Source organism: Brienomyrus brachyistius, chromosome 7 (assembly GCF_023856365.1).
Source record: "Brienomyrus brachyistius isolate T26 chromosome 7, BBRACH_0.4, whole genome shotgun sequence".
In the NCBI taxonomy this organism is placed as follows: Eukaryota; Metazoa; Chordata; class Actinopteri; order Osteoglossiformes; family Mormyridae; genus Brienomyrus; species Brienomyrus brachyistius.
In genome coordinates this window covers 28,877,060-28,949,148 of record NC_064539.1, presented here as the reverse complement: position 1 = coordinate 28,949,148, position 72,089 = coordinate 28,877,060, and the positions used below count along the sequence as shown (strand labels likewise).

Genomic DNA, 72,089 nt, shown 5'->3' with positions numbered 1-72,089 from the left:
AACCAAGCCGACTAATACTAAAACCGACAATATGTTGTCTGAATTTCGTTGAACATCGTGTTTCGTTATACCTTCAAGAAACATTTGGAAAATAAATTTGCATATATTTCCAAATTCCCAGTTAGAAATCCTATGGTTTCTATACCTAAATGATGAACGAATTTTCTAATTTAATTTGGGCTGACGTTCACGTTTAACTGATTTAAGTATTCGTTGACTTCATGGCTTCATGATAAATATTGCAACAACCTTTCTTAGAACATAATTTGTAGTAACGCGTTTTCAAACGTTTCCACATTCAAACAAATAAAAATATCAACGTGGTAAATACGTTCAAAAATAACAGCCATCCACCTACCCACCCTGCCGTCGGTGCGTCCATCCATCCATCCATCCATCCATTCACAAATCCGTCCATCTTTCAGTCACTTAATTTCTAGCCCATGCACCTGGACCATGCACATCGCAAAGAGCATTAAACACAAAGCAGTGAAACACAGGGGTCGTGTGCCCAACTATAGTATAAAAAGCAAAACAAAAATGTTGCCATTTATCATTTGAGCTTTTATAAATATATGAAACTATTACGAATTCTGTTTGGTTTCTATTAAAAGTAATCACAAGTATACATATATAGGCCTATATGTTCTTTGTTAAGTTTAAAGTTAAACAGTCTGACAGCGGCAGTTAACGCAGAATACCCACGGTTTAACTAAAACTATTTTATTGCATATATTTGATTTTATCGTAAAATTCCGTGGAGGCTATTAAAATTACCTGATTTAACCTGCGTTTTCTCCTTTACACTTGCTAAGCTCAGTTCATTAAAAAAGGAAACAAACGGGCAATTAAACAATGGTTTACTACAAATTTTATATACGATTGCTGTAAATTACCATTTATTTACCATAAATGTGCTTTAATGTGTTAATACGATAACTTAAATTGTACAGTGCACGGAATGGTTGCAAAGCTAGTATTATATATAATTTTAAAGATCGATGGGAAGTCTTTCTTGTAATTGAACTAAACTTTCAATTTGCACGGTGCGTGCCTGATGAAAGTCGAAAGTGTGGTGACCCCAGAGCCAAGAGGCAGTGACCATAAAAAAAGTTACAGGAAATATAAAAGACATGCGATCTGGCGGCTGAAAGGAAAGAGGATCGCTAACTAAGGGCGGCTCGGATGCTTAGAAACAGCCACCCACTTGTTTTATGCTGCGGCTTAATCTTGATCCGAGCTTCATACGTATCAGTAAGGAAATCAAATCGTCCAGGACAGCTTATCTGTCTAAGGATATCAAGCCAAATTCTAAGTCAGTCGAGACCAAAGTCTCAGGACCGAGACGAATCGTGCTCGTTTGTGTGAGTCCCTGGGCGCAACTGTCAAAATTGCGGCTTTGGACAGTTCATTCCATCCGAATAATCATGGCTATAATCGCGTATTTAGTTGTGTATAGTTATGCATTCGATATTTTAAAATATGCAATAATAAAATTCGAACATTTAAAATATAATCACACTCTTTATATGCGACCGGGCCTGTTTATAAATTTGATTTAAAATCATGCGGTGAAGTGCTTCGGGGAAAACATACATATATGACAAAATGATGTTACTTACTGTACCCGCTGAGTTACAGAAGGCGAATGGGACTAATACAATTTATAATTGATATTTATAATTTGTATTTTTTTAAATTAATTTTAAGCTTAAATACCGAAAAAATACATTTGCCATACTATGTTAATAATATATCTTAAAATAATTATATGATGACATGTAGTTAAAACGTGTCGTAATACTCGACATGAACATATACATGGCACGCTTATAAGTCGCAATAACATGTGTTTCTTTCACTTTAGATTCTATTTTGATCTGAAAATATGTTACGTTTTAAATGTATAACAAGCTGTAGCTAGTACTCGAGGCAGTTGTGTGTAACTAAACCCTATCCAAATAACAATTAGTAATATAAACAATCAAAAATAAACTTTATATTTACCCCAGACATGTCATTATTTATAAGGCTTACATTTTTTCGGACCAAACCTCAGTCACCGCTAAATATTAAGCAGGCCTGTTACTACTGTGCTAAGTTGCAGGGTATATAGTTAACTAAAGGTAAGTTCAGTTAAGTTCAAACATTTTGAGGATTGTTTCTGGCATCCTTCACCTGTACAGTCATTTATATTTTTAGAATGATAAAGCACTTAGAAGAAGAATCTTCACCCACCCATCCCAGGTTTAGAAAGAACTAGGATTGAACTTTAACGGACACTTTTAACAGGCATGCTTACTATATAGTCTAATACAGGCCTATTCGGACTATGAAGAAACGTAGCGAGAGAAGTCTGAAGGAATTATATTATTTCATTTTATTCTTCGGTATTTAGACGCTATAGAGTCGTGAAACGATTATGAAGGCAATTCAATGTCAATCATCTTCACTGATAATGGAGATATGAAGCAAGGAAAGAAAGTACCGATATGTGAAATTTATTTACATGTTTGCTTCATGTTTCAGTTCGTATGGCGACCTATCGTATATTATGTTGGCGATTGCTACCAAATTCTAGATTATCTCTCTCATTTAAAGCATCGATTTGCATACTAGCCTTCGATCTATCGGTGTGACAGAATAATAATAATAAAATTAATAATAATAATAATTTGGAGGGAAGATGTTCATTATTTGATATGCATGGTATGATCTCTCTTTCTATCCAGTAGGGAGTTTGTATCCAATATGGACAGCATTCAAAAATATTTCCATATTTGACACTTGCTGATATTGTAGATTGTATTTTCAGTCACAAGTGGGGCTTATTTCTGAAGTGATATTAAAGGTAACCGTCTCGTTTATGACTCAGTTCTTAACACTCGAGGCGGTCGCCTGATTGCTAAACGGTAACATTGGAAGCTCCCGTCAATCGATCAATAAGATGGCGAGATCGATTGTTCAGCTTAGGGTTGAGGTACAATGAAAGCACAATGAAATTATATAACTAGTAAATAATGCAAAGAAGAATCTCTGTGGGGAAAAAACGCCCGTGTTTAAATCAGCGAAGAAGAAGCTTTCAGCTGCCTGCTGGGTCTTTTAGAGAAATCATGACTGGTAGCCGCAAATTGATTGAAGTAATCAGCTGTTTTATTTTCTTTACTTTCAGTTGCATTGAAATAAGTTTCTCAGATTGTTAGCAGCACATCATAAAGTCCCATTTACAGGCAGTTAACTGTAGTATTCTCTGTTTCTCTAACATTCCTTTATGGAGGAATTCGGCGTCATATTCGCGCCACTATGTATCAATTTCCATAACTTTATTGATTGTATTTATTTTTATGGGACGAGTCTTGCCTTAAAATAAACAGTCACTTGTTAATCTATAAGTTCAGAATTATAAATGGCATGGTAATTAAGTAACCATTACAACAATTATATTACTACTTCCGATGAACGGCAAATTACATTTCGTATCAACTCATCCGGAATTAAACAATAAATATTATGAATAATATTACGCATTTCTTACTCGTTGTATTTGCAATTTTTTGTTTTGGTCAGCAATACCCACACAATTGATTCGTGTTTATTAAGTATGTGTTTAAGGAATGATATATGTTTTTGCGACTTTACTAGGCAGCATGATCAAAGTCAAACTTGTTACAACCACGTTCAAAATGAAGGAAAGTTATGTATTAATAAAGTTCAAAGGGTGATATTCATGTACTGTAGTTAGAGGAGGACTCGCTTTTACCGGAATTCAAATCAGTTACTATACCAAAATGTTATTTTTAACAGGTTGATACCATATCTTCAACTGCGTATAAAGCATGATGTATAAGGCGTACTTGAACAGAAAATATTTCGTTGTTGTTGTAATTTTCTATGCATACTTTCTTCACTATATTTCTCCAAAACGTGCAATATCCATTCATTATGAATGTTTTTGAACATCTGAATATGAAGTCTATGAAAGTAATGACACGATTATGAAACTGAGATGAAATTACGAAAAACCAAATGACGCACACAGAACTCCTTCATGATCACGGTCTTTTTTGTGTAGAGTTTTCATGGATATAAAATGATTGTATCCATCTCTATCAAACGATGTTAGAATTAACTTCGGCCACTTGTGTCCCGAGATGTAAAAGTACTCAGTTTATCGGATGCTTTGCTCGCTGTTCCTTCTTAAGATTTCTTAAAATTGCTCATTGTTCACGCTGAACTGAAAAAAGTGCTTTATTATAACTACTGCAATAAAAGTATAGATTTCTGCGACAACGAGTCTACGTGCAAGTTCTATGCAGCTGCCATGGTGTTTTAAAGGAGTAAGTGGATTCAATTTATACACTTTATGATATATGAAACTTGGCTTCATTGGAATAAGTAACAATCGAGGGACAATACCAACTTTCTTTCTGCCAGCAGATGAACTGCGGTATAGATTATTTTAAGGAAGTTTAAGACACATGTAAAACTTGAGGAAAGCAAAAGAAGAAAAAACAAAAGTGCTTCGGAACTTCCTTATCCCTTTCAACTGAGAGTAAATGCGCTCAGGTTTTGAGAGACAAATCTGGAACTGAATTTTTCATGGTGTAAAAGAGTAAATGGTCACTAAGTACTTGATGAGTTTCATTAGTATTGACTTCAGTCCTTGAATTAGTAACCTAAACTTTGGTTCAAATCAGCGTCGGACAATTTCTTCACTGGAAATAGATCTTATCTCAGCCTCCACTGGAAAGAACACCGAAAGTTTTCAATAAAAATACCACGCATGCAGTGGCTGAAATTTCCAAACTCTGAAAGAATTTCAGGAATTTCATATCTTCAGGTGTTTCGTGTAAAGTCGCCTGACGGAAGACAGTAAAAGGTGAAGTATAGATAGATAGATAGATAGATAGATAGATAGATAGATAGATAGATAGATAGACAGATAGATAGATAGATAGATAGATAGATAGATAGATAGATAGATAGATAGATAGATAGATAGATAGATAGATAGATAGATAGATAGATGACAGTAACACAACTTCCTATATATTTTTTTCTTATTGTGTTTTTATTTATCTTTCCTTGCGGTTTCATGGGAATGTATACACGGAATATTTAAATAGCCTATGAAAATGACTTTTTAACAATAATGGTTATGGTTAATAATAATAACAGCCTATTATATTACTCTGACATATTAGCTCTGCATACAACAACATAGAGTAGGAGGCAGGTTTAGGTTATATGTTTTATGGTCAGAAATATATCCACCGCTCTATTTATACACAGGCGCATTAGCGTACTCATAGTGAACTCGGTGGTAAAACCGTCAAATTTTCCTTCTTGTCTGAAGTTCCTCTACCACTGTAGGTCTTTTCTTTGGCATAAAAAAGTTTTACAAAATAATCCCGCGACGCCTGCATAGCACCATGGACAGCGCTTTCTGTTGATCTGTAGCTCGTCGGCTCCTAACTGTCGCATTATCGCCCCATGACGCCGGAAGTCGGCGGGAAAAGTCCTCGCTGAAATCCTGGTTTTCAAACTGGAAGAGGATTTTCTCCTTCTTTACCTAGATGTGTTAATACATCTTCGTGTGCTGACAGCAGTGAGGCTGAAAGTGTGACGATGTCCGAATTTAACCGTGCTGCTGTCTAAACCCACAACACCAGTCTGCTTACACTTATAATGCAGATAATGAAGTACAAGTAATACAACAACAACAACAATAATAATAATAATAATAATAATAATAATAATAATAATAATAATAATAATAATAATAGACGAAAGCGCCGATGAAGAGACAATATGTAGGCCTATATATTTACGGCAGGTTCCATATCAAACGCAAATGACCTTCATATAAGAATATTATAAATATCAAACATTTACACTAATGCGATCAGAAATTAAAACATTACGTTTGTACTTAATCCTGTTAACACAGGCTTTCATAACAACATCCACCACCCTGTGTAAATAAGATGAAAAGGGATACTGGCCAAATGTGTATTAAGATAAACTAGGAAAGAAAAGGGGGCCTTCAAAAATAAACGACAGAAGAAAAGGAAGGTTCATGTTCCGTAGCCAGAAGTGTGTGTCATTCGTTTAACAACAAATCCATAGCGATTCTAAAACACATAAACTCTACTTAGAATTTCACATAGGTCTATCACTTAACACTGCTATGTTCTGAGATTATACGTCAAAGTTTGGACAATTCGGGTTTGCCCTGACCAGCTCCTGCAACTTATTTATAAATGTCACCGATGCCCTCAATAGTTTAGCCTAATACTGTCGGTTTAGCACGCAGCCGCACGTTAATTAGTTATTTATAACCAAATCCAATAGTAGCCCCGGCTGCTGTAGAGTTCAGCGAAGTACCTCAGCTGAGTTAGGGGGGGTACCACCCATGTGGATAGGACGACAGTGAAAAGCTGCTAGTTTTTCACTTTCTTACAGTGACAGCGGATGCCATTAAAATAATCACTTTCAAAACAAGTGGTCCTTTTGTTCAATGCCGATTAAGAAACTAGTAACTTTCAAAAATGCGGTTATTGTCATTTTAAATACACGCAGGTGAATCACAGACAGCTGCGTTTCCATCGTACCCGCTCACGTCAGAAGATTCCTGAAAAATATTCACAAGAATTTGAAAACCACAGTCTGAGTGTGTTGTCACTTTTTTTTTAATCGCAAGACGTAGTTTGCGCTACTTGACAGAAAATTCATCCATCCAGTCAAATTATGCAACGACTTCAGTTAACGCGTCCTGCTAAATGCTCTGAAACGAAACATCGGTCGGCAAACGTACGTGACAATGCAGGATTAATCAAGGTGGTGAGGTTTCACGAAATATTTTAATACGACGTGCCACATATCATATCACCTGCAAGGCAGCAAATCAGTACGGGACACGTTTTAAGAGAATCAAAAAACGTTGCCGATGAGAGAAAAATCAAAGGAGGAGAAAGACTATCATTTTGTAACATGCATTCAGAAACAATGGCGTAGGAGAGAGTTTGATTTGGGGAGGGGGGCAACAACTTAATTTAAATGGAAAGCCTTTTTTTGGGGTGCGACGTATACAATGGAGCTAAATGAACCCACCCTCCCCGGCATCTACGCCGCTGTTCGGAAACATTATTGGGCATATACGTTAAAAAAATAAATAAATAAGTAAATAAATAAATTTGCATGTTAAATCTTTTCCTGCTATGTCCCTGGTACGCAGAGCGCCCTCTAGCAAATCCCAGAAGCAACAGACGGTGACGGGGGAATTGGGGTACAGGTACAAAAGAGTCCGAAGCGGGGGTAGATAGAATGACTCTGTGTGAAACGATTCGTTTGCAGCGTCGATATATTCAGGCACCATGAGTCAGTGAGCTCATGTGAAAGAAATAAACAAAGACTATGACGTTTGGCGGGCCAGATTTCAAGAACCGCACAACACAACCCGACCTGCCGCGTCTGGTATTCATCTATACCGTTTGGTTTTAATTTGACATTAAAATAATCGACAATAACAAACAAGCGCACCAAAAATTGTTAATAATAACTTGAATCTGCTACGTTTAAGGCTGGGATATTTACAAAAGCGCTCCGATGAACTGTATTCTACTGACACAGGAAAACAATTGGCTTTATGATATGAAAAGAGATAAAAACCTATTAGTAATCTTATATCTTATAATAACAACATTAATCGTAGTCGTTAAGAAGCCCGATACTCATGTTCATCGTGGGAAATTGTCACCATTAAAAGTGCACAATTAAAAATATAGAATCTACTTACAACACGTTGCCAAAAAATTAATATATGATTGTGCATCTGTTAATCCTAAATAAAATGATACATTAAATATCTAAAACAAAAATCAAAATTTTGCATTTTTAACGATATTTGGGATACTTTAACCATCTAGTTCAAAGGACATGACACTTTTACATCAACCTAGATGTAATGAAGGACAGAGTGTGGCGACGAATCAACCGCTGCCTTTGGTCTCCAGCTTGAATGGAGCTTGAATGACAGCCGAGTCTGAGCCTTGCGTTTAACGACTGCGCTGTGCTTATTTTAACATACTAACTGACTTATCGGTCATTATTTACTAATTGTTTCTGGTTATGCATTTAATTCATACTTTGCCACAAAATCTCTCTGAGAAATGTAGGTTTGGTACCCAAATGCCTTGACACTTCTGAACACCCTGGCAAATGTTCTGTGTATTTAAATCTTCTTACATCCTTCTGTAGGAGCACACATGTGTGGAACCAAAGGACGTAAGAAACGGGAGCGTCGTAATCTCTTGTTTTTTTCCCTTCCATGGCAACCCAAGTCGTTTCCTCTCATAACCTCCCCGTCCATTTCCCATATTAATATATTTCGAATAGTCTGCATGCTGTGATTTGCCAGTGCGTAGAGGGATGGAGTAAATGTATAATGGGCTGGTTTTAAATATGACCGCTGCTTTGTGAAGTATTCTTCGTTCTTACGCATAAACGGACATGCTTTCAAATAAGCGCCTACCCAATCCAATCTCTCCAGCCCTCCCACCAGCGCGGCATGAAAGAGCAGCTGACCTTTGGGGCTTTGTCCACTTTTTGTCTTTTCTGGCCACCCTAAGCTACCCCTCCCCCATCCAGCCCCATCCAACTAGGTTGCAGTACTGATATCATCAACAAATGCAAATTGAGTCAGATGTGGAAGAAGCTATACACGCGAATAACGCCACGGAAATTATTTGTATGGTAACTGAATACATTAACCAAATATCCAATGCGTTTCGGAGTGGCCTAAACCACTATGAATATATATATATATATATATATATATATATATATATATATATATATATATATATATATATCATAATTGAAAAAAGGATCAATGATTTTCGCTACATATTATCCATTTGCTCACGGCACCTGTATCCGCATCCTCACTGCGAAGCCGCTCTATAACAATTGTGCAACTTACGTGCATAAGAATTATGGATATAACATAATAATGCAGTTATATAATAATGTGCATATGGGGGGCATAGCGAGGTGACGTCAGTTCATATATTTCGTTGTGGATTTAAAAATGATGCGCATTTCAACACGAAGTTTTGTGGCAACAAGAAGACATTGAGGGGAAACTGTTAAACTCATGGTCGATAGATAGATATATAGATAGATAGATAGATAGATAGATAGATAGATAGATAGATAGATAGATAGATAGATAGATAGATAGATAGATAGATAGATAGATAGATAGATGTTTACTGCACATATACACTATGTTTATCTCATTAATATATGAAGAAGACATTTTGATAAAAGGAATTTCAGAGAATGTGGTTGGTGTAAACCATCAAGAATGAAAATATAATTTAAATTAAAAAATTGAAATAGCTAAATAAATTAATATCAAGTTCGCAATTAAAGTATGAACAATAAGGGAAAAGTTTATTAAAAATGCGTTGTTTTTGGTTTCTGGATCTTAGATTACGGGGCGGTTTTGATGGATAGAGTAGAAAGAAAGTAATTAGTGAAGAAATTACGCTGGTACGCAGACGTGAGAGAAAAGACGTAAAAATGCGCACATAACCTCAAAACGTCGCAAAAGATTTTGGTGAATGTTATGATGAAGAATCTATACTATAAGTTATACGAGTTACTTTCACACATATGTAGCCAATTTACAGATGTAGGCCTACATGTTGCGTGACAATGTTTACTTATTACGGGCATTGACTACGCTGCGAATGTGACTGAAACCTAATAGTAAAACTCTTCGCATTGAGATGAAACTGAACGGAATCACACCGAGGGTAGCAGAGCATGTCGTCAGTCAGAAGCCTTTTGGTAAAAGACGACTGTGAAAGTCAGGTTTATAGGCTAGAGTGTATATTGTCCCAAAAGCTGGAATAACAAAAGGCAATGAATTTACGTGGGCCCAATATACAATACGGACAATTATTTTACAAATGTTAGTTTTAAAAGCCATTGTTCACATCGAACCATTTTAGAATTTGCTGTTCAAGTAATTGGCACTTAGGGTTAAAATAAAAATTAATAAATAAACATAAATATTATAAATTAAAATATCGTTAAAATGATCGCGGTGGTGCCAGTTGTTAACGTTAAACGAGTGTCCATAGTGAAGACGCAACAGGTAATATCCCCATGATTTTCCACCACAGGTATTTCGAGGGTTTTTCATTGTTTTGCCATCAAATTATGTTTTAGGCTTTTAAGTTACATTTGAAAAACGTATCCGACTGTTCAAACGCCGAATGAGCGACCGGATTGAACGTCGGCTTTTAACTTCACCCGTTATAGCTGCAGTTTGCGTTTAGTCCTCTTGAGTCAGGATTCCGGTTCAGTACAAACTTCGCTCCGTGGTATCTGGCGTACATCTCCACGTCGTGCTTGATTTATTTCACCCCTACGCACACGTCAGCTAGAAAGGGGGTCACAATCGACTTTAAATGCCAAATGTGTTGATTAATTTGTTGTTCGTGACAGCTCGAATCCAACCTTACACATGCACACAGACGTACCCACTCGTCGCTCGCTCGCTCACGTACCACCCCCCATCCCCGTGTTTTCTTGCTTACCCATTCACTCAGATGCAAGCATGCCCAGTGAAACAGAAGAGGCAAAATCACAACTATAGTCTTACTTTTTGGCAGACCTCCTTGTAGCCGTTGAAACGTTCGACTTCACTCGAGATTTTCTTGTCTAAGTTTGGACATCTTTAGAACACCATTTTTATATAAAGATAATAATAATAAAGAAAAAGAAAAAGACTTTTGTTTTAAATGTTTTGGTCCACATCGCATTCCCAAAAGCTTTGAGTGTAGTGCAATGAAGATTGAGACATATCGAGTTTCCTTTAAAAGGACCATTTCGTGTGGGCGGTTGGACACAAAGTTTGTACTCGTGACTGGCATTCCGGAGAGACTTGCATATTTTATAACAACAAAGCAAGATAAAAACGGGGTTCTCAAAGGGAGGGGGGTTGGGTTGTGGGGGGGGGGGGTTGGGTCTAAGGAAGAAGTTACTAACTGATAGCTGTCACTGTTTGATATACTGGCCCCTCCAACCCACACACACACACACACACACTCACACACACATGACATATACAAATTTATTTATGTATTTATTTATTTATAATGTTCATAGAATAAGCGTCCACTTTGAGAAAACAGGTTTTAAAGTGAAATTAAATCATATTATCCAGAAAACAATTATGATAACTAGAATACAAACACATAAACAACTAAACTAACAAATAAATAAATAAGAGGAATGAATTAAATAAATTCGCAGATAAAAATGAATGATCGCATGAATGAATGAATGAATAACGCAGAACTTCTGTTTGTTTTCCATTAATTTCTTTAATATCATGCAATCTGACATTCGTTATGGTTGTTGTGTTCCAGTGGACGAGTATCAGAATTCAGGTAGGACAAAAATAATTCTTCGTTTCGTAAATTTTGCTGAAAAATAATAATGATGTATGCGCGCAGAAGGATGAACAGTTTTCAAAAAGCTGATTTTTAATTCGCACAATCAGAACCAATCTAGAAATGTTTAGATTTTGATCAGAATGATTGCTACATTCTTGTTACACATCAATACTAGTCCCTCTCGATTAGATTTATCTCTGTAAAAGGGATATAACACAGAACAATTGCGATGCACTATTTAAGCAGCTGACAGCGTGAAGGAGGGATGGTTGATATGGTGACCAAACGTTGCATGTAAGATTCCTGTCTTTACAAGTGTCACAAAGCATGCCTGTCAAATGCAAACGTAGGCATAAGTAAATGCAGGTCTCAGGCTTGTACTGAAATTTATTCTGACAAACGGTGGCAGAAAAATTCGTTGAAATCGTAGATATTAACACAAAAGAAGACAGCGGGCATGGTGTTGAGCTAGATATCTCTGTTAGACGCCAGTGTGTAGGTTTATGGACAAAGAATGCTAATGAGAGCCGAACTGGGTGAAATCGCTTCTTCTCCTTGTCAGGCTGCACCGTGTCTCGGTGCCACTGTTTATTCTGGAGAGTGCAGAGGGAATCGATAGTCTAACTGACCCAATAGATTAGCCAAAGCTTTATTTATGTGCCGGACCAATGATATTATCAACCCTAAACGTTATACACAGTAAACGTCTTCCTAAATCAACACAAAGAGATTGCTTACACAGCGATCTGCTCTCTCTCTCTCTCTCTCTCTCTCTCTCTCTCTCTCTCTCTCTCTCTCTCTCTCACATTCACTCACTCTCACCCCTTCTTTCTGGTTTACTGGCCACCTATATAACTGGTGGTATTTCATGCCTCGTTCTGAATATGCTCTCTATGTTACAGTCTGCTGCCCGTTGAAAGTAATCCTCTGTTTTCCTCTGTTCACTCTATTGACTGCATATTCGGTCGTATGATCATACACCCTTTTGAAAGACACTCAATATTTTATTTTAAATGATCAAATTCAGGAGCATATTCACTTCGGATGCTGCATACTGACACTTAAAGTGAAATGCAATTTCCGACACCCGGCACTGATATGAAGTGAGCATGAATACATGAAAAAAGTACTTTCTGTCTGAAATAAAGTGCTATAAAGCCACAAAACGTGAACCGTTTCACTTTCATCCGTGCTTATCCGAAATAAGCTCTATCTTATCCACAGATGATATCCAAAAGATATTTAATAAATATTCCACTGTTTTGTTTGGAGGTCTCATTTAGATGTTTTAATTCCGGGCTGAACGCCAGATGCTGACGTTCCACCATCAGTACAGTGATTCTGAAGGCACAGTACGAAGAGCTCCTTGATTACACGTGGTTTTAAAAAACGCCTTCTGACAACTCGATATAATAAATGTGACGCGCTTTCAGGGAGACATATAAAACGTGAAATCGCACCCATCTGCTTGTGTAAGCAAACAAATAGGCCAGTGGTAAAGCGCGCTTCACTTGTCGATTGATTAATAGAATACGACAACGGTAAATGGATATTTAACTCGTTTTAGAATACTTCCCGGCCTGCTGAGATTCCTTTCGCTTTCCATCACTTAAATACGAATTCGATTGACTTATTTTCTCTTTAAGCGTTTCTTCCATCAAAGCAATACCCACAGGAAACACTGACCAAATACTATACCTAATATGCTGTCTGGCTTACAAGGCGAATTGCAAAGCCACTGTGGATTTTTAATTCTTTGAGTTGAAAAGATTCGACTTTTTTCAAATGCGGAGCAGCATAGACGCGCCTGTTAGAGCCTCTAACTTTCCACGACTACTAACTTTCCTGTTTTTAAAATTCACAAAAAAGGCCACTTTCCGTAGGACAATACACACGAGTGAGTTGATTTAAACAACTCAGCCCCGTGCACCGCCATGCGTGCTAAAGTGGGGCCAGCAATTGGTAGTGACGTCTATTTAAATTAGTGGACTTTTAAAATATTTGTCCGCGCAGAAACTTTAAAAAATAGAGAAGAACCTATTTTGCGATATGCGAGAAAAAGCAGAACAATTTAGTTTTAATTATAGCTGACTATGTTGAGATAGTGTATATTATTAAGACCCCGTTGTATTAATAGAAATAACTTGTCTGGTAAGAATTATCTTGACAAATTTAAATATGTATTTTTTTAATCTCTCAGACAGCATGTGTCACCAAAAAAGGATATTTAATTAGGCGTTAGTCTTTCATGGAATATCACCGTAGCTAATTCAATTTAGAAAGACAGCACACAAACAACCCACCGTATCATCTACATCATATTTATTATTAAAATCTACATTTTTTTTTTATCGATTTTAAGAATCCGACACCTTGTTGTCTGGTAATCCCTGTAGCAACATACTTAATAGGAACCGCAAACTGTTGTAAAAGTTTGTGTGTAAAATATTAAAACCTATTGGATATATTGTTATAGACCATTTACTGGCCGTAACTTTTTAATGTCTCGGAAAATAATATTTATTCATTTTAACCCATGTTGATAACACCGATAAGCCACAGTATGTTGAGGAACACATATGACACTTATTTTTTTTCTTATGGGTAATTAAAAAATATGTTGAAAAAGTTAACATTTAGCTTTAAATAAGTCTTGAGCATTTATTGGGAGTGCTGAGACAACTGAGCGGTAATAGAAGAAAATTAGTGAATAATTAGTGAAAAGAAACTATCTTGACAGAAATTAATGGGATCAATCAAACTTACGAACTAGCCAAACCACATAAAAAACTGTACTGTTCTTACAGAAACAAAGTTGTTGACGTTCTCGTTACATTGTGCGTCACAAGTTAAACTTCCACGACGATGCGATAAAGCCGGGGAACTACTTCAACTGAATGGCCATGACGTATCTATTTGCTCGACGCAATAGCGCAACTGGGATTCAAACTGGGGCTAGTTAGGCGCCCTAATGAGAAAAGCGGTTTACCTGTACACCTGTCAGCCGCGCTGTTTTTCGAAGTTAACGTGATGGTTCCCTTGCGTAACACAGGCCTATTCACGACACACATATGTGACAAATACACTGTTTTATCCGACTATAAAAAAGCGAAGCAAATGTAATATGGTTGATTACCAAAATGTTTAATGAAATAAACGTAATGTATTTGCTTCCCGCTTAGCTATTAATATAATCCATAAAAAAGAATATGACGTAAAGGGTGCAGCGCTTTCCTGTTCGCTCGTTTTCGCGCAGTTCGGGTTTATGCATCACTTTTAAGACGCCCCAAGCTCACCTTCGCGCGATTTTAACGTAAACATGTCTTAGAGAGAACAGTCCTTTAATCTCAATTAACCTGAATCGTCGACCTTTTCTGCAATATCCTCGCATGACAACAGTAATTAAAAAAAAAAGTTTAAGACCGAACACACATTCTGTATTTGAAACTATATATTAAAAGTGCTTCTGATTTGTCATTCATATTTCTCATTTTAGCTGCAAAACGATCCTTAACACATTATGACCAATACAACTGCGTGTCTTAGACATAAAATGTCCACGAGGTCAAGTTTGCAGTTGAATCGCAGGTGCGTGACATCAATAATAATAATTATAATAAAAAAATCACAATATTGTTCAAAGCGAGTAGGCAATTTCCTTTTTCAGTCTATATTTATTTATTTTTCTGTTTAGATTCTCAATTCAATTTTAATTCTTGAAGAACATAGCTTCGACAACATATATCGCACTTGTTATAAGAAGCAAAAGGTTATATAAAATTATTAGTATGTAATCACAGAAAATCTGGTTTTGAACCAGAAAAAAAATGAAAATACAAAACAGAGATACATAGACACGTGACACTTCTTATAGTTGCATGGAAACGTTATTTTCCCGCTAAGTCTTGATTGGTTTATTGAGCATACGAGGAGTTTTCCTGATTTTCATTTTGTGTTTGTACAAAAATGAAAATAGAGACTAATATTTTACCAAATGAAGACCAGTGTTCTTATTCATCAGGGAGATACATGAGCACATCCCCTGTTTCTGTACATAATGAATTCCATCTAAAGTCACAAAAAAGAAAAAAAAAACAACAAGCAAACAAATAAACAATCAATATTTATGATATAATAATATCGACCAAAAAGCAGGTCCTTCAATTCTGTTCGTTTCGTTTGAGGTCCATACAGTCTTCAGGTTCAGGCGGCTGTTTTGGTCCTTTTTCGTCGCTTTTTCCCCCTTACTGGGATCATTGAATTGACATATACGGCCAGTTGAAGCTACTCCCGGATAGCAACATATCCCGGATCAAGGTTTCAATGGGTGTTTTACCTACCAAGCGGACGAAGAAAAGTTGCTCGATCACTGATGAAGAAACAGTGCGAAGTGAGGGCAGGCGCAGCAAAAGCTTTCCGAAACGGCTGGGCTGGTTGGGGTACTGGCTCCTCACGTACTCCTCAAGGGCACATTGTGACTTCTCTTGCAGGCTTTCAATGTGGGCCGCATCCGATAGGCCACAAGCGTCTGTGCAACCCAATGAGACACAAAAAGACATTGTTTTAAAGCAGGATTGTGAATTATCGCTACACATAAGCATACAAACACACTCAAACTAATACTCCTTTATGAAGAATATCCAAATGCATGCTTTTTGCTATAAACTATTCAAAGCAATTAAATATTACACTCTGGTTTGATAAAGGAGACTCATGTTTTGAGTAGTAGAAAGACAGGGTACTTTTGCCAATGGTCAGTATTTTCATTTCGTGATGAGTATGAATTTACTAAAGTTTATATAGCTACGGACACCCTGATAATAATCTAGCAACCTACAGGAGACCTGAACAGGGTTTGGTTTAACGTTTTGTTTTGGCGAAGCTCCTTCTTGGTAAAACGGCCAAGCCATTTGGGAAGCGGACGGTGAAGCAAGCGAGCTTCAAAGCGGGTCAACAGAGAACAAAGCCCTGACAATACCGCTCGGGAACAGCAGCAGAATCGTGTCCGATACATTTTGTTCTTGACCCCACCGGGAAAGTAATCCAACGAGGTATGCATTTGCGAGCAACCCAGGACGCTTACCGCGGTGTAGCCTTTTATCAGAGATGGTGGTCAATCGGAATATCAGTGTTTAGTGTGTCTGACATAAATGCATAATTACTTATGGAAAAAAAAAAATATATATATATATATATATATCTATATATATATATATGTATATATATTATATATGTGTGTGTGTGTGTGTGTGTGTGTGTGTACATATATAAATGAAATGGGGATACCAAACACACAGTCTGTCACTGGGGGCCCTTGTGTTTCCTTTGACGTGTCACTACAACGTATAAAGTGCCATAGAGAATTAGCGTAATCTCCTAAAAATTAGGCAACGGTATCAGACATCTCATAGTTAATCTTTAATACTGACTGGTATTAGTTTGCCTTGGTAAAGAACCAAGCATATCTGTGAATTCATATCCAGGCTTAAGATCTAAGACCGTTTTGCAGGTGCTATACGCTATAGACTTTCTAGGCGTTTACGAAGTATTAATGAACGGAAAAAAACTATACTTAATATTAAGGAGGATTTATTATAACCAACAGCAATACCCGACTGAATAATAACATAATAAGTGTTTCGCTTTATTGTGATATGGATAGTGCTGATCAACCCTAACATCATATCAAAGTCTATCCTTGAGGCAGAATCTCTTTAACCTGCCGCTGTTACGTAAACACCGCAGGCCTCGTGCTTAAAATGCAATCTCTGCCTTAACCGGAACCCAAAACTGCTTATTAATCTCCAGAAGAATGAAAAAAACACCAATATAAATAAAATCATTCTCATTATTTATAAAATTAAGAAAAATCTACCTTTATACCAGCGACAACCGTCTGTAGCCTAACACTGCTTCGCCCTTAACAGATTAAAGTACTTACATAGGCGCTGCCTTATTTTAAACTAAAGACTTTCGGAATCCTAATGTATCTGGCCAGATACTGTCAAGCATCGTTCAATATGTGCACAATGCGTATAAGACCGTTTTACGTGTAATGCGCCCATGTTATGGGGGAAAAAAAATTACGGACAGTAGGCTACATTCGTCGACAGCGATAATTATTCGCAGTTCTCGACACAGAAACTACAAAAAAGAGAAATAATGTTCAATTAATTGCTTAAATACTAACACAAATAACTGCGTTTTAAAATATGTGGGAAGAAAGCATTTGTTGGGCTGAATTAAAAATAAAATGCTGTGTGCAGGCAGTTGACGTCAAGTGGGGGATGAAAGACGCGTGTTGTTTTTGTTTTTCAGACAGTAAACCCTAATACAAACATTATGCTGTTACATCAAAATATGTTCGGAATTTATTGAGACGCCTTCATTTTTATCCCCCACGATGAAAATTACTCCTATGAAAACGTAAATAGACGTTAACAAATGAAAATGCAAAATGGAAAACGGCAAATACCTTCATGCATAATCTCGTTTGTGGCGATGACAAATCGAAATATTTATTATAAAAATACGCAAAACGGAAATTCTGATTGTAACATTTACATAGCTAAGAACTAAATCAATATACAAAGCACTGGAGCAAAAGCAGACCGTCTGCTATCACCACACAACACGGTCTTTCTCTCCCCTTGTTTGCCAAATCGCATCTATTTTTAAATGAAAAACACCGTATCAGAAATAACTATTTTTTATGCGTTACACCTACACATGCATCTTATTTAACAGTAAAACAATACAGGTATGATGTATTTTCGATCCACATTCAGCTGTCTGCTAAACATAGATTTACTTTATTCTAGCTTGCAAAAAAATTAAAAAAAATAAATAAAAAAAAAAACTACAAAATATTTCATGCAGGTGTACACACCCAGTGGATTAATAAACAGGCTTGTATTCACTATATGTACTGCATCGCCCAACCACAAAATCTAGCATTTTGCGGGCATCTTAATTATGTAAGTTAGCAAAATACAGCTGACAATTATATAATATATAGTCATATAATATATGTCATATGTGAGCCTTGCTTTGTATGTTACATTCATTTATGTGCTGCAGTGACAAATTTATCTAGACTTCAAGAAGTGTGCGTCTGAGGCCTACGTGCTCCGCGCAGTATCCTTCCGCGATGTGACCCACTGCTTCGCTGTAGCACTTACAACTCGGTTTGGAAGCAACACCAAGTTCACTAACAAGTACTTATGAGTTTAGTGCTAAGACTTAAAAAAAAACACTGTATGTTTACGTCTACACAGATGATAGTCCGCCGGCAAGATATCGGTCATTTTTTAAGGTCAGGTCATACTTAATTCTCATAAAACGCATTTTTGCATTAGAGTCCCCTGTTTCTTCAAAGCTATTTCGGCGCACATCTTACGGAGTAAAGCAAAATCACGAAGAGACCAATGGCAAATAAAAACAAACGCATGGATATGCATCCACTGCCCTGCATGTTAGAAATTCATTTATTGGCCATATGTAACAATATATAGTCCTATATATTATACGCATTGTAACTTATTCAATATTACGATTGCAATATAACTTATTTTAAAACTTGTCCTACTTTGTGATATGGCGTCACACTTTGGTGTATATAGAAAGTGACATTGGTGTTTCGGGATCATATTGCAGCACGTCTGCATCTGCCCAAGCCTAAGGCCTGTCTGGTGTTTTTTTTTTTCCTTGCTTGACACTCACCTGACGTGAACAGCACTATTGCTTTGATACAGCTGTACTCTGCCGAGTCGACGTGGAGGGTCTTGAGTTTCTCAACCTGCTCCTGGAAGATACGAATGTGATCCATGAAAGCCACGACCCGATCGGCGGACATCGGGGAGGCGTGGAGGCCAGCCGCGGCCAGCAGCGGGGCCACGTGAAGGGGCATGGAGCACTGAGCCGCGTTAAGCACAAACAACTCGCTCCAAGTCAGCCTGAGAAGAGACACCTGGTCCGTGATCTGCAGATCTGGAAAGAAAGGGATGTTCCTGGCCCACTCAACGGCGCTGAAGAGCAGGCGTGCGGCCAGCTCGCAGATATTCTCGATGCCCATAATGTTGTTAGGCTGCATGCACTGGCTGCCGTATCGGGACGTCGGGTAAGGCTCGGCCCGCAGTAATAACGAGATGTATCCAGATAAATAGCAATGCCCGTTCAGAGGATCCCCGTTCGTCAGGGCGTACTGGCCTGGGTTGGGCTGGGTCGGAGGCATTCGTCCTCGCTGAACCGCTGACGAGAAGAAAGAGAAGGAGAGGAAATGTACATTCCGACCAGATAAACATACGCTGGTAAAGTTTGCACGGAGTGCCCGTAATAATTACGCAAACAGGCTGCAGTCCCTTAATAAAAAGATAGGCCAATGCGAAATTGCATGTTCAATGCGATGTAGCTGAATACGATTCGTCGTATAGCGTTTAGTTCACAGTCTTGCTATGCGAATGGGACTTAAACCCTCCATTTTAAACACAAATCAAAAACAAGCTATGATGCTCGTATTGTGAAGCTCTTATAACAGCAAGACAACTTCAGCTTCTTCTTGAACAGACATGCTTTTATGGAGTATGTGGATAAACACGAGCAGCACAAAATGTTTCCGGACAATGTGCACTGTACACTATAAAGATTATTTTGTCTTTGAGAAATATCACATCTATTGTAGTTTTTTCCACTGTACTACGTCAGCTGTGTAAATAAGTAGGTTACATGTGTTGATCTATTTTTTTTATTTCTGTCACTGTTGAAAACGCATGATTGCAACGGCAAATAAAAAATAAATTAAATTACGCAACTATACCCATGCTTATTGTTGTACATGAAATTTCGTAATTATCGTTGTCTTCGACGTACGACTTTGAAGAACTAGAGTCTACAAGTTATTTTTTTAATAAGATATTTCTGGAACTTTTATGTAACACTTGAATTGTATTCGGAAACTATTGTGTATGTAGTATGTGATAAATATGAAGTGATACGCTGTCTAAATTAAGTTATATTTTAAAACATTAGCATTTCATTTCTTACTACATTACTCGGCTCCTAATAAAAGAATTCGTCCATAATGTATACTATTTACAAAATATATATATGAGATTACGAAGACTGCATTATAACGGAACGGTGACTAGTTAGCACTTTGTCGGTAAGATAACATTGTTTGGTTACGGCCCACGCGATTCTCACACATACACGCGCTACATAATTTTATGACAACTTCGGGAAAGCGAAATACAGATGCTAAGAAAATGGTATTCACCTTCCCGCCTCATGCCCACTTTTAAACATTTCTTCAGCCGGCAGTACTGGCACTGATTTCGGTGGTGCTGGTCGATTGGACAGTTCCTGTTGGCACGACATGTATACGTTAAGTTCCTCCGGACACTCCTCTTGAAGAAACTTTTGCATCCCTCGCAGGTAAACTGACCATAGTGCTTGCCGCTGGATTTGTCCCCGCAAACCACACATTCAATATGCTGATTTTGTCCTGAACTCTGGCCGTGTCCCTTGTCTCCGGCTGTCCCGGGCGTTGACGGGTGTCCCGGCTGACCGGGTGTTTGCGGGGTATGCGGCGCCGCCGACGCCGCTTGCTGCTGCTCCCTTGCCGGCTGCGTGTTATGGCCGCCCGGAGTTCCTCCGGCCACGTCCTCCTGCGGATCTCGCCAGACGCTAACTACCATTGCCATATCTCGATTCCGAAAAAGTGCTTAAAAGCGAGCTGATCGCTGCGGTATTTCAAGTGGGGAAAAAGGGTATCGGGCGCAAGGTTGTGCAAAGTCAAATCTTACACATATGGCTGAGCAGGAGCGGAGGGCGATCGATACATTCAAAATAGAAGTGAAGAGGCACCCCGATCAGGATAAGCATGTGTCGGGAGGCCAGTTCCAAGGTAAATCGCAGTCAGCCATTCAGAAACCCAGTCTTGGAAAAAAAGAGAAATGTCGATAGGCAACAAATTAGCGTTTAGTTCAGATTAAGCGGTTGGAGCGCAGAGGCGATTCCCTGGGATCGGACCAGGATATGGATGGAATAGAAAATAACAAGCGATCCAAAAGTATGGCGAAATAAATCCCCCTCTTTTCTCTCTCCTTCTCACTCCAGTCTCCACTGATCGAAGGGAGCGAAAACTGAAGAGCTGTATTTCATTTCTTCATATCTTAATAAACTCATCAACAGCGAAAAATATTTTTGTAAAAATTAAAAATAATAATAATGCGCCGTGTCCCGGTATTTCACCTCTCCAGCTGAAGCGGAGCGAAAGAGAAAAAGACAAAAACACGGACAAAAAAACTAATAGAATATGCAAAGAGCAGAGACCCAAAAAATGAATGCGTTTGAACGGGAAGACCAGCGGAGCAATGTTTCCGAAACGGGGATCTGCGCGAATGTCTGTATATAGTGAACTTTGACACTACTATTGAAACTGACACGTTTCTATGGAGATCACTGCGCCTTATATGGTGCTCATGTCAAGGAGCCAAGAGAGGGGCTGCTGGCAACTGATAATCAAAGGCGACTGACTGGTCAGAGCCCTGCATTTGGGGGGGGGGGGGGGGGAGGGGAGAGGGGTGGTGGTGGTGGGGGGGGGACTAAGGTTAGCCAAGCCTCCTTCACTCCATTGGTTAGAGTCCCCCTGCCTTGCTATACCTACGACTGGATTTTTTTTTCTTTTGACAAGCACAATTTACACTGAGTTCTCCCCTACGCTGCTATTTACTTTGAAACCTGATTAGCATGGGTCGGCTATTGTCACAAGAGGAAGAAACTCAAGATACAATAGTATAAAAAATATGTAGGAAGGACGCACATTAAATAGATATATAACGATCCGACGCATTAAACTTCGGATTGGTTAGTTATTAGCCGTTGTAATCGCTTACTTATGCATTTAGATTCGCGAAGTATAATATGATAATTGTTTTGCGCATCTGTATGAAATACCGGTTTAGCTTTGCAGGATGCTGTGCAGAATGTCACCTAACGCTGGAGATAATGCTGTTCTAATTACGGAGAATAGAACGCTCTATTACTCAATGCAAGCCGCTATTTGTTGTGTACAGGAGATTAATTGTCATTTTGATAATACGTCTAATGAATGAAAGCATTGGTATTTGTTTAAGGAAAGCACAAACGATTTATTGTATAATTTTAAAATGTTGGGTATCGGCGGTCTATGTGACGACCGAGAGCTGTGGGATACAGATGTAAAATTTCTGGGTCGGGCTGCCATCTAGCGTACAGTAGACAATCACTTGAACATTTTACTGTATCATCCATTGAAATTAAGTATGCATTAAATTACACATGCAAGAATTTTTTCCCCTAAAGATGTGTGCACATATTTTAAGGGGGATGTTTTGGCAAAGGTATTTTTTTGTCTTTTAATAAAATGTTTCTTTAGTACTGAATGGTGTTAAACGCACAAGAATGCAGTTGTCATTATTCTGTTATAGATTAATAGATTGTAGATGCGCCTTTTTGATTTTACTGGTATTTTCTGTAAACCGTCGTTCAATGTGGGAACAAGGTGACAGAAACTTTCAAAATCGCACTTTTAGGCACATTTTGCATTTGCTTTTAGGGAAATGATGTACAGCCATGCACTCTCCCCACCAACGATTATCAAAACAAACACCTAACCATTGTCTTCAATTTTGCGGGGGAGTGAAACAAATGCGAATCAATCGAGTACGAGGGAAAAAGTTTTGCGAGCGTTTCGCAAATATTTAACCTCACATATTGGACTAGAGCGGGAGCGCGGGAGAAAAAGATGGGGGAGAGAGAGTGAGTGAGAGAGAGAGAGAGCAGGATAGCGAATGAGAGCAGAGGCAAGACTAGCAAGACAACAATGTGGGAAAGGGGGGGAAAGTGGACACTTGGACGTTAAAAGAACAAGAAGCAGCCGCCGAAGGTAGCGTGAAGGTACTGCCAAAACATGATTTTTCGTTGCAGGTAGGCAATTAAAATTTTACCGATCCGTTTTTTTTAACGTATAAACTGGATTGATTAAAAAAGCGCAACGCACGCGTACAAATAATTCAAAAGAACCCATGTGTTCATGCTTTGCAAGTCGTCACTCCATGGTTATTTATGATTTGTCGATTAGTTGAGATTATTAGATAATTGCTTATCTTTTATTATCTTTAGATATTCACAATTTAAATTCGGATGGTCTTCTGCATGCTTTCGTAAATTATTTATTTTTAATATCGTCAGTTGCAGCGGTAGCACACAGACAATCTATCCTTGCCACATTACAACCTTCTCACGTGCATATTTTTGATGTTGTTCAATAAAGATTGATTGCAGGTTCCTAAGTGCGATGATGGTGATGGATTTAAAGGGCAGATAGAAAATGAATTCGACCGGGGAGTAGAGAGAATTGGGTCGTCTTTGGGTTCCGTTCGCCACTTGATATCATAGGCTGTCTTGTCCCTAAACAAAGAGAAATTAATGGAGCAAAAGGCAGTGCAGATAGTCAACTTTACTTGTCATTCGTGTTTAGAAATAAGCGGGAATTTTTATTAAGGAAATGCATACAACGGATTGCAGTCTTAGACCATAACATCGGGATGCTAGATATATAAATTAACATCCCTGTATATAATTGTCAGCAAGCTTTGCTTTGCTTAAACTCACTGCAGGTTTCTCTGAACCTCGAGCGCCAAAAGCGAGCGCACAGCATGAACTTGTTAAAGCATTTCCCTTTAAAATCGATGGTGAAGTTTAATAGGTAATGCACGATTTAAATCACATAGAAGAGTCTAACATAAGTAACGCGAACTTCGGAACTCCCAAGTGGTTTCCCAGCGTTTCTTGAATTTTTCTTATGGATTGGCATAGAATCGCGTAGTCGTGAGTCTTGAACCTTTGGTTAAAATACATATGTAGTTAACAAAAGCAAAACAATTACACTGTTTCGTGTTTGCATTGCGTCGATATTGTTAAATTTAGCCCCCTGATTGCTGCAGACAACCCCGAGCGAATAATTTACAGCATTCCGCAACTAAAATTTAGAATTTTAATTTCAATTTTGAAATGAAGGGTGTGAAAACAGCTATTTTATATATAACAGACATCCTCAAGAAATATCATCAAGATTATCTTATAATTACTATAATTGTCCAATAGCACGATTGAAGTTTGCCGTTGGATTGAAGGTTAACATAGATATTCGAACAGTGCTTGATGCATTTATTCCTTTCATACATTTCCCTTTGGGAAATTTATCACATGCTGAATTTTCATCATGCAACAAATCAAAAGAGCGTTTATTTTTATGCGTTCGCAGGCCTCATTAATGACGTATTTAAATTCCTGTAGCTAGAGTTAGGTAAAAGACTTAACCTTATCTAGTATGCTGTATGAGATGGTTATAAATGACCAAAAGCAACGAAATCACGTGCAACGTATTTCCACGTATGGTTGCGCGTGATATGCATGAGCACAGCGGATTATCTTGTAACAGGATAAGTTAAAAAAGAAAAATTCGAGCAATTGTACACACGATTCAATATATTTAAAAAAGCAAAACGCCACAGAGCAATAATTATAATGAAGCACGCAGTATGTCCAGTTTTTTTTAATTAAAGTTGCAAAAGTAATCAGCATAATAATAATTCAATAATAATACATTTTAAAACTTAGACGACGCGTGGAAAAACAGTTTAATATACCCTAATTAAGAACAATAGAATAGTTTTGTATCAAACACGGTGTATGGTGAATGTTAATTTATATGTTAATTGAAGAAAAGCATTTAGATTTAATTTGAACAATGTAAACTACGCAAAACTCAACTTTCAAGACAACTTAAATTTAATTTACAAGGGCAAATTCTTATGACCACAAAAAACACTACAAAACAACAGTGTAACCCCAACGTAATTTTATCACGCCGGAAAAACCGAAGACATACAAACACTGAAATATATGTAATCATACTTAACATAATATAGAATATTAACAGAAGTACACAAAATGCTCAGTGTTGAAATTGCCGTTTTCATCATAGTCTCAGTATTTCAGTATTTTCTTACTATTCAACAAGTAACTTTAACGTCCGAGTCAGATGGTGCGTCGTGCATCGTCTCTCTGCAAGGGGGGGGGGGGTCTTTTGTCCGATTTGATCTCTTGCGATTCTGGGGCCAAGATTGGTGTGGATGAGAGGGGGTGGGGGTCACTTGAATTTGTCTTTTATCTATCGCCTCTCTCCTGGATGAGCAGAAGACACAGACTAATCGCCCTTATTAGAACACCGTTCGTCTGTTGGATACACGGCCGCTTAGTTGCTACGCTATTCTATATTAACGTACTAAACTGACGATTTAAGAATACGTAATTGCATAATAAACCATTAATAATAATACATTTATTATAACAGAACCAGTAATCATAACAAAAGAAGAGTCAAATGGTCCCGCGCCTGGGTCGTTATCAGCATCTCCTTTCTCCTACAGGTGTGTCATTGTAAATCCAGCTCGTGCTCATTATAAAACTAGTATTATCTTCTCCCAGATATCGCGCGATTATTTTAATCCAGAAAATTTTAACGTTTTCAGTATTGGTCTCTGAAAAGTAAGTTATAAAACTGCGATGCGTCCTCTATAGGAGGAGTTAGACTGCTGTTGAATTGACACATGGGTGTTCAACCTCCTTGAGTCTGGTGCAAAGTCATGGTTCCCAAATCCCGACTTAACACGACAACACAGCCCCCTTAACACTTAAAACCGTCATCGCTTTAGGATACTTCCGCCAATTAATTCAGATGGGACACGAATATAATATCTCATCCAGGAACTAACATGGTTTATCTACAGTAATTTTACATAATACAATTATGAGCGAAACTTTTAAGTGTTTATAAGAGACATATATATATACGCTTTTTAAGTTTTAATGTGAAGCCAAAAAGTGGAAAAAAACAAAATGAAAACTCCTGTATATGGAATTATGTAAGATATATAAGCATATTTATATAAAGAGAATTTAAGAGAAATTATTAAATTTTCTGGAAACAGTTATTCTTTAGCCATTGTTATTACCAATCTTATTAAGTGATTACGTTAAAGACACCCATAATTTAAAAAAATTCGAACAGTTTTCGCTTCATATTCCAAGAAACCTAAATATGTAGTCCATCGTTGTTTATATAATGAATTCAGAAAACAGATAGGCCTATTGCTCTCCCAGTTTGATCCCCTAGGTACGGCCGTAGTTCCCCGCGTGACGTTTTACTGGCCCCTTAATTCTACACCGCTTAAATTGATGTCATTTAGGGCAAGGCGATTATTTAGCCTAATTCACAAAGCGCTCTTTGAATACAGCAATTAATAAGTGGGTATTTAAAGTACCCAAAACATATTACTGAAGTATCAAAAGAGTTATTTCATTAGTTTTTTTTAAACATTTTTCATGGTCGCCATGTTACCAATTCATGCCTGAAGTTAAATTAACATGAGATCAAGGTCTGTGCACTGGAGTTTAAGTGAGTAACGCGCGACCCTGATTTCCTGCAGGCCGCTCTAGTAAAATACATATGAAACACTGTCGCACCTCAAGTTGCTCTTTCAGGAAGGAGCTAAGATGAAATAACATTTTCAAACACAAAATGGATCATAATGGACTCCTTCACACGCACACACACACAGACACACACACACACACACACACACACACACACACACAAAGCAAGCAACTTAGGAGATGCTTCCCCAAAGCATAGATGGTAACTATTAGTTAGCAACTTCCATAGTTTGAACCGTAAATCTGAATGGGTCCAGCTATGTAAGTTGCTAACGGAAGCGGTTTAATCCCACTTTTGTGTTTAAAGCCAGGTTTGTCTCTGCACTTTCATAGGAAAATAACCTTTAATAGAACTTTTCTATTAAAGAGATTTTAATAGGTACGACAACTGCATATACATCATATACAATAAAATTGTACTTATTAAAACAGCATTAATAATGAAACGGATACCGAACGCAATGCTTTACGCTACGTGTGGGGAAGGAGCAGACATTCCGAAGGCAGAATTTTCAGCGGGCCAAACGTGATCTCACAGTAGGGCTGCTTCCAAAACATCGGCCTACTTTCAGTGCTGAGGAAACCCATGCCTGGTTTCCTAAATCCCATCCCAGTCGTCCTCAGAGAGAGAGAGAGAGGCTCATTTCACCGACAGCCCGACTCTCAGGGTGAACAAGAAATGACTGAACTGCAACTTGGTTTCCTGTCTTCATTTGACACAAAGTCCTTATCACAGCATTACCCTTAAACCAGCTGTAATACCTCACAGTAAAATGCATAAAGGAAAATGGGTTTTTTTTCCACTTACCTTCTTAAATATTGGTTAGTAGAAACAAAGTTGGCAGTTTTGTACACCAACAAAGATTAACAGTAACATTTCTCTTAAAAACGGCAAAGAAGACTGAATGATTATACACACACACACACACACACACACATACACACAGACATACTTGATAGATTTACACAAAATTAGCCTTCTAACTGTGCTTAATCATTCACAAACAACATACATGGGAATATGTGTAGGAAAAGGAGTACCTTACTGATGGGTACTTAAATATCACCTCTCCTGAGACACAGTTACAGTTATTGCCCATGCATACAATCTCACGCACTGCACTTTTATGTACATCACACTACACTGTACTTCACATTACTGGAATTTCAATGTTTTCTGGGAAACGAAAGGTCGGAAATTCTGCTGTTGACATAATGTGATCTTAAATTCTGCAGAGCGACACCAATATTTGTCTTTATCTGTCACAGATGAAATCTTGTTCTTCCTATAAGCTGTCAGAGGCCGATGTGTGTTTTTATTACAGCATTTTAATATTCGTTTTGTCTTTGCACAGGACTGTTCATGTTTCTAGCCATAAGTAACGCTGGTAAGAAACACCTCAAATACGCAACCCTGAACTCAAAGATAGAAATGTAAGCTTCATTTAGACAAAAGGAAGAAGCTGTAACTGGTAATGAGAAGAATGTGAAAGAGTTAGAACACGGGAAATAAATGGAAAATGTCAGAAATTACTTAAAAAGCAGTTTTCCCAATTAAGCCTATTACCTTTATATTGTGTGGGTGTTTATGTATGTGTGTGTGAGCCTGACACAATGTCCCCACAACGTGATGAATACCCTTTTTTCCCTTATGGGGACCAGTTTCCCAGTCCCTATAATGGAAAACTCAGTTTAATAAAAATCAGTGACTGCCATGAAAAAAATAAAAATGCAAAAACTCCTGTATTTTGCTTGGTTACTTATGGTTATAGTTAGGGCTGGGTGGGGGTTAAGGTTGTCATAGTTAGCTTTAGCATTTTTCCCATAGAAATGAATGAGTGGTACCTATAAAGATATGTTTACCCGACATGTGTGTGTGTGTGTGTGTGTGTGTGTGTGTGTGTGTGTGTGTGTTTGGGCCTTTTATGTTAATTGGATTAAAAAAATACATTTTATAAACGCATTAACACCAGTATAATTTCACACAAACCTATGATCTAATTGGAATTTATTGATGCCTAATTGTAGATGATAATTTGATGTAGAATTCTCTGGTTTGTATGTTGATGAAATAATAGACATGCAGTAATACACTTATATACAGTTTTATCTCTCTAACAAGGGTGTATTGGAATAAAATAGTCCATTGCTTAGGTTCTGGAGTACTTGACTATGTATTGCATAATGATAGATTTAATTGCTTAGAAGATGCGTTTATACAAAAGGAAGCATGTTGTCTATCTTTTAGCACCTACAGGAATTTGTAGGAATTTTGGATGCAAGCTTTTGTCACACTTCTGGTTCCATAACTGCGGTACCTGCTGCCCTTTAAATAGTTCCGGCAAAACGGGAAGGTGATGAGCTACTTGCCTTACAGTATAAGCTGCTGCAGAGCTGCTTTGGTGCACGAATAGAAATTGCTACAGGTACGGTTTGCCTTGGGTCCTGTACTGAAAACTTATTTTCACATCTTTTTACTTTTCTTTTATTTTCCGTGCAATAAATTGTGATGTTGAACCTTCTCTCTCACAGTACAAAGCCAACTTGCCCACCTGTCCACTCCATAGTAGCCTGGTCATTGTACAGTATATCAATGAAGTTAGCAGTTCTATTTCAGTCCTTTTAAGTCTTATAAATACTTCTTAGTTTTACAGCATAGTAGTTTACAATAGCTTCTCTCTCTCTCTCTCTCCCTCTCTCTCTCTCTATTGTATCCAGTCTTCTATAATCGTTACATATTCACATTGCATTGAAACAAATTGTATGTATATATTCATTATCATGCACCTTCCTACTGCGTATGTTGGAGGTCAATGGGTCCACAGCCCCTCCCAGGCAGAGTGTCTCTGGATTGCTGGAGTAAACCGGGGGACCTGGAGGAAACATGGGGAAGCGTGTAAACTACACGCACACAAAGCGGTGGCAGAGGTGGGATTCCAGCTTCTCGCCCTGGAGTCTCCTTCTGTTCAGCCTGGTTTTGAAACAAAAAATCAACTCATAGAGATCCAGTCCGGCTGGGCAGCACCAGACCCTAAACTGACACCAATGAAACATTTTACATTTATTTTTAGTTTCTATCTTTTTTTCTTCCTTTGACTCAGTGCTGAAGACTATGTATTGCATGGCCCTGTGGACATTATATGAGGGTCTTGTTTTTCCTGACTTGGGTGGGTTTCCTGCCGCGTTTCTCTCTCTTGGATTGGAAGTGTGCAGGAACATGACAATGGAAGGATAGAGGCCTGTGTGTCGTCCCATTGCTTCAGGGTAGAAACCTCCAGAAATGTTTTATCAAGCCCGGGAATAAAAACGCATTGTTATTATTATCATCGTCATTGTTACGGCACAGGCAGAAATCCCAAATGCCATCATTTAAGATTATTAAAATGTTTCGAAGGTTCTACTTTATGTGGGATTTTCTGCCTCGCCATACAAGAAACGATTCTGAAGTGAATTTTAATGGCAGCGATTTAAGCCAAGTACATATTTTACCCACGAGTTTATGGGTCGGGAGGTCTGTCCCGGCGAGTATTTCTCGTGCGGAAATCAATTAAGTCGTATCTTTGCGTTTGTAATAGCTAGGCAAACGTTGGGCCGTTAATGTTTTATTCCTCTCCTAACGATTTTCCTTTCCCAAACACAGCGGTTTTTCCCCTTTTCCCGCCGCAGTGGCGAGCCCCTTATTTATTTTCTAATCCAAACTTCAACCTGTCCCATGTTTGTTTATTTATTAAATTTCTGTAGGTGGTTGAGGAGGGTAGGCGGTGGGGTGGGGGGGGGGGGGGGGGGGTAGGGAGCTGGAGTGAGGTTGGGAGGTGGTGAGTGTAAGACGAACCCCCCGCCCCCTCTGATAGAGAACATCCAAGCTGTGGTCGACCTTGACTGCCAAATTCTCCGAAACATTAAACAGCCTTTCCTGTGCCCTTTGCCTGGCCTGCCTTTCACATGGGCGGGAAAATGCACCTTTTTCCTTTCCCCTCCTAGGAGGCTATAAAAATATGTTTGCTTCCAGTGCATTAGCTTAGCTGATGAGAGTGTATTGCGGTGGGAGGAATCAGTTTTATGTTCCAGAGAGCTGGATTTTCAAAGCCCCCTTGAGAATGAGGAAGACGTTGGGAAGCCCAGCCAGATCCTGCTGTGAGGTTTTTTCCCTCCCGTGACCTTGTCTCACAGGACGAGTGCTTAAACCCAGCGGAGCAGATCCTGACGTAGGTGCTGCGGACCTGCTTCATGACCTGGAGTCGTGGGCAAACTTTACTCACAAGCCAAGGGACCTCAATGTTTGCGGACGCCAATGGCGCTACAGGAAACTGCTACCTGAAAACGTTAACGTCGTTCGCCGGAAGGAGACATAAGAAAGTTCATGTACACCTATAACATGGAATACATGCTGTGTAATTCCAAATCCAACATCGAGCACGCATTTATGTTTAAATTTGCAGCTCAAATCCATGGACGGCAACATTATGTCCTGTTCAAATCGTCAATCGTTTTCTCAACTCAGAGTTATTATAATTGAGTGTTTTGTGACATTTTTAGTAGCAGCGGATCACCTATAATTTCTAATGCGATTTCCCATAGATACTTGTTGCTCTGAAATGGTTAAAATGTGGCGAGATGATGGTGAAACCCATGAAATGCTATAAAGCGCTTGGCTCACAGCCGCAAAGCACAGGCCAGTAAATGAAACCCTAATAACTCCCTTTATTACTTTTATTAAATACAATAAGCGCTATTTGTTCCTGCTACAGCAATTATGACTAATGCATTTTATTATGATGTTTATCTGTTTTTTTCTTCTTTTTTTGCGGAATTCACCCTTTTATGTAAGTAAGGTAAGTCTCGATGTCATAATGAGTCCGTGATGTTTGAATGCGTTTCCTCAGTAATGACCACGGCTAACATCCTCTCCAAGAATGCAAGGTGTAAAAACACTCCCCCCTCCCCAGAGATGTGAGTGGCAGTTCCCTCACATTAGGTAAGAGGGCAGGTGGAAAAGTCCCCCCCCCCCCCAGTAGTCTACATCACTTATTCATGGCTTCCCATAGCACAGTCCTGACCCCTTTGTTACGCATCCATGTTCTTGCTGAGTGAGACCCAGAAAGTGCTTATAGAAAGCGACACCAGCTCGCTCCTGGAAGCTCACTAGATGCTAGAACATTCCGTTTCGACTTCCCTTTAACAGGGAGTAGGAGTTTTACCTCTGTGCCATCCGTATATCTCTGTTACTCACACTATAGGCTTCCCGGAGAGGGGGCAGGCGGCTTCCACAGGTACTGTTGTCTGCCTGCACGGATGTGCCCCACGCGGCACGCGGGTATATTTGGCGTCTTGTCCTTGACCTCACACATCTAAATGGGTTAAAGTGGCGCGTGGGAACGCTCCACAAAACAGGGCCACAACTGTCTCCGAATCATCGGGAAATTATAGCCCGGATACTTCCAGTTGTATCCCAGACTCCCAACCTCCTTCAATTCTTAATTAATTAATGTCATTATTACATCATTAATACAACTACTGCTACTACTACTAATACCTAATAATAACATATTTAAAGGCTTCCATTACAGTTACCCTGACACCTTTCCCTCTTAGTGATACTGCGGTAGATATATGTCTCTTGTTTTACTACTTTTTCCATCGTACTATATTCTCCCCGGTTCCTCCGTAGGCAGCCTCTGCCTCCCCCCCCCCCCCCCGGGGAAGCTGCTCCCGGCCGCCTCCTGATTTGCTTCGTAAAAGCAGAACCGAATGATGGATTACTGTGTCATTGCCGGCCCGCCAAGGATTAATTTGTTTCATTGATTTCTCTTTAGGCGGAGCGCCAGCGGTTGCAGCTTCCTACCCCCAATCCCCCTTATTTATTTATTTACGGGAGACTTCCAGACGTGATGGAAAGTAATAGCAGGAGACAAATCAAGCGGCTCTCGTAAAATCGGCAGCAAACAATCCTGGCCGTTGCGGGCAGACCCCCAGCCGGTGGCTGCGCCCTCGCCCCCCTCCCTTAGGATGGCGTTAACGCGGGATAAAATGGAGCAGCGAGCCGCAGAGCACCGGCCGCTCTCTGCCAAACGCATCTGCGCTCCCCCCGCGATCATGCACTTTAGTCGTCGTTCTCTTTCTACTCCGCCTAGTTACATTTGCCCTAGGTTTGGCGAAAGAGGGTATTTCGAGGATTCCGGCGTTACTTTCAAAGGCATTCAGTACGTATGTGATGTAATGAGTGTGGGATTTCATGACCCTTGTGTAAACATCATGTCCTGTCGGAAAGCATCTCTTTGCTGTGACAGATACATGCAGCTGAACGAAATTTAACTTTTCACAAACGCACTTTTGTGTTCCAGTCAGCATACAGCACAATAAATGCTTTGGAAAGTGATGATTTTGTCTCTGTTTATTTTTTTCATAAATTTTAATAATTTAATTTATTTTTTGTTTATGTTTTAACACTAATTACTTTTCTATTAGTGGACTGAATGTAGAATAAAAAAATGCAGCTTTCTTATGATTCCGAAAATCGTTAAGGGGAAAACGTCAGTCTGCGCTCCCTCGTTTGGTTATCTGTTGGTGAATTGAAAAGAGAATCTCCATCTGTGAATGATATAAACTAATTAACAATCAAAGCAAACCATAAAACAAAACAGGAATTTCAAGAAGACATGTTTCTTATTTTTTTATTAAACGCCTGAAGACTTTTATTAAATGCTGGTACTCTGGACTGTGGTACCTGCAGCACAGTCAGGTGTTCAAATTAACTATGGTTAAATTGAAGCGACCAAAAGCTTCCTGGGAACTGGAGACAAAACGGAAGTGCACTTGTTATTTTCTCTAGAACTTTCTATCCTGTCTAAAATAACTAAGGAAGTCAAGCTGGAACTGGTTTGGATTAGAGGGGAGAAGGAATGTCTGTATTGCAAAATGAAACTGTATACTTTCAATAAATAAGTAAAACCACTTCTAGCTAAATACAAATACTAAGCATTTATGTTTTAAGACACTGGGAAATTTTACTGGCGTTTGTGTGGCATTGTCGTAAAATGCTACGAAAAAACAGAGGACAGAAAGACAGACCTAAGCAGCTCGAGTCCATGTCAGCGTCCTTGAGCGATGCGGGACTGACAGCCCTGTTGCCTGTGAGAAGACTTAGGAAAACTGATCTTCGGGCTTCAGACAGCTTGAGCAAAACCTTCCAAGCAAACGGGCAAGAGCTGTATGAAGCTGAAGTTGTTAGAGACTTAGTGAAAATATGGGCTGATGTATGTGCTGCCAAAATCGCTTCCAAAGAGTTTGGGGAACAGAGACATTTGCTCCCCTTTCTAAGAAACGGTAACGTGTCCAAAAACTTGGGAAAACCGAGATTTGAACACAAAACAAAGATGCATTTTGTAGCCTGTCCAGGATAGGATTGTAATTAAACATGCATTTACAAGTCTAAAGCCTTGAAACATATTATGACAATGAAAACAGATAACAGTTTAGTAGTTTGTGAGTTAAATTTAGTTTATCATTTGATTACCCATCTGCAGAAATAGCAATTCAGTAATCTGCAGGAATTTCATATATATGGATCATGTAAATGTATGTGAGGGGGGCCTAACTGAAGACAGAAAACCTTAACAACAAACAGATTTAATTTTGCAACCAGACATTTTTCTTCTGACAGATGGCATCATCTAAGCCAAGAGATTAACTTTCGTGCCACTGGTGATACTCGAGCAATTTGCTGTACCATGCAAATGCGCGATAAGGCAAACAAGGGGCAGATCCGGCAACTGGACACATGCTTCTTGTGCCATTTTGAGATCGTACAGTGATTGCTGCCACGTGGGTGGTACTGCAACAGCTCAATGTGAGCAATTAAATCCAGTGGAGGAATTCTGCTGGGTTACTTTGTCCACTGCAGACGTACCTGCAGAATCTGCCTGTCTGTTGGCATCTATGAAGAGTACGAGTCAACAAACAAATGCTGATCATTTATGGTACATTTAACTGCCCAAACTCTCCCACAAGCATATCTGAGTGATGCCAGAGGGGATTAAACTATTCTTTATGCATGCCATGATGGATAGGGGTAAAGTTCAGATCCTTCACACTAGAGGCAAAATCAATGGTCACAATGTCTGTCCAGCGGTATCAAGCTCTGGGCATTAGAAATGACATGAATCTATGTGGCCTTACAGAGATGTTCAGAGTTTGCCAATCTGCTCTATCTAGATCTATTCATCTTGATGTCTGCCATTACAGATGACGAGATTCTTTTGATTAATACCTTAAAAATTATACCATATATCACCTGACAATACTGTATATATTTCTTCTGCTTAAAGGGTCAGGGGGCCCAGATGATGATTAAATATAGATAGTGAAGGTCCTGGGGGGTCACAGCATGCATTTAGTAAAGGTGACCAAAGCCAAATGCAAAGGTCAAAGTGGGATTGCCTCTGCCCAGCAGATGACATAATGCGTCAGATCTGTGCATCCCATTGGCTATGATTTATGAACGCGGATAAATGTCTGGTCAGGAATAGAACTCCTGTTGTCTAATTTTTTTTAGCTTTTTGCGAATCCAGCATCTACTCACATCAATCATGGTGTCATTTTGAATTGTCAGTGTGGCTCTGGAGGAGATTAAAAAGGCTGTCGTGTCTTTTTCCTTTTTTTGGCCTGGAAACTGGGTCTAACCCAGAATCTTCATTCACAGTCTGTGTTCCTCCATTTTTGCGCTAGTAATTAACAAGTGAAAGGAACAGACCAAGAAAGAACCGTAACAACAACAACAAAATCATGTTTATTTTGCATTGTAATGAAATTTTAAATGAAATACAAATATGAATGATGTAACATGTTTGTAATTGGAAAAGAACCTATTGTCCTTGGTAAATATACACATAAAGTGCGGGATGTTGAACCTGGTGTGCTATAAACAACAGGACAGCTTTGGTTTGTACAAAATACAACACTGATTTAATTGAAACGTGGTGGTCAGATATTATCACCTCCCAGGCACTCATAGTCCCATTCAATTGTCTTTAATTGCTCTTCATTTATGCACATTAATGAGCCCCCCCCATGCCCCGGGTTGAACAGTGTGTGTGTGTGTGTGTGTGTGTCGGGTTGGGGGGGGGGTCACTGATTACCTGTCATGATTTTCAACCTGACTGACTAAACTTAAATTAAAAAATGAAAGCAAAATTAAAAAGACTAAAATATGCTATTAGCAAAATACTGTTTCACAGTTTTGTTGTTTCATGAGGACTTTGACACACTGGTTTTGTGAGGAATTTTATGCTATGCTTCCTATTTCTGTTTGACATGACATTAAAATGTAATACTTATTTTTGGATTGTGCAGGGAAAAAAAAAAGAATTACAAATCAATAAAATTTCTTTATTCACTTTATCGGGTATGTGTGTGTCCATAAATATAGCATGCATGTACACACACACACACATGCATTTACGCATTTACTGCAACACACTTTATGCAAGAGTGCCATTTAACTGTGAAAAACAGTAAAATTTGAGCCTCATAGGTAAAGGAGCACATTATTATTTATCCTAAGATTTAATAAATATGTGCCCTTTGAGTGAGTGATGTTGAGACTGCAGAGGATCATGCCTGTCATCCATATTCTCAGTCTAAATCATAACACTTACCAAAGACCTTTAACACTTTGCTGAAAAGACCCTACATAAAATCTTCATAAGATCTTCATAAGTCATGTATCATTTGCGAACGTTAATGCCATACATATAAAGGGGATGTATTACTTATAAAAGTGATCTGAAGGTCTTGTCTCGAGACCTTGACAGAATGTATCACCTTGCAGGCTATGGTTGTTTTCATAAACATTTATCAAGCAGAGCTTATGAAGGTGTTGTCAAGGTCTTCTGCTACCCAGTGACCTGAAGTGAGGATTCTCAATTATTTCCTATTAAGCAAGTGCTTTTGGAGTCTTGTGAAAGGGATGGCAGGATAACATAAAAAAAATAATTTTTAAATTCTGTAACAGTCACCTGATCGTGCCCTTTTCAGGCCAAATGTGGTCTGCAGGCAACCTCTGACCTAAAAGGCTAAGCGGCACATTTAATATAAATCTTACAGAACGTCAAATCCACTGGGTTGGAGGGCGCAGATCAATGAAGTTTCTTAATCAGATATCGACACGGCAATTGAGGAGGGAGGGAGGCTGTCTCACTGTCATTGTCGGGGGTGATGTCTGTTGCATGAGAAGATCATTTAAGAAGCAGCTCAGCACTCAGAAACTCATAATTTTGTAATAATAGAACTAACTGTAGGCAGGTGACTAATGGCAAAAAACAACAGTTGAACACCCCACCCCCCCACACCACCACCAGCCCCCAACAGAAATTCTACACCCTTAATCTTTGGGAATATTAAATCGCATTCACCCACGTAAAAGTGTTTTAAGAAAGAGTTTCTGTCTCATTAATTTACGGATCTCAATCAATAGCTTTGTCTGAATAAATTTGAGGTGGGAATTATATCGTGGTGAATATGTTTAACACAGCTCGTCAATAGATTAATGACAATGGCTTAGAATTAGAAGATTCGGATTTCAGTAGACTACAGTATACACAGTATCCACAACTACAGCTGGGGTCATTTAAAGTAATGAATTCATTAAAAGCCCATACATGTGTTATGGTAACGCTCATGATTCCACACCAATCTGGGGAGCCCACATTTCTGGCTCCTGCTCAGTATTAAACAGCCGCAATATGTTGCATATAGACTGTGCTGAAATCGCTTTTATCCACATATATACTTGTCAGATTTTCACCCAGCGGAAAAGGAAGCAGTAGAAACAAATGAACGACAGGGATTCAACAACGCAGCATTAATTTGGGCCTAAATGACTCAGATGAGGGCCATGCAACACAGAACACATCTCATATTCAGCTCCCCCTGTATTTTCGGAAGAGTACAAACCTACGCTTGTCTAAAAGTGTCGCAGATGGGGTCAAAGTCTAACTGACCTGTCCTTTTAATGTGCTGAAGCGGCATACTTCATTTTTTTTTTTTATTAGAACTCTAAAGCCTTCAAATAAAAGAAAAAAAATGCCCTCCTCAATTGGTCTTTCATATTTCATATGCATGAGCACAGGCAAGAAATAATTGCGCTTTTTTTCCCGAATCAAAGTAACGCAGTTACATTTATTACACCCCACTTCCTTTATAAATGAATATAAAATTTGCACAGAGACCAGCTGCAGAAACACTGGAAACTTAAAAAAGGAGGAAAAAAGGGGATTTGACTTAGGCTACATAATGATTTCACAGCTGGCGCCCACATCAAATCAGACGCTTAATCCAGTAGGGTCAAGGACCGCATGTGTGCGCCCAAAAGGCTCGTGTCAAAATGAGGTCAGTGCGCGGGGGCTGAGTTTCCGGGGCCCCTCCCGAGGAGAAGATAGGTCATCCTCAGCAGAGCTCAGAATCAGGCCGTGTGAAGAGACGGTGGTGTCGAACGAGGGAGGGGGTGCAGGGATGGCCCCTGAGCTTTTTGGGGGTGAAACGCCTGCTTCTCACCAACAGCTCTGCCTGTCGCATCGTAACGCCTGTAAGGGCCTTGTTTTTGTACTCGGAATTCCGAAGAAAGAAACCCAGCCCAATCAGTCCCTCAGCCAATCAGATGACACCTTTCACAAGCCTCTGCTGCTCAGTTGGCCGAGTGGGGTTAGGGGCAATGCATGCTGGGGTTAGGTTAATTTCAGTGCAGAAAAAATGCCTGCCCTGTCAGGTGGGGTCCCAAGGACGGCATTCTTGCAAGCGACGACTTCCACACGCATGCAACACACAGCTGTCACTCTGACACGATGCATGTTACTGGCAGCTCCTCCGGGGAAATGCTTCTATACATGGCGCTGTGTCACACCTGTTCTGGACGGGTTCTGGTGACCACATAACCCGAAGCATCGGAAACCTTCCACCAGCATGTCTGCATAAAAAATACTTAAGTGTTACTCTGATACATTCATCAAATTTTGTTCAGCTTTTATTTCCCTCCTCTCTAATTCCTTTATTTCCAGCCAGACTGAACGGGGGGGTGGTCAAGGGCATTATTTCAGACGCTGACGGGACAAAGAACGGAGAAAAATCGACAGGTATGCTAGCAGCTAGGAATGTGAGGCTCAGAGCTCACCCGCTCAGAGTCTGCTCCATGGGGGAGGGGTGAGCTGGGGGGTGGGCTCCTCTCTTTGAAGTTACAGGCGGGCACAGGGGGCGATTCACATCCCAGCCGCTTACACAACGGAGCGTCTGGATCCAAGCCGAGGGCAGACGGTTGAAGGCTCTTCCCCGGGGCAGGACCCCTCGCCCCCCAACTGCCTCCTCAGCAACTGGACCATCCCGGGATCCTCATCTCCGGAAAGAACCGTCTCCTTCGGTGCTGCCAAATGGGGCATTGCAAGTCTGGCCTGGGAACAGGGTTTTGGAGGGGGAGGGGTGGCGTTGTGACGTCTGGAACGGCAGCGAGGGCAGACACAGACTTGGGGTGTGCTATATCCATTAGCGTGTGCGCCCCCCCAACGGGCCTGGCTGTCTGTGGTTTTAACACCTTCTATCAGCAACCCCCCCCCCCCCCCCCCGCCCCATTCACAGGGATGACGAGCGACAGCCAAGAGATGCAACATCAGCCAGACTTCAACTTTTGGAATAAGCACCACCTCACGTTTGCAATGTTAGCTAAACACATCCTTACTTTGCTCCAGTCTCGCTCAGTCATGATCCATTCAGCATAAATTTAATAGTTCCTGACGTCCCAACAGTGAAGACAAAACACACACATATGACCCACTTCAGAACAATCGCTGTACACTTTGGTTCAGTACAGAACTCACCGCACTGGAATGATCTATTGTTGTAATTACATCACCTTCATAGGTACGATAAATGTGTTATTGTTCACTGGATGAACCCACTCAAGAGTTGGAGGAACTTGCCGGTCAATTGCTCCATGGTGTTTGTTAGACCCCTGCTAAGTAAGATTTAAAAAAAAAAAAAACAATTAAGTATACTGTACATAAGAATGTCGCTTAACGAACCCTTCAGCTGATTAAGTGGATGAGAAATGTGATATGTCCTATTCTGCTGGTCTTTTGCCTGCTTTTTAACTCGTTGATTTATGTGTTACTCGTTAATATTTACTATATGCCAACTTAGAGCTGAATGTCTCTTTTAGGCATATATAGCACTTACTTGGACATGAAAGCGAGGAGCAGGTAATTTACACCCCGACGTTTAATGAAAAGCAGTCTGCACTTTGACATAAGACTACCTTGGTGACAAGCAGAGTCGGGGCAGACCTGAGTGATGTTGGTCTCTGAGACATTCAGAGCAGTTAAACGCTCGGTGATGGTTAGCGGTGCCTGAATCGCCGCAGACGTCGGTCCTGTTATTTTGCGCCGCTTCCTAAAGAGAAATAAAAGAGGCACAACATCTAGGCTGGGAGCGACGCTTCTCGCTTGGTTGCTGTTTTCCTTTGGTTTGAGTTCCATCAGCTGGGGATAACTGCTGTCTCTTTGAAGCGAGCTCCAGTTTCTCTGAAATCAGACTCCCAATTCCCAGAGCTCCTCCATGCTCTTCGCTGCCAGCGAAAACATACAACAGCAGCTGCTCCGCCACCCGAGTGCTCCTCTCTCTGTCTCTCTCTCTCCTCTCTCTGTCTCTCTCTCCTCTCTCTGTCTCTCTCTCCTCTCTCTGTCTCTCTCTCCTCTCTCTGTCTCTCTCTCTCCTCTCTCTGTCTCTCTCTCCTCTCTCTGTCTCTCTCTCCTCTCTCTGTCTCTCTCTCCTCTCTCCTCTCTCTGTCTCTCTCTCCTCTCTCTCTCCTCTCTCTGTCTCTCTCTCCTCTCTCTGTCTCTCTCTCCTCTCTCTGTCTCTCTCTCCTCTCTCTCCTCTCTCTGTCTCTCTCCTCTCTCTGTCTCTCTCTCTCCTCTCTCTGTTCTCTGTCTCTCCTCTCTGTCTCTCTCTCTCTCCTCTCTCTGTCTCTCTCTCCTCTCTCTCTCCTCTCTCTGTCTCTCTCTCCTCTCTCTGTCTCTCTCTCCTCTCTCTCCTCTCTCTGTCTCTCTCTCCTCTCTCTCTCCTCTCTCTGTCTCTCTCCTCTCTCTGTCTCTCTCTCTCCTCTCTCTGTTCTCTGTCTCTCCTCTCTCTGTCTCTCTCTCCTCTCTCTGTCTCTCTCTCCTCTCTCTCTCCTCTCTCTGTTCTCTGTCTCTCCTCTCTGTCTCTCTCTCTCTCCTCTCTCTGTCTCTCTCTCCTCTCTCTCTCCTCTCTCTGTCTCTCTCTCCTCTCTCTGTCTCTCTCTCCTCTCTCTCCTCTCTCTGTCTCTCTCTCCTCTCTCTGTCTCTCTCTCCTCTCTCTCTCCTCTCTCTGTCTCTCTCCTCTCTCTGTCTCTCTCTCTCCTCTCTCTGTTCTCTGTCTCTCCTCTCTGTCTCTCTCTCTCTCCTCTCTCTGTCTCTCTCTCTCCTCTCTCTGTCTCTCTCTCCTCTCTCTGTCTCTCCTCTCTGTCTCTCTCTCTCTCCTCTCTCTGTCTCTCTCTCCTCTCTCTATCTCTCTCTCTCCTCTCTCTGTCTCTCTCTCTCTTCTCTCTACCTTTTAGTCCCTGTCTCTCCAAATCACCTGCGCATAGCCACCAACCTGCGATTGGGAGTGAAGTGGCAACCATTATAGCAGCTGTCAGAATGCAGAGTGGGGGCCAGTTCAAAAGAGACAATTATGGGATCATTAAATCCGGCAGATGTATGGAGACGGAGCTGACCAGGCTCTGTCGCAAAGATGTCTTACGGTCTCCACAAAGTGGACCCAGCGCTGACGAGGTTGGCCAGTCCCGCTCCACACTCCTGGCCTTAGAGAAAGGCCTCAGATACGCCACAGATTGTGGAGAGCAACACCTGCCCCACGTTCCTCTGAAATCAGGGAGCTCCATCCCCTAACCTTCACGGTAGGACCCATAAACAAAATCCCCTTCCTGTCTACGTATCACATTTAATGATGCTGTCTAAGGAACGTCCAATCAAAAGACATTTTAAAACCTCTTTATAATCAGTCATTAAGCTTTAGCGTTAGCAGGAACCTCAACTAATTCAGCAGAAAATATTTGCAGGGCATAAATGAATTATGAGTTTGATTCTGTACTGAAGGAGCCTCTGTCTTTAGCAGACCAAGAGAAGCAAGGCATTCTGGGTAGCGTGGCCTCCTGGAGCGCTCTCGGCCGCTATCGATTTGCTTTGTGTTTTGCCAGCTGGGCGGACAGAATCGCCACCGGATCAGAGGCAGAACGCCCCTCCGGTCAGCTGGCCACCGCTGTTTGGAAACGTAGCCTCCTCTGGGGAGAAGGAGAGGTGAGGCGGAGGTGCAGGCAGCCCCGTTACGCCGAGGCGAGTGAGCGGACCGAGCCATGCAGGCCAGATAGAGACCTTGGTGGAGGCACAAGCCGGCTGGAGTGGCTCAGTGACAGACGAGTAATGGAGCAAAGAGCCTCCTTAACTGCGGGGCTGCTGATCAGGTCGGTCTGATAAGCTAGTGAGGGACTGAAAGGCGTTCATGCGAGGAGTCAGCGGTACGCAAAGAGCGAGGGCCCTGCTAATTCAGAAAACCACACATATAAGCAAGGCTGCTCCATATAACTTCTGCAGCAGGAAAAGTAATAGAGTAACAAAATGTTTGTCTGCAAATTCAAAATACAGTGAGCATTTTGCAATCATGCACACATTTGGCAAAGACGGACTTAAAAACGTAAATGTTTTCCACATGACCGACAAAGTCACGTTTCATTATTTTATTTGTATTTTGTTTTGTTTATATTTTTTTATAACTTATTTCCTCCAACAGAAGGGATTAATCACCAAACACGGCAGACCACAAAATCAAACTAAACTTCTTAATTTTCTGGTTATTTATTGCATATTGAATCATTTGACATATTCAAAACAAAAAGATCACTGTTAATTATTTACAGTTAATAGTGGGCAAAGGGCCCCCATAAAACTCCAGACTTAGTCAAATAATCCAAAGTAAAAATTAAATGATTAATTGTATGTCTTTCTTAATTAAGCCAAGTTACAGTTATTTGCCAAAGAAAGACGAACAAATCCTAAAATACAAAATCGGGATTATTGTGCATAGAACTTTATAAATAAATATACAAATGTGCCCACAATTATGTATATAAAACAATACTTGTTTTGAGACTAGGAACTGACTTTGAAGATTTGTAATTTTCAGTACATTAATAATTAACAACCCATAACAAATAGTTTGTTACACACAACAAAAGCCTTTTTACTTTGGTTAGCTCAATTAATTAACATTTCTAAAGAATGCAATGAACTTTTCCGAATTATTCTCTAAATTTGCCTTGTAACATAATCCCCCTTATTACTGGCTCAGATGTACATAAACCAATTTATCTACACAGAAATCACGCTCATCATTCAAATTATCCTGATTTCATTGCCTCCTACTTTGGTAATATGATATTACTTGAATGAAAGTCACAGAGTGTACAATCGTTTTCCACTCTATTCAATATTCCTATTTAATGAGATAAATATTGGGGCCTTTTGTGTAACTAGTTGTCTTATCAGTTTCAGCAGCAAATTTCTCCCCTGGAAAATTCTATCAGTTCGGCTGTTCATATAAAACAGTTATATGATGCAATTTAACTGCAATAAGAAAGTCATACCTGCCATAAGGAGAAGTGTGTTGTTAAGGGCTGATTGCATGTTAAAGGTAATTAAATAATGTCAGTAGCATACTGATTGGAATGGTTTGGGGCTTATCTTTCCGAGCAAGGCCAGCTCATGCTGACAGACACCTCGGGAAAGCTCCGGCACTTTCCGCAGTGCTGGGTGGTCTTCTTTGATCCTAGGGCCCTGTTCTGCAGCCATGTAAACAGCTGTTTGTGGTCTGCTGTGGCAGGAGGGTTAAGTACTTCTCAAGGCCCCGAGTCAGACAATTTTTGTTGGGGAGGGTTTGCAGTGAGGAAGACGAGGAGTTTTGTTGCTGGAATTGTCAGCAGCAGCTCGCAAAAAAAAAAAAAAAAAGTATTCATATCAGTTTATATAGAAGTTATGTCATTCTTAGCCAACTCCTCTTCCCATTGCAGGAGGTGGCTGTAACTATAATATTTTTGGTTTGCAGCAGAAATCATGGGGGCGATTTAACTGGTCGACAGAGAAACTTAATAGAATCGCTTTCAGCTGAACTTCATCAGTGGAGCTCAATAACGTTTTTAAGGATGAATTGAGAGCAACTGTACTATAGCTTCCAGCCAGAAATTAATACAAAATCTTTTATCACACCAAGGCAGGCCTGAAGGGCAAAAGTAGGCCTGAAGGGCAAAAGCAGGCCTGCACACCTGCACCTCACCCATGCAGTCTGGTGACACACACACATTATACACATCTACTCTGGGCTGAAGTTTGGGCTAAGTTTGTTTACTCACCAGCCTGTGGAGCAGGACGGCAGTAGAGGGAGAGATTTTGTGTTCATGTCAGTAATAGAATCTGGCCTCTATCACCAGGTTCTGCTTTTCCATGAGACCTGCTTGAGGCTCTCGTTACTGGGATCTCTTTGGTGCTTCCTTGTTTAAGAAACATTTTCACTGTGGTTGTACAGGAATAACACAGCTATGTAGCATTTGGCAGTACATAACCAGAAATGGGGGATGGAGTAGACTATTGTTTTATTTTTGGTGTAAAGTAGATTAGGCCGTTACAGAACATTAGTGTATTGATCCTTTCCTTTAAATGAACAAAAACACACATTGTGCCTAATTAGAACCATTTTACAGGAACTGTCAGTTCTCCCATTCCAGGCGTGATCACTTTAAACAGAATTCTCTTGCACTGCGCTTTTGCTGTGGCCAGCTAAGGAACTGCCATAGGAGGTCTACAGCTGTCCTGTTTATAGATCGCTGAATACAAAATTGTCTAGCGTCTATAAAATTTAGGTTAAAAATCTGCTACTGCCTAAACCATCAGAATAATCTTTAGAACGTCAGAAACAAAACTGGAAAATTGACCATAAATAGTTAATTTTTGAGAGAATACACTAAACCAAGATAAAAACATTAGATTAAATGAGTGAACAGCAAATGAAAGCACTGACCTCCTCCTACATCAGGATTTAACCAGAACAGTTGTAACGGGTACCGACTCTAAGCAGTCACATCCCCATTCCCTAGCAGAGCCGGAAAGTTCAGGTCCTGAAAGTACAAATCCAGACCACGGTTTTATTTCAAACAACCAATTGAGTACTCTGTGACTGTCACTCTTTATGCTCAGCTGGTTGGCTGAAACAAAACTGTGGTCTGGATTTGTACTTTCAGGACCTTAACTTTCCGGCTCTGGTCATTAGTACCTTAACATTATATCCCTAATAGATTAAAAGACATAACAATAGTTTCGAATTTGCAATCAGACGGTGATGGGTCATATGTCATAAGTAGCAGAATTACTAAAAGCACGAGGGACTATTTTATAGTAAACAAATCATTACACCTTTAAGGTGCTAATTCTCTCATTTGTTTTATTCTTTTTGGGTATAGAGTTAAATTTTCAAGTATATATCCAAAGCATCTCTCGCCGTCGCCTCTTTCGGTATTTGAGATTTACCTCATGGCACTGAAATAAATGGTCGCACTCACATGAATAAACACCGACAGCAAAGAAGTGCTTGTGTGCTGCAGGCTGTTGTCTGGCCGGGTTTTCAGGGGCTACGGGACTGAGCTCCGGGGGCTTAAGTACGAAGTCTCTCTTCCCATCACCATCCTCCACAACAGTTGTCAGAGTTCCACCAGGTCCCTAACTGCCACCTACAGAGCAGTTTGCATAATTATTGACATTTAAGTGACGATGTTCGAAAAGGGCCCGGCGTCCGTTTGAAAACGTCTTTCTGTGCGTTTTAGTGCAGGATAATAAACACGTCTGTAGAGAGAATCTCCTGTTTTATGTCCAGTTTACTGCAACATTTAATAACTAACGCATCGATTTGTTAACGTATATGTGACCTGCACCACAGTTCATCTGCAATATTTGATTCAGTAATACTTGATTTATACACTGTATGATAAAACGTGGGTAGCAAGGTGCTTCAGGCTTCCTGGGTTGTGGGTTTGAATCCCCCTTCTGCAACACAAACTTGGAAAATAAAATTCGTCATCTGTTCACATCCGAAGAAGTTCCCTCCATCCAGCTGTTGGTTCTGGAAGACATAAACTAAAGTTAGCTGCAATAAAAGTAATATTTCCATAATTTTCTGTAAAAAGGCAGAGAAATACAAAAATTTGGCTGCAGTTTTTCTTTCCTTCTCAAAGTGATTTTTATACTTTCGCAGTAATAGTCCGAAACCGCACCCCGAAACAGCGAAGCAATTCGTTTTTATGTGTCTTCAGCTAATTTGAGATGTAACCAAAACTGGAAGAAAGCTAATGAACGTGGGCCGTGGGCAAATTGGCGGCAGTCTGAAGCTGTGAGAGGCCGAGCATTTCCTCCTTGAACTACCTGCCCAGAATTTTAAGAGCTGAACTTGGCCTGAAGTGAGGGAAAAAAGTACCTGAAAAACCTTTAGCAGATATTTCCCCAACAAATATAACCCTTTTCAAGTTAACTTAATATAGGGGAGGGTTAGTGTTCTTCCTGTAAAGCTTATTACCTCTTTATCGAAGATGTAGAACTTTACAACACTGAAGAAAGGGTGTTGAACTGTACAGTGGACTAGCTTCTTCATGTTAGATATGACCATTATTTAATCTTTGATATATATGCATATATATATATATATATATATATATATATATATATATATATATATATATATATATATATATGCATACATTTCTGTTGCCATCTTCCCAGCCAATTAAAGTCACTCCATAATTTCAACTCAATGCTGTAGCAGCTACCTGGCTAGGAAGATAAATGTCAGCAATGAATGACAGGCTGATAATCACCGTTCAGCATTACTGAGCTGTTACTCTCTGTCTGGCGTCTTCATTTCCTTTTTGCAGCCATTGCTGAAAACCTCTCGGCTGCCAGGCACATTCAGCTGGGCCAGATATATGAATTTATTTAGCAGGTACTTTCATCCACAGTGGCATGCATTGCTGAGAATGCAGGGTCAGTCAGCTCTGGGAGCAATATGAGGCGGGGGTGGTCCACGGGTCTTCCTCAAGGGCCCAGTGGTGAAATCTCTCTGCTGGCTGTGGGACTTGAACCAACAACTTTCTGATTATGGGCATAGAGTCAGAACCCCCAAGGCCACACATGGCCCCATTTGCATTTAATATGTTTTTGCTGTCATGTGTAATTTGTCCCTGTTCATCCTGCTCAGCTCTCGCTATTTAATAGGTGGTGTATGACAGGGGGGCGGCATGGTGGTGCAGTGGTTAGCACTGTTGCCACACGCCTCTGGGACCCGGGTTTGAGTCTCTGCCTGGGTCACATGTGTGTGGAGTTTGCATGTTCTCCCCATGTCATCGCGGGGTTTCCTCCGGGTACTCCGGTTTCCCCCACAGTCCAAAGACATGCTGAGGCTAATTGGAGTTGGTAAATTGCCCATAGGTGTGAGAGTGTGTGAGTGTGCCCTGCGATGGGCTGGCCCCCCATCCTGGGTTGTTCCCTGCCTCGTGCCCATTGCTTCCGGGATAGGGTCCGGACCCCCCACTACCCAGTAGGACAAGCGGTTCGAAAAATGGATGGATGGATGGATGGATGGATGGATGACAGGTTGAAGGGCTCTCAATACACACCTATTACCCCTCTGGAACTAGTCTGGCTGCTGTGGGCCACGCTGTGCTGCAGAAGATCTGATCTATGGAATCGCATCCAGTGCTCAGCATCACCGAGGGTTTGCTCAGGGCTCTATCCATGACAATCTATCCCAAGAAGCCAGGATTTATGAAGCTCAACAGGTTATCTTGGAGGGCGGTGGGCTTCTGGGTGCTGGGATGTGTTATAGCTCACCACTCATGTCCTGCACATCTTGGTAGGCACATATTTTTCCAGAGAAAGATTGATTAGGAAATTACCTCCCCCTCACCACCTCCACCACCAAAAAAAGGTTAAAGATTATGTTTTCTTGCAAAATGATTATACATTAAAGGTCTGATCAATCACATACAAACAATGTTCTATAAGCAATCTATAAAAGCTTGTTTTTAATAATGACTTTTTATAGATTAGCTGAAGATCGACCAGCAACAGTGGGGGGAAAAAAAAATCCGATGGTGTTTCCAGCTTATTTAATTAAGTAATGACATTTTGTTTTGAGAAGACCACCACACATGCAAGCGTATGCCTCTAGGTAATGGTAAGAATTTTGAATTACTATTATTGTCCAATGATTGGACACCCAGAAAACAATAAATGAGTCATTTTTAGCATTTTATCGGAGAGCAAAGTGCCTCTACTGGTGCGGACATTAATGCATGTTTCTGTCTCACATGAACCCATAATTAATCACCCTAGATTAAGCTGTAGGCCTGCAGATGATTCAAATTTTATGAAAGAGAATATATTTGTTGCAAGCTAGAATTTTTAGTCATATGGAACAAGTAAGCAAATGCTTTATTAGTCTATATTAACATTAATAATAAATTTTTTACTGTATAAATGACCAAATGTAACAAACAAGCTATTTTGCTAGTACAAAGGCTCAGGTTCCCACTTGCAATATTTTAAACATTAAGCACTAACTGGATTGTTGAATGTTTTAACATGTATCTGTCCAGCCATCCATGAAGCGATTACCCAGGACTCGGTCACAGCGAGCTTGGAGCTGATCCTGTGAAGTTCGAGACACAGTACAAGACGGACTCCTGATGGAATGTCAGGCTGTCACAGGCTACGTAAATATGACCATGTGTTAAAGTAACAGATATTGCACGATGGTGCAAAAATGGTGCAATCTGAGAAAGATTCTCAAACACGTTCATTCTGAATTGCATGGCTTATTCAGTCAGCAGATCAATAAAAGCTAATTAATTAAGAGCTTAACTGGAACAGCAGGGTACACTTTGGCCAACCGCGATCAGCACTGGGAATTCCTGATCTATATGAACGGGTCTAGAATGCTCTAAATCGTGCCCTAATCACTTTTAATGTGCTCGAGAGAACCAGAGAAAAACTGACAGACCATTTTCACGTGAGGGTAGCTTGGGGTGAGAGAGCAGGGTCATCCAATGCCCCTAGGGCAGCTGGAGATAAGTGCCCGAGGTAGATGTTACTGTTCTGCTGACCAGAGGATTCAAAGCCACAACCTTCTGGTGATAGGTACAGATCCCTTGCCCACTGAGCTGCACACCTCGCACAGTCTGTCCAACCATCCAGTCATCCATACATTCATCCATAATTTCACCTCAAAACTACTTTGGATACTTTGACTTCACCGCCACACACGAGTCAGCCAATCAATCATCTTCACAAGCAGTTATAGGAAACCGGTACCAGTCTTCAGCTCTCCACGTGAATGATGAAATGTGATAGTGTGCGCCAAGGCAATATTCCAAGCGGAGTCCAGACAGCCACTAACTGTGTTAACCCCCCTCTCTTCTCTGCTTAGTGTGAAAAAATGAAAGGAAAAAAGAGAGAAAGAATAAAGAAAATGCATGACACATCACCAGACAGGTCGCTCCTGACCTACTTTTAATGGATTGTCATTTAGGGAAGAAGAAATATTCTTAACTAGACCCTGAAAGTCAATGTCTTCATGCCATACTACCATTATACTGATGCTCCTGGCCATCAGGTAGCCCATCCTCCTTAGGATTCACATGCCAGAGATAAATCCAGATGGGGCTGGAGTTCATTTGCCCAAAAGACTCCTTCGCCTTACTCCAAGAACAATACCTATGCTTATTTCCCCCCACACACTGTGCACTCCCCCCCCAGGTATTTAGACTACACTCGTTCTGCTCTCTTGGGGAGCTGCTTAGTCTTACAGTAAGTGTTAAATCATTCGTTCAATTATGAGCAAGGCTGTTATACAACAGGTAACAGATAGGCCCCATGCGGAGAGATCATATCAGATCACATTTGCTGTATTACTCACAGATGGTTTCTTCCTTATATAGACACTCCGGCGCAATGATGATGGCAGAGAATAAGCAAGAAAAACACTCCAAATGATAATAATCGCTCCATGGGCTTTGATAAATGATATAAATGATATATTATTTAGTTTTCCATAGGCACGTGAGTCAATGCCCCTTTACAGCTGTTGATCTTATTGCTGATTTCATTACAAATAGCTACAGGTACAAGTCTTTGATTGTGTTTGTTTGCTCACGTAGGGGATGGTGCTTCATGCAAATCGTCAGTCACTGTTTCCACGCTGAAGCACAGAGAGAGATCCTTGACGGAAATGGCAGGGAGAGCAAGAGCTGCGTCTACTACAAGATGAGAGGAACCCGGATGTAACCAAACAAACCTCAATAACTCGATTTATTGCCAATAGGCATTTATTTAGTAGGGAAGAAAAGGATTGCAGAGCCCTGATGTAACACACACATCGATACACACTGCTAAAGGCGACTGGTGACCACAGATTCACCCGGACGGCACTGATCGTTATTTGGATTGTGGAGGGAAGCTTCGTACACAGACCAGACCACTGGCAAAAACCGAGAGAGCATAAAAACTTAGTGAGGACAGAGCGGACCCACAATGGAGGTTGAAAACCAAGACATACAAGGTGGCAGTGCTGCTCACTGCATCTCATTGAAACAGTTGTGGGTTTCCAGTGAGTTTCACAGACACACTGATGCGGCTGAACACTGCTTCACGTGCAGTGAAGACCCCATATATTATTGCAAAATGTGAAAAGCCTGATGGTGTTTTATATAGCAAGAATTATTTACCTAATAACATGGTCTTTTAATAAATTATCTTTATAAATTAAGAGAGATTGGTGTGATAGAGACATCGCAATGTCTGAAACAAGATAAGAAATAACCCAGCGAAATGTAATGAAGTTTCAGTCAAGCTGAGTAATACATTCGGCCCTGTTTTTACATATAATCTGCATTTAAACTTGTTTTGCATTTAATTAAAATTATTTATACATGAGTTAACATTAACGGTATAAAATAAGGCTCACCCCAGTTATTAACAGGAAATCATAGAAACTGAATGTGTGTATTTTTTTGTTGGCCAGTAAGACCAGTGGTTATACACTATAGCTGAGTACACATGGTTTTTGAACAAATTAGAGATTTTTAAACAAACTGTGTTTGGGGTCTGATTTAATTTTCATTAGTCAGCCATGTGTTGGCTTTTCATTATGTTGCTATTTTTAACGTTGTAGACAGCAATAATTTCAGGGCGTGACAGTAATATATTTACTTACCAAATTAACAATTATCATAATTTTCTGGTGATTTTCTTATTTTAAATGTTTCAACTGATATAAAGTATTTCCTTCTCTAGCGTTAATGCTCTGTTAGGCCTAGAAAACTGGCACCATTGTGAGGTAATTGTGCACTTATATAATATTTAATTACATTACTTAATTGCCATGGAGGCAATGTTATCTTGAGTACACAGTCTACAGAGTTGTACTGTTATCCTTTCATTAAACCGTTTGTGGAATCGCTCGAGTCCAGAAGTTCTCAAACTGTAAATGAAACATATTTCCTAGCAGCATGCAAAACAGACGAATTTGAATTAGGTCCTTGCCATTGCCTCTGCATATCCATACATATCCATGGAGACAGGCCAGCAGGTGCTGCTGGGTAGCGTTGATGTGAGAGTATCACTTCCTGCTATGTCTAACTTTTGGATAAATTTCCCAAGTGCTACACCAACTAGTTACATGTGACAATCAAAACAGGCACTATGGGAAAAGAGATTTTTTTCAGCTGGAAACAGACACAAAAAACTATTTTGATACATTATAGGAAGCAAGAAAGAAAACAAGAATGGTTGAAAGTTAGACAGACACTTTGGGGCTATTACAAGCCTGCCTTATAAGTGATCAGCTGTGGTTTTAATCTTTAAGTATGTGGTTCGATTCCGGTGAAATAATAAAAAATTGATGTGGTTTATATGAAGAGGTTTCATGTGGAATTTTCTGCATTATTTAGCAGAGCTAGGAATAAGGAAACGCTTCATCTAACCTCTTTTGTTTCTTACGAGAATGCACATTATCTAAGCGAAAAGAACCTTTGGAGCGAAAGAGAAAGAGGGAGGAAAAGACTTATAAAAGAGTGTACAAGCAGGAAGCATAAACAGTCCAGGTGTTGTATTGGGCACGGTCTGCGACTCAATCCAATGCTATTTCCTCTTCAGAGTCTTTGCTATCATAAATCAGACGGTTTGCTGTCACTCCCACTGCTGGTGGTTACACACATCTGAAAAACAGAGCGATAAAAATCAGTCTGCTTTAAAGATCATCAATAAGCGTGTAATGTTTCACGTTGTTAGCTCAAGTGAGGCTGCAATGTCCCATTTTATAGGTATCATCAAAAACGACTTGAGGTGAAAAAAGTAATAGGTGTGTGTGTGTGTGTGTGTGTGTGTGTGTGTGTGTGTGTGGTCCAAGTATACATTACATGTTGTGATATTTGGTCCCCACAATGTGAAAAAAACCTGTTATTTTGACATTGTGGAGACTATTTTTTTCAGTCTCCACAAGGGGAAATTCAATTTCATAGAAATCTCTGAATGCAATCAAGAAAATAAAAATGCCAAAAGACTTGTATTTTGTTTGGTTACTTATGGTTAAGGTTAGGGATGCGTAGGGGTTAAGGGAGTCATGATTGGTATATAATATATAATTTTGTAATTATATATTTTTATCCTGCCTCTCTGGATGGATTGAACAATAAGTAGTCTTTTTAAATTCTTATCCTTTTTCTTATCTTTATTGTCATTATATGTTTAATGAACCAACATGACTCCTCACTGTTAAGGGCTATAGCTGACAAATTAGCACCATTACAGCTCTGCTTATCTCCTCGCTCCCTTGCGTCTGCACCCTCGTCCCGCAGTGTCACTCGGTGTGAGGTGTATTTGTCATATTTCACCTTGCCGGCCGTCACCTGAGCCCTCCCCCGCGCGCGCGCGCCCCCCACACCTAATCGCTCCCATCCTTGTCCAACTGCTCCAATGCTAATTACGTCATTTTTTGTCCTGTCAGGTCATCTTTCACGCACAGCGTGAGAAGACTCCCTTTCTGCCAGATACATGAAGCTGTAGATAAATTTTAACCCCTTTAATGAGACTTTTAAATGATCACAGATACTTTCTTCAGCCGTGATGATGATGATACCGTGACTCTTCTCTCATTTTCCCCATCTCTTAAAAACACATTCTACACATTGACATTGTGTTAAAAGCAGAAGACAAGCCCATTAGACCATAGCTGCTATCACTGCCATAGGATCTGTTATTTTTGTCGAAATTTTGGTGGTTAATTTCAGATAGTTTTATCCTTCCATATCCTTCCATCAATCTATTCATAGCTGCTAATCCAGGACAGCGTCATGGTGGACCTAGAGCTAATCTCAGGAAGATCAGAAGACAAGGTGAGGAACACCCTGAGTAGGCTGGCAATCCATTGGGGTCCATAAGGATTAGTCCATATAGTTTATTCGACACCAGGAGAGAGATCATCATGAGAACTTTAGAAAAGTATCACTAGAAATTGATGATTGAAATAAGATGTTTTTATGTCTTTAGCTGGACACTTTAAGTTTGCATTCAGGTTACAATCAAAGAGCTTTCAAAATATTATCTCCTGCCTTACAGCCACTTAAGGGGTGTTTCACACCCCCGTGATTAGCAAGAGTGTGAGGGGAGGGGGCTTTGATATGGCCTAGCCTTACACTCACCTTTCTGTATGAAACACACATCTGGAGTGTCAGTGGACAGTGCGGTTTTGGGGACGGATGTCGCCGGCGCAGGATATCCTGCTGCCTGAAGCTATGCTTAAAGTGGCCTCCTCGTTAGGAGAAGGGCTTTTAACAGACACGTAGACAAGGGAGCTCCAACAGCGAGTGTGGAGTATCAGAGAGGTCACATTTCACATCCAGATGTGTGACCTGTTTGACCTTTAGTGGGAAGGTGAGTTCCAGCCTTGGAGTTGGGTGTAAGAATTCTTTTGTGGGAAAGGGTCCGGAAAGAATGTCCACCTTTTTTCCTGAGGGTATCGCACACACTTTCGTCTTTGAGATTTTGCTGCTTGAACTGTGCAGAAAATGTGAAAATGAAAAAAAAAAAAAACTTTTTGGAGGGGGAAAAACATACTAAGGCTTACGTCTACGTCATTAAAAAAAGCGTAGAATTTTAGGTTAACTTTTATGACTTGAAAAACGGAGATAACACAACAAATTAGCACAGAGAAATTCTAGGATTAAACTGCTGTCACTCAGACATGCATAAATAAGACATTTAATTAAAGTACTTTAATTATAGTAGTAACAAGATATATAAATATAGTTCAGACGAAGGTAGCCTTTAATTGGATTTCAGGGGGGGAACGTCTGCTTTGAAGTGGCCGAAAACGCATAGTTATCATACCGGGCTTGAGGTCAGCCCTTTCATGATGTGAAAAGACACAGGGGTCGAGGCAGGTGTAGCTCTCATTAAGCCGCTCGACACAGACCTGCGAAGCCTGCAGAGGCACAGACTGCGAGGGAAACGCTATTTGCACATTTACTGAATGTTATCTTCGGCGGGGGAACCTCACCAGCGTCTTACTGTTTAGTCACAGTAGCTTTAAGGCGGCTCCATTCGCTTTTCACTTTTCCCAGAACGTTATATTTTTCAGCACTCGGCAAATCAACAGTCTGCGCCATGCAAGGATTCTGATGCTATACAGAGGAACAAATGTCCCTTATCGTGATCATATACTGCCACGTTATCATCCTTACATCTGTATCCAAATACATCTGTATTATTGGATGGAATTCATCGCGATATATTTCTAAGATAAATCACGAGATGAGCCATAATTTAAAGTATTAATATATATAAAACACAAATACGGCTCCTCCATATCTCCATGATTATGGCACTTCTGGAAAAAAAAAATGAATGAGATGTTCCAAAAAACGAATATGTAATAAAGACGGGACGTCCCGTGTTTGCTCTGAGGTGGCACATTTGCGTCTGACATAATTAGCGATAGATCCGGGTCCATTGGGACTCGCTGCTCCGCTCCTTATTCAATCCCTGGATGGCAACATCGGGTGTCTTAATTTGGCGGAAGACACCAGCCCAGTGAAACCTGTGGCCCCTGTGGCCACCTATACGGCAAGAAAGAGAAAACGGACGGCTTGACGCAGTGGACATCCCCGTAATGAATGCAGTTATTACATTCTTTGAACTGCAAAGGGGCCTATTCATAGAGCGATATAATAGGAACCATTTATCCTCACTGATCAGTCTGTCTCCATTCTCTTAGTCCGCTTTGATCTTTCAGCAAATTGCGGCGATGTGTCCTATTCAGCAGTGAATCTGGGACAATTGCGATGGTTTCCTACCTCTCCTGCGCTCCAGTTTTATTCTGTTTAAAAATAGCTGTTAATTATAACTGAAGTTTAAATGTCTCCAGTGACCCAGAAATGCAGGTTGGAATGAGACTGAGCATCTCGTACAAAACAGCCTGGCAGCTTTTTCTTCTTCTTCATCTTCTTCATCTTCCCCTTTACCGCTTCCCCCTCTTCTCCTCCTTTACATCTTATTTTATATTCTAGTATTTTTTTTCTTATTTTCTGCAAGCTCAGCAAAATATAAAGAGCTTCCCCAGTAAAGAACCATCTGCTGGGAAAAAGGAACAAAAAAATCCCAGTAGGGTTTTCCATTATCATCTTTTACTTCGGCAAAATATAAAATGCACTGTAGGAACATTCATTTGTAAAGAATTGATTTTAAGTGTCATACGTGCATAAATAGGCAAATAAATGACACATATTATGCTTAAGGCATTAAGTACAGGTGGTCATAAAATCAACACCAGTCACTGTTTTGTGATTTCTGAGACATTACCCAGTCTATACAGTATTCAGCATGATATCTAAACCTCTTAAATGAAAATTCTCAGCATGTGGTGAGGTAATGAGTCACTTGGGTTCTATAATTTGTATTGTGCAAAGAAAAGTCTGCAATGCAATACAGGTTTGGCGATCTCGATCGTCGTTAAGGAGGCACCTAAATTAGTCACGTCCACTTCAACAAGTGGCCTAATTCTCAAAAAATCACCAGCTGGATATGAGAAGGTACATAGATCAAATCTCAGAGGAAGGCAGGGATGAATGATTCAGGTATTATGAATCATTCATTATCACGCTTTATAACTGTGTCAGTGAACAGATTTATATAGAAATGTCCAGGACACGGGAAGCACTTGACAGATAATGTGAAATCATAAAACGTTTATCCATCTTCCAATCACTTATCCAATACAGGGCTACGGCTGGGGGCGTATGGCCAGTGGGTGTAGTAAGAAACAACCCAGGGATATTCCCTGCAAGGGATGTTGGGAGATTATAGAGTACAAACCAGGGATATACCCTGCAAGGGATGCTGGGAGATTATAGGGTACAAGCCAGGGATATACCCCGCAAGGGATGTTGGGAGATTATAGGGTACAAACCAGGGATATACCCCGCAAGGGATGTTTGGAGATTATAGGGTACAAACCAGGGATATACCCCGCAAGGGATGTTGGGAGATTATAGAGTACAAACCAGGGATATACCCTGCAAGGGATGCTGGGAGATTATAGGGTACAAGCCAGGGATATACCCCGCAAGGGGTGTTGGGAGATTATACAGTACAAACCAGGGATATACCCTGCAAGGGACACTGGGAGATTATAGGGTATAAGCCAGGGATATACCCCGCAAGGGATTTTGGGAGATTATAGGGTACAAACCAGGGATATACCCTGCAAGGGGTGCTGGGCCATTATAGGGTACAAACCAGGGATACACCCTGCATGGGCTGCCAGGCCATTGTAAAGTACATGCGTACCTGCACTCACACACAAGCACACACTAATGGTAATTAGCCTCACTGTATGCCTTTGGACTGCAAGGGTACACTGGACAGTGCAGAGGAAACCCACACAACATGTAGAGATCATGTAAACTCCATGCACACAGTATGAAGACAAGGCAAGAATGGGAGCCCCATCTGTGGAGGTGTGAGGCAGTGCTATCCATAATACATTAGTGTAAAGTTCTTATCTCCCATCATGACGTACTTCATTACCAAAATATGGGATTGTCAGTCAATGAAATAAATGCATGTCAGTGTTCTGTATCATGCAAACATCCAGCAATTTTTCATTGCCTACCACCCAGATAAATATCAATTTACACTCATGAAATGTGATGCTGCTAGAAGAAAACACTGCATTGGTTGAACACACTCAAAATGACTCATGGGGTACTGATGCTGCTGCAAATATGAGCCAAAGATCATAGGTCTGAATTTTCCAGCAGGCTGGGGCTTGGGAGAACCTGTCAGGGACCTTAAGTGACTGACATTTGAGCAGCGGTTTGGCAAGTAAACACATCACTCATTCTTCTTTATCTGATTTGGAAGAGTCCCCGGACATTATGTGTTTACCACCAGCTGTGACATTACATTTTCTGTAGATGTTCCACTAATGACTGTTTCTGACGCTAATGATTATCCTTGACGTTATTGCTTGGAGATCGTGAATGGGCTATATCCAAGTTATTATTATTATAAAATAGAACTGTTCATCCATCTATCTACCAGAACATTAGTCAGCAGACATTGAACCAGGGGCTTATCCCGGCAAGAGAGTATTTCCGAGCAAATGGACCGGATGTTGGCCCATCTCAAGACACACACGTAACCGAAATGGAGCTGGGAAGGAGCAAAAATGTGGACCGTCTGGCAGGGAGCTGGGAGGGAGCAAAAATGTGGACTGCATGGTAGGGAGCTGGGAGGAAGCAAAAATGTGGACTGTATGGCAGGGAGCTGGGAGGAAGCAAAAATGTGGACTGTTTGGCAGGGAGCTGGGAAGTAGCAAAAATGTGGACTGTATGGCAGGGAGCTGGGAAGTAGCAAAAATGTGGACTGTTTGGCAGGGAGCTGGGAAGTAGCAAAAATGTGGACTGTATGGCAGGGAGCTGGGAGGAAGCAAAAATGTGGACTGTATGGCAGGGAGCTGGGAGGAAGCAAAAATGTGGACTGTTTGGCAGGGAGCTGGGAAGTAGCAAAAATGTGGACTGTATGGCAGGGAGCTGGGAAGTAGCAAAAATGTGGACTGTTTGGCAGGGAGCTGGGAAGTAGCAAAAATGTGGACTGTATGGCAGGGAGCTGGGAAGTAGCAAAAATGTGGACTGTTTGGCAGGGAGCTGGGAAGTAGCAAAAATGTGGACTGTATGGCAGGGAGCTGGGAAGTAGCAAAAATGTGGACTGTTTGGCAGGGAGCTGGGAAGTAGCAAAAATGTGGGCCGACTGTGGGTCCCCCAGGACTGGAGCGGGAAACACTAAAGGGATACTGAAATTCTGGGAGAACATTTGCACTCCCCATCCCCAGTCCACAGTATTGCACCCAAAAAATAAAAATAAAAAGAATCTGCTTCACTTACAAAATCTGATCCGCCAAGCGATGCACTGCAGAGGTAAAAACGTGTTACTGGCAGCAATTCCATGCTCCATGACATTTTTGCCCAATGTAAGCCAGTCCACAGTCGTAAAAAGGTCGGGAACCCCTACTCTAGACATACAGTAGGGGGAGGGTTCAAGACCCCAACACTGGAGGTGTTAGGTGACAGTGCTACATACTGAAACTACCCAAAAATCAGCCGTTAGCTGCCAAAAAGTGAAAACACACACTGTACCTCTACAACTCAAGCCAAATACAATAAAAGTGACATTTAGTTTCATTCTCTGCAACAGTAAGACTCTACTTCCCTCTAAAATGTTTTCCCGGGACCATTTTTTTCACCCACAAGACTGTCATCCTTCATTAAACCTAAAAAGCACAACTTTGCATTCTTTCAGTTCTTCCACATTCAGCATTTACTGTTACATTTCTTTTGTTATTTAGGAATGTTGTTTTAATATATTTGAATTCAGCCAGTCTGTTTTGTATCATCTTCTACTAGTTGAACACATTACATTGTCAGATTTAATTGGTTGCAACAATTCTATCAGAATCCAATTATAGATCATCTTTTCCCAGCTGGGAAAAAATAAGTGTTATATTAAGTAATATAATGTTTTGAATTAAAAAAAAATAATAATTGTGTGTTGTGGTAAAGATCACTTTTCTGACGTTACTTCCTCCAAAATCTTTGGAGATCTCCAGCTAAAATGCTAGATCTTTGAAGGTTTTTTTTACTCATATAAGCAGTTCTAACATCTGTGTAGCATGTGGACTGAAACAGAAATCATGTTCACCTTCATAACATGAATATATACGTAAATGTTTAACACTTTCTGCTTATGTCATATGAACCTCTCTGTATTGTCAATTGAGATTTTCTCTGCCTCTTCCACGCTAGGCGATGTCTAGCTCTGGAGAGCCGTAAAAGAAAAATGGATCAACAGGTAGTATCACTGTCTCTCACAGACTCAGAATCCCGACTTTCATTCCCCATTTAGTAAAACAAAAAAAGACAAACAGCATCCAAGTCTAAATATGCTGATGCTTATTTGCAAGTACCAAATAGTATGGCAGTAAAGTGATTTGCGGGAGAGAGCTTGACTATGTTGAGCAAACCCCAAAGGTCAGAGAAATGACCCCACGTCTTTCCATGCTCAAATTTCTGCCTTTCTTTCTGTAGCACATTCATCAAAAAGCGTTCCTCTCTTATGGCTGGAATGACTACATCACTAGCTTGTTGTTTGGGCTATTGCCATTGGCTTAGAACAGGGATCAAATTCAGGATGACTTGGTAGCACCGTTGGCTGATACATCTGGGTTTGTGGGTTTGCCTGGCACCTGTGCTCTCGCGTGGAGCCTCCATGCTCTTCCTGTGCCCGTGTGCCTTTTCACTGGGATTCTGCTTTCTTGCCGCATGCAGTGTAGGCGATCCAGTGTCTAAAAGTTGAATGTGCACCCTGAGATGAGCAGGGGCCCCGGCTTTGCTCCCCGTGCACCTTGAGAGACGCTTCAGGCTCTCCGTAACCCTGTACTGGATAAGCAGGACAGAAAAAGGATAGATTTACGGATGACCAAAAAAAATAAACTTTCAAGAAAAAATCTGTATACAACATTTACAAGGGTCGACGCAATGCAGACTTGATGTGGTTTAGGGGCATTTTTCACATTTCTTGCCAGTGCTACATAACTATCTGGAGCAGTAATGCAGGAGACCACTAACAGTGTTGAAGTTAAGAGGAAACACAACAGGGCTGAACAACACTACAATACTGAACAGCTACAATCATATTCCCAGTCTCCCAGTTATTCACGAAGAATTCTGCTCCCATCAGAGCCTTTGGCTATTATTAACGCAAGGAATGCAAAATATTTTGAAAGGGTACGAATCCTACTAAACTCCTCAAAATAAAGAAGAAAACTGAAAGAAACACAGCTGGTTTTCAAACCCCCCACAATGAACGGCGTGTCCAAAATATTTGGTCCTTTGTATTATGATAAGGGAGGGCGATCATATCTCTGTTGTTTTTTCCCCATCCTTTACTTAAGTATAACGTGTCCATCCCCCCACGAAATCAGTGCAATACATTTCATCATTCACGAAGTGCTATATGAATAGATGGGTGTCAGTATGCATTGTTTTATTGGATGATTATACATTCATTTCTGGGATATTATTTTTTGAATTAAGGGCGTTTCCTTCTCCATCGTTATGTGTGCCTAGCTTTCTCAGAGGCTGTGTGACACAACCCAGTGCCATCGTCACAGCCGTCCTTAACCCAATGAGTTGTCACATGCATGGGGAGAAAATGACTTTTTCAATATTTTCACTTCCAGGATTTTTACTTTCAATTACCCAGTCAGAGCAGAGCTGTCAGACAAACAGGCCGGTGAACTCGTGAAAAATGGAACCGTCTCCCAACTATTGTATATGAACAGTGTGCTCAGTTTCCCCAAATTAATCAACCCCGAGTTCATAATTTCGCAAATACCCTGAGCTGCGGGGGATTTTCCTTGGACGAGAAAGATTGAGAAAACATTAAGGCCGTTGGAAACATGTGACATTTCTGTCAGGGTGCAATTAGCTTAATTGAGGACCATCAGATATAGGGGCAGGGGGAGCAAGGTCTGCAAAAATAGAGGAACAGAAGCTCCAGTTTTGTATAATGTGAGCACATGTGGGGGGTGGTCATGGTCTGGGGCCAGAAGGCTCTGGGAACAGGTCCAGGGAACATATTTGAGGGGGGGTAGTGAGAGGATGTGGTCTGTTGGTGGCAGATGCTGGGGAGATGTGGTGTCAAATCCAGCAGGGTCTCCACGTCACAAGGTGGTTCATGCTTGTAGAGGAGAACCTAGATTCTTCACCTCTTACCAAGACTCTGCCTACAAACATGAAAGTGTAAACACACATCCGTGTTCGAGGGACGTATCATTGGAGATCTCAATGCCATGGAGCCTGGAGTTTCCAGGAGTAGCAATAGCGCCCCCTTGCCTTGTATAACGTTTTATCCTGTTCCTGAGCACTACATCCATGCCAGGGGTGAATTAATGAATGGGCTATCCAAGGCTAGGGAACTCCCCCCCCCCCCCCCCCCCCAAACCTGCGAAATCTACTTAGGCGGACTGGGGGGAAATGTGAAGGTTAGTCAGACAGGCAATATCTGAGTGTTTGTGCTGATCTCAGCCCAGGGCCGCAGATAAGTTAATCAATCCCTGGTCTGCGCTGTCAAGCTACAGAGACTGACACGAGGAAGAGAATGGGGAAGGTCAGCCGCCTGTGGTCAGCGCACGCATGCGTTAACTTCCACAGGTGCTTTAGAAGCCTCAACCCTTAAATTAACAATGCCGTGTCATGCCAAGGTCGTGACCCTTGAGATCATATTCACAGGGCTGTGGAGAATGCGCTGCTGTGCACACACACACACACACACACACACACACACACACACACACACACACACACACACCCGAACGTTACCACATGCATGTCTGGCCTCACTCTCGCTTCTCTCCCGGGGCTGGGGGGTTCAGACGCTGTCCTGTGCATGTGGGGCAGCTCGCATGTTCTCTCTATGTTTCTTGCAGGCAGACGTCCGAGCGGCTCCTGCCTCATGCCCCAAGTGGCCCCTTGTAATCCCATAAGCCAGGGACATCGTTAGGCCTATTTTAGATGGGCTTTAGCCCCCATAATTTTTTTTACCCCCTCAAATAAATGTGTATTTATTGAAGTCATGAATATCTTTTTATATTACATGTACATTAGTGGCCAAAATTGTGGGAACACTTCCAGTTTTTAGAGATAATTCAGCTGCTGCTCCAGTTACTTATTTAAACATCCAATGTACGATATTTCTAACATTCTTTGCTTGTTTATAAACATTACCCTCAATATTAGGGTAGTTTTTAAAGTGTAATGGCGAAAATCTTGGATGGATAGATGGATGGATGGACATCCTGGTTACTATTAGCTTATTAAGCATAAAGTCATTCATTTATCGTACTGCTACATCAAAGTGCACATGTGGAACTGCTTTCAAATGATTGTGTTTGCTGGCCCTTACTGGCCAGGCCTCGTGCCATCTTCCTCTGATTCACCAGGCCTATCCTGATCCATGCCATCTTCCTCTGATTCACCAGGCCTCTCCTGATCCATGCCATCTTCCTCTGATTCACCAGGCCTGTCCTGACCCATGCCATCTTCCTCTGATTCACCAGGCCTATCCTGATCCATGCCATCTTCCTCTGATTCACCAGGCCTATCCTGACCCATGCCATCTTCCTCTGATTCACCAGGCCTGTCCTGACCCATGCCATCTTCCTCTGATTCACCAGGCCTATCCTGATCCATGCCATCTTCCTCTGATTCACCAGGCCTATCCTGATCCATGCCATCTTCCTCTGATTCACCAGGCCTATCCTGACCCATGCCATCTTCCTCTGATTCACCAGGCCTATCCTGACCTATGCCATATTCCTTGTATGAATCACATTCAAATTCACACTTAGAGCAAGTTCCTATAGATAGAATTACCAACATGCTGAGCTATGAATTTACTTTGCTTTTTGGAAATTGCTTAGTCAATGGTTTTATCAAAAGAAATGTTTGTAGGCTACAATATCTAAGACTCGTAAATTTGGGTGTTGTACACGAACACATTGTCTTGCTCCAAGGTGCAATGCCGTTTGAATAGGTGACCTATTGAAGTCCTTAACTTCCAAACAGCCTACATGAAACTCAGTGCAGCATTTTCCTTGGTGAATGAATGTCCTATTAACTGTGACAATGAGGCAGCGGAGGTCAGGATCTCACTTCACAGGACTGCCCCCCTCCCAAATAGGTTGGTTATTTCAGGGGACACTAATGCACCCTGTCGAGACTCAATAGCCAAAAACTCATCCTCTCCTTCGTCACAAGCCCAAAGGAGCAAAAGGAAGAGCTTGTGAAGCGGCGATTATACGCCGGCCAATTAGTCACAGAGAGGAGGGACGAGGAGGGGCGAAGCAGAACCCTAATTAGGGAGCTGATACACAGGCCCTGAATGTGCACCCAGCGGCCCGTAATCCAACCACGCCCCCCCCCCCCCCAAACCCTGCAGGATTCAAACAGCTGTTACCAAACTTCTCATTTGCCATATTTAGTTACATTCCGCTGCTGTACACTGAATAACTCAAAGCCTCCTTCGATAAATATGAATATTTACATCATTTCTACATCTTTTTCTGTTTTCTTGCTTGTTTGTTTGTTTCTGATTGTGAGTATAACTATTGTTATTGACATTTTCTCTTTATTTGGTATTATCCATCCATCCATCCATCCAAACTCTAATTGCTTATATTACTCTTTTTATTATTATTATTATTATTATTATTATTATTATTATAAATATTAAAACCCTTGTTTTTATGTGTTGGCATACAACTGCATAAATCCCAACCCAGCAAATACCTGTGAGTTTTTACATTTGTCTCCCCAGGATCCTGAAGGCCTGCAAACCCACAACAAGCCCCTGCCTTTCCGAAGCCACTATTTGGCTCTGCTGAGCCCGATATTGTTTTACTGTCCTGTCTGCTGCTACACTACAGCCTGTAAAGGTTTATTGCTCCCTCTGATTTGTGCTAGAGGGTCGGCTGTTTTGGGGAGAGGCTGCACCGGTAATGGAGGCTGTGAGGTGGGTCCATCAGGGGTGAAAGAGAAGAAAATAAACAGCCACAGACAGTCAGGTTAACGTCGCAACACCTACCTTTGTCAGGGTGCATTTCTGAGGACACATAATCCCAGATGTTCAAAACTCTTTTGTGGTGGAAATACTACAAAGAGTTATGATTCTGTAAATGAATGAATACATTCAGAAAGCTTTTCTTATGGTAAAAAGGGAGGAAGCTTTTTTTTCATCACTGACAATATACAAAAGCTGAGTGGTGCCGTAGATGATGAACTATGCTGAAGAACCAGCAAAGCACCTTTTAATGGGAAGCAAGTAGAGATCTGAGCGGACAAAGTGATCTGCTCAATTTGTCTCGCGCTGTCGTCGCCACGTTTCACCTCCCAGTCACGGTCATCTGAACGCAGCGTCCTGCGCTGAAAGAGCTCCGTCCAGGAAGTGTAAGTCAATCCTTTAAGTGGGGATTGGCCAGAAGTAAACAGAATGTGGTTAAAGAGGCACCAGCACAAAGTAATGTCACATGACCGGTGGGCCAAGGCAGCTTTGGCCCTGTGTGACGCTACAAGACCCAGAGCTGGAGAGCAGATGGTTTCTCCTGAGGGGGTTGGGGGGGGGGGGGCTTGCCTTAGATGGAAGTATTATGATTGGATCAGAATGTAATCAGGGACCGCTGTGCGGTCAACAGACAGGACAGACAACACAAATCGGTGACATCGTTAGAGGTCCATCCACTAGGGCCACAGAAATCACAGGAGGGGGTGGGTTGGGGGGGGGCACTGCTAAGTTAAAACCATACGTTGGTACTAGTAAGCTGACACCACGCAGCTGCAATTTGCAGAGGCCTCGCTCGTTAGGACCTGGACTGATTCGTTTAGTTAGCCTTTCATCTATCTCATGTCAACAGCTTCTGAACATTAGCAAAGTTTCATGCCCTGCGGCTTTAAACACCATTTGTATAATTTGGTTTTGTCTAGTTTGCCTACCCGTGTTTAATGGCTCGTTGAGGTAAAACGTATCTAACCCCTATTACACTTGCACTCAAAACATGTAGCTTTGCCACATCTAGTTCCATGTGCTGCATCTAATCTTTAATATCAAGCATTGCGAAATACTTTGTCACATCTTTGCTGCGTCTATCCAAACAAGTGCTGGCATCTTTTAGAGGCTCGAGTCCTGGTACCACACAAAGGATCAATCAAACTATAATGTAATGCAGTGGCTGCAAAGACTGCAGATCATTCTCCTAGTAGATGCTCACACCATCACTTGGGTTCACCATTAAGTCGTAAACTCATTATTTGTGTGGCTGAACGCAAGCCCTTGTCTCGTGAGAGTTTGGTTATCTCTCTGAACCAATCATTTTTCGTTCTGTCCTCAGAACATTTTTGTGTACGTAAAACTCCCACGAGTGAGCCTTCGAGTCCACGCTATCATGCTACCTACTGCTGTTAGAGTTTTGTGTCCACTTCCTGCTGTCATTCTTCTCGTCCTCCTTACTGCGGTGGCCAAACTAAACGTTTATTAACGCAGTTCTCCATCACTGCAGCTTTGTCTATCAGAAGCAGATGCAGGTGGCTTGATATCTCACGTTCTAGCCCTTGTCATATTCGCTTGGCAAGGAGAGGACAAAGCCTGTTAGTTAAAACACGTTAACACATCAGTGGAGCACGTAGACCGACACCCGGCGGCCACTGTGAAGGAGAGGCAGGGCTGACTGCGCCACTCCCAGGGAGCTGAGGCCTCAATAGGTCCATCGGCTTCAATGCCACGATGAGAGTAAGGGTTGGCAGCCGCCCCCCCCAGCTGTGGGCTTCCCCACATCTCAGGGGGCAGTGCTAATTACTCTCCCATATTTCTCAAGTCAGCCCTCCTCTCATGATGATCACGAACCCAAGTCCAAAGTCATTCTTTGGCGTGAAAATATCAAGGCTAATTATGCCCCCAGCCTCATAGCCATTTATATTTGGGAGAGGGGGTGGAAGAGGTTAAAAATGCAGAAACAGGAGCAATCTGATTGAAAATTATTAGTACGATTACGACTGGGAACGCCATAGCTCAGAGTGGCCCACTTTGTGGTCAGTTACGGCTCAAAATAAACATTACTAAGGGGACATGCTTGGAGTCCGGTGTAATTTTAGAGAAAGAATGATGTGCGCAGAAGGATTCCGCATGTGTTTATACACAGAGAAATTCTCCAGCACCTTGGCACATCCATTATTGTGGAATCTCATCAATTCTCACTTTAATGCAGTTTTGATGTCTAATCCCAAATCAAAAGTCAAAAATAGACACAATATATTTTACAAAGTTCATTATTCTCCCAAACTGGCTTTTTTCACAAGTAAGTCTTTGTTAGACATTTCGAAAAAGTGCGTCCCCACAGTTTTCTGTGCACAGGACCAGAACCAATGACATTAAATATTGCTGCAACAGAGGGTCAGTGAAGTTTTAATGCTCCAGATTTATCCAAAGCCCCCAGATCTTTACTGCCCTGTGGGGTTGGGAGAACCACAATTTGTCTCTCCCGTAACAAATAACACCCGCAGCGAAATCACTAAGTTATCTTAATAATTTATCAAGTCGGAAGTCTGGTCCAACTGAAATCCTTACTATTACTAGTGGCCTCTATGACAATAAGTATATCAACATTTTCTGTTTTATATTAGTTTTATTTTTGTGCGTGCATCATTTCTCCATTGAACATGTGAGCACAATGGCTTGCTTCATACCAGACCATTATACTGCATTTGTGGGGATTTTTTCCTTGTCTTCTGGCTGCAGCTGTAGCTTGGATGTACTTGATATACTTGCCTAACAGCTCAGTGCATTCTGCCATTATATCTGTGTCCCGGGTCAATCTCCAAGTCCACCCTTGAAAAGATTAATTACACGCTGGTCCAAAAGCCGGCGATGGCAGGATTAGAGGACCACTCTTGGGGGCGTTAGTCCTCTCTTCTCCCTCCTCGCCTGCGCAGCCTGACACGGCCCCGGGGAACTGTAAATCTCCGGGAATCTGTTCCCGCAAACGACTTGTTTATTCTCAGCCTGCTCGAGGAAACTCGACCGTAATGAGCCCGGTAGGTACGCGGGACATCGCTGCATGGTGTACAGTGACAACGAAAATAAAACAAAGGGATTGGCCCTGATGCAGAACATGTGATGTATGGAAACAATTATAGGAACCATGGTCGAATAAAACAACTGCTTGTGATTTGGAACATACAGAAAATAAAGAATGAGGATGGAAACTAATCTTTTGGTTCACTGTGTTTGTACACACACACTTAGGCACAATAAATGCTATAATATCTTTTAAATTATCTGAATCTCGATATAAATTCATGTTTATCTACACCCTTGCGCCCATGCAAAAACATCCCCCACATGTGACCTCAGACCGCAATCTTCTAAGCGGGGCGTGTCCAGTGCGTGTAATCCGTAGGCATGACTGTAATCTGGTCCAAAGTTGGCTAGTCTGGAGAAGAATGAGCCTGCTGTGACCTGGACACACCTCACCCTAAACGCGTTGGAGGTCTTCACGGAGACAGTCCTGCACTATCCTCAATGGCTGTTCATGGGATTTACTCCAGAAAACACTCTAGAAGCACTCCAGCATATCAAATCAGTCTCTACTAAGTGGGTATTGAAAAAACTCACACGTGTAATTTCATGAGCTCACGCCTGGCCCCCAGCCAGCTGAGATTACACCGTTTCATCAGTTCCTGTAAAATAGGTTTCTGAGCAAACGCTCTGTTGAAGTACTTGCTGCCAATCTCTTACTGCTGTTGCTGGGGCCTGACTAGGGGGTTAAGCTATTTGATTAGTGCAATTCAAGTCAGCCATGTATACTTTTAAGTGGTGCTTTTCACAAGATTCACGTCACATTATGTTGTTCAAAGCATGCTTGAGATGGTATATTATAAAATGCGTAAGAATGGATAAAATATCCACTAAACTGCAGTGTCGCAGATCCTGGACTGCATGTACACAGGGACTGCAGGCGAGCCTCACCACATGTCAGATGCAATTGCGAAATTTGTCCGGCCGAGTCGGGTGAATTCCTTTGGAAGTGCGAGCATTCCCACTTAGCGGGCGGCGTGACGTCCAATCAGCCTTGGCAGGCGGAGGCGGGGGCGGGTCTTACGATGGGGCGATGGCAATCGCATTTCAGGTGATCTGACAGAAATAAAATTGAATTTGCCCATCAAGCCCAGAGCCAGGGGAAAATCCATTACGGATACATTTTTTATTGCATATGTGATTACATTTTTGAAATGTCAAAACTGTACTGGGGAAAAAAAAAAAAAACCTCAGTTATACATTGGATTACGGGACACTTGTTGTATTACTTTGTTGAACAGGAAGCTTCCGGCAAATGTATCACGTGTCATGGGTAAATTTGTGTCTATTTTTCTATCAGATTTAAGATCATATTATTTTGGATGTGTAAGAATCAGAAATGGCAAAGGAATAGTCTACTGTGCTTCAAATCTGGACAATCCTTGAAAGTTATCCAAAAGGGATATTTAATGTGCATAAAAATGCAAACAAATTTCAACCATCTTCAGTATTTTGTGTGAAGTAATGTGGAGTAATATGGAACTGGAGGTACAGGCTCCTGTGAGGCTGCTACTGTCAGGAAGGTAGGACATTTGAAACTGCGCCCCAAATGGAGGACATTGCTTTCGTAACCTTTGAAATATTTGTCACTTCTATCACATGATTCCCTGTCCTTTGAGAAAGGGCAGCACTGAAGGCAATATACAAACGAAGGGATAGGGTGATCTTAGACCTGCTGGCTATTTATCATCAGATAACAGGAAGCATTAATAGGGAACAGTGTCCTAGGAAGCCTTATGACCTACGGGATTAAGTTTTCATAGAAAGTAACATCAGCCAGTGCCCACAGTGACTGTAGTTATCGACTTTCCACTGCAATCTCCAGCTCTTACTGTCCAGGGATTGATTGTCAACGAATTTATCCAGTGAGCAGTGACTGATTGTTGTTATTGCTCAGTGATCGGTTCTCAATAGTCCCTAGACTCCAGTATCGGGTTTCCAGCTGTTGATGTCAGGGACGCTGAGCAACAGAGTGAAGAAGCGGCTCACCTACCTGCAGCAAAAGAACCCGAGTGACGGAATGAGCTGCGGTGAGCAGCAACCGCTAAGGCGCTGGCAGACTGTCACCTGTGATTGTCTGCTTCAGATGTTTGGTACATGTTCACTTACTTTTACCTTTTTTTTTACCTGAGACAATACTTTCCTCCTGACTTTAGCCCTGATTTATTTGTCTCAGAACTCATGCTTGTAATCTGCCCCCGCAGATTCCCCAAAGCATTCGGGGATTAGCGCTTGTCAGTCTGGGAACTACACGTCCCTGCTGTTTACTACGGTATCAGTAAAAGTATTTTATACAAGGGTACAGCAGCCAGTCCGTCCGCAGACAACCGCGCTAGCTGTCAGAGCAGCGAGATACTTCTCCAGCAATCCTCTATGAGTTATTTTTGTCCTAGCCTGCTGTTATCTGTGCAAAAGGTCAACACAAACTGTCATTAGTTGCTTAAGGTACTTGGTTTATTAGATTACAGATTTGATTACGATAACACACCATGCTCGGTGCATGGTGTGTCACACATAGCCCGGCTGGGAGCTGCATTAAAGGTCAAGGCTAATGCTAGCTTACTGCGGGTTGCCGGACTGTAGTCTGTCTCTTATGACCTGTGTCGAAACATACATGTCAAACTGCTTTGGAGGCTAATTAGCTCTCATCTGTGTCAGGATCAGTGGTTACATCCTGGGATTGATGGGGGGGGGGGGGGGCGAAAAAATAACAAGTCACAAAGCTGATTAAACCTGAACGAGAGACACTGTTTTAGCTCGTCTAACGCGATAGCCTACCAACCGCCACCGGGCTTTTCACAGGAATGGGTTCAGACACAATACTGATCTACATCAAGAGGCTGCAGTGTCGCGTATCCTCCGCACACCAAGACGTACGCGAGAAACACTCAGTTACGCTTAAAGCCATACGTGCCCAGAGACTTCCTGAAGCTGAAGAGCTTCTCCTGCGCTGCCGGATGACAAGCGTCAGATGCTGTTGGGTCCGCCGGGTCTCTTTTCTTGGACAGTTGACTACCCTGAAAGTGAAATATCTTTAAAAAGACGGTGTGAAAAGCATTTGTGTATATTGGCACTGCCATGTCCTAGTCTCCCTGCAATTGTATTATATTATCGGAATCAGCTAGCTGCGGGAACCGCGACTCAGGCGACATCGCATGATGCGAGCTGACGGTACTGGCCTAAAAGTGGCTGTAAGCGGGCTCGTCCGCGTCTCCACCTTTCAGGGTCCCTCCAGCTACGTCTCTGGGCTGCGCTTTCCGATCTCTCCGTCGCTCTCAAAAACAGTGCCGCACGTGTGCCACACCTGGTGATTCGCTAGCCATTTTTTCTCGAGTTTGCTCGTGTAAAAAAAAAAAATAAAAAAATAAAATAGGTGTCCGTCGATTCGCCTGCATGGGTAACAAACACCGTCCTGGATAGAGATTACCTCCGTGCGCGGTACACTTCCCCCACGCAGATGGAGAGGTTAAATGGAAAGCGTTGAAGAAACTAGGCAGCTCAGCGCTGTCAGGAAACTGTCCAAATGCATTTCACATAATGATGAAAAAGTTGCTGACTGTTTGGAATAACACGATGTGGGGGGGGGGGGGGGGGGGATGGCAATAGTGGGCGAGTTGAGGGGGGGGGGGGGGCGTGTAACAAGACCACGTAGGTATAATGGTGACAGGTTAATAAATAGAATGATGGCTTCATAAAGCCCGGTTAACGCCAGGCATGAGTGTCACGGTGTTGAGGCTGTAGCGCCTGACAGTGGCAATTCTGCAGTCTTAATTATGATTGCCTCAGGACTAGCCGAGTTTTGTCACTGTCGAGCTCACACATTCTCGGTGACACTGACACTGCGGAATAAACAGCTACTATATATTTTTTATGTGGCTAGAAATGGGGACATACTGATTTTTCACCGGAAGCAACTAGCACGTTAAAATGTCCTAGCTACTAAGATCGCCGGTGGCCTTTTCGCTACCGACCGACTGAGCGTGACTGGCATATTCGACTCGCTGACGATCAATGGCGATGTGCGCTTCCGCCTCACAGGAACCCGATACGGTTTGCGGTTGGCGAATACAAGCTTTTGAAGAGCAGGAACTCCGTCTAAGTCAACACAAAGCCATCTGCTCCAATTTGAGCTGTTTTGGTAAACAGAGTGTCTTCTTTGAAGGCTTCTTCCCGTGTGACTCCTTCTGCACCCATCCTTACTGCTGCTTCCGTTTGTCCAGGCCTTGGTCATAGTTGACTAGCTTCTCTAAATGAAGTATATTTGTACGTAAAAGTGAGAAATTTACTGGGTAAATCTCTGGGAATCAGTTCCGGATCTGGAATTTGCTCCCAGATCAAGTATCCGCTCCCTTAAACAGCCACACGGATGGGAATGTCTGTCTTTGAAGTTTTACCAACTTGTGCTAATCTCATCTCCAGTTTGTTTCAGCACTGAAAATAATTTAAGAACGACTTTTGTGTCATACATTACAGAGGAAGAGTGATGTGTTTAATGCCATTAGGTGACCTGGGATTGGAGTCCATGCTCCAGTTTAGCAGATGGAGAAAATTGAAGAAGAGAAAAGCATCAGTGTAGGAGAAAGGATCTATATTTTTTTGGAGAAAAACGGTACTGAAATTGAACAAGAGGCTTCCTTAAAATATACTGTATATGTCATACATTGTGTGTCACCTCATCTGTCCA

At 41.2% G+C, this 72,089-nt stretch overlaps 1 protein-coding gene and 1 long non-coding RNA gene across 3 annotated transcripts; one reads left to right on the top strand and one right to left on the bottom strand.

The window, feature by feature from the left end:
- Positions 1 to 15,128: 15,128 nt before the first annotated feature.
- Positions 15,129 to 21,923, bottom strand: LOC125746571 (nuclear receptor subfamily 2 group F member 1-A-like). 2 transcript variants are annotated; one of them, XM_049020694.1, is made up of 4 exons: positions 20,917 to 21,106; positions 20,749 to 20,834; positions 19,197 to 19,724; positions 15,129 to 16,002 (listed from the first exon to the last, which is right to left on the bottom strand). In XM_049020694.1, exons 1-4 carry the CDS (start codon positions 20,955 to 20,957, stop codon positions 15,728 to 15,730), a joined length of 930 nt encoding a protein of 309 aa, XP_048876651.1. In that variant the 5' UTR covers positions 20,958 to 21,106; the 3' UTR covers positions 15,129 to 15,727. The 2 variants fall into 2 exon arrangements, with proteins under 2 accessions (XP_048876651.1, XP_048876649.1); XM_049020692.1 differs by having other exon boundaries at positions 20,749 to 21,923.
- A 1,081-nt stretch (positions 21,924 to 23,004) lies between these two features.
- LOC125746498 (uncharacterized) lies at positions 23,005 to 33,390 on the top strand. The gene is made up of 2 exons (XR_007398991.1): positions 23,005 to 23,441; positions 31,185 to 33,390. It is a non-coding gene; the product is annotated as an uncharacterized LOC125746498 (long non-coding RNA).
- The last annotated feature ends 38,699 nt before the right edge of the window (positions 33,391 to 72,089 follow it).

Bases quoted from the DNA above. Each gene is read 5' to 3' on its own strand.
- LOC125746571 (XM_049020692.1), bottom strand. From the start codon at position 21,175: ATGGCAATGGTAGTTAGCGTCTGGCGAGATCCGCAGGAGGACGTGGCC. The intron at 19,725-20,748 runs GTGAATACCATT...TCTTCTCGTCAG, and splicing joins AGTGGGCATGAGGCGGGAAG to CGGTTCAGCGAGGACGAATG. The intron at 16,003-19,196 runs GTGAGTGTCAAG...TGGGTTGCACAG, and splicing joins AATAGTGCTGTTCACGTCAG to ACGCTTGTGGCCTATCGGAT.